At 32.4% G+C, this 72,089-nt stretch overlaps 3 protein-coding genes across 4 annotated transcripts; all 3 read left to right on the top strand.

Annotated features, from left to right (window-relative positions):
- Positions 1 to 9,716: 9,716 nt before the first annotated feature.
- On the top strand, positions 9,717 to 10,350 carry LOC120195711 (EG45-like domain containing protein). 2 transcript variants are annotated; one of them, XM_039197649.1, is made up of 3 exons: positions 9,719 to 9,828; positions 9,959 to 10,238; positions 10,309 to 10,350. In XM_039197649.1, exons 1-3 carry the CDS (start codon positions 9,738 to 9,740, stop codon positions 10,313 to 10,315), a joined length of 378 nt encoding a protein of 125 aa, XP_039053580.1. In that variant the 5' UTR covers positions 9,719 to 9,737; the 3' UTR covers positions 10,316 to 10,350. The 2 variants fall into 2 exon arrangements, with proteins under 2 accessions (XP_039053579.1, XP_039053580.1); XM_039197648.1 differs by lacking the exon at positions 10,309 to 10,350 and having other exon boundaries at positions 9,717 to 9,828; positions 9,959 to 10,242.
- Positions 10,351 to 19,029: 8,679 nt separating this feature from the next.
- LOC120195723 lies at positions 19,030 to 20,896 on the top strand. The gene is made up of 2 exons (XM_039197657.1): positions 19,030 to 19,079; positions 19,802 to 20,896. The coding sequence occupies exon 2, from the start codon at positions 19,840 to 19,842 to the stop codon at positions 20,494 to 20,496; it is 657 nt and encodes a 218-aa protein (XP_039053588.1). The 5' UTR covers positions 19,030 to 19,079; positions 19,802 to 19,839; the 3' UTR covers positions 20,497 to 20,896.
- On the top strand, positions 20,669 to 21,556 carry LOC120195662. The gene is made up of 3 exons (XM_039197615.1): positions 20,669 to 20,878; positions 20,973 to 21,218; positions 21,302 to 21,556. The coding sequence occupies exons 1-3, from the start codon at positions 20,669 to 20,671 to the stop codon at positions 21,554 to 21,556; spliced, it is 711 nt and encodes a 236-aa protein (XP_039053546.1).
- The last annotated feature ends 50,533 nt before the right edge of the window (positions 21,557 to 72,089 follow it).

Here is a 72,089-nt window from a genome sequence, read left to right as displayed (position 1 = left end):
ATCAACGTTTTTAACATATTGAGGGACTGAAATTATTGACTTTTGTATAAGTTTGCTTCAGGGTCGTGTTTAGATGAGTTTAATAAATGAAACGCATATAGTTCTCAATCCTAATGTGAGTGTCCCTTTACACTTAGCTCATTTTCGACCAATTAGTTTGTGCAGTGTTATTTATAAGATTGTGTGGAAAGTGTTGGTCAATCATATGTAAAGTTTTCTTCATGTGTGTATCAACGAGGCACAAAGTGCCTTTGTTCCTAGAGGCTTTTCTCTGATAATATTGTGACGATCTATGAATTGTTTCATTCTTTTATATATCAGTGAGTGGGTCGTCAGGGTTTTTTTGCACAAAAACTTGACATAAGCAAGGTCTGTAATAGGGTTGAATGATCTTTTGTGTGGGAGGTGATGAAACATTGTGATCTGGATTGATTACCTACGTCGTTGCATTTGCATGGCGTCATTCTTAGTGATTGTAAATGGCATTGAGGGTGAGTCGTTTGTTCCACAGCGGGTGTTACGCAAGGTGATCCACTCAGCCTATACTCTTTCTCATTTATAACGAGGGATTTTCGGCTTTATTTTGGTAAGCTCAAGAATCCATTCACCATAGTGGGGTAAGTATAAATCGGTATGTACCCTCTTTTACTCATCTTTTTGCTGATGACAATTTAATTTTTGGTTAAGAGAATGCTAGGAAGGTAAGAGATTTAATTGAGCTTTTGGATATTTATGGATGGAGTTCAGGAAAAACTATAAATTTTGATAAATCGGGTCTCTCTTTTAGCTCCAATGTGCATGAAAGCAACAGAGCTGATGTTCGCAGGGTCCATGATGTTAGGAATACTTCTAATCCGGAGAAGTATCTAGGCTTACCGACAATGATAGGGAGGAGTAAGCGAGGTGCTTTCCTAGGTTCAAAGGAAAGACTGTTATCGTGGATACATTCTTGAAGTACTCGAATGTTCTCGCAAGGTGGAAAGGAGGTTTTTGTCAAGGTCGTGCTTTAGTCTATTCCTCTTTATACGATGAATTGCTTCTTGCTTCTTGCTTCCTAAAGTAGTCTGTGTTGAGCTTGAAAGTGTTGAGCTTGAAAGTGTAATGGCGTGGTTTTCGTGGGGGGGATCATCTACACGGAGAGGTATTCATTGGTTTTCCTGGGAAGAACTTAGTTCTCTCAAAGAAGCGGGGACTTGGTTTCCGATTGTTTTCTAAGTTTAATGTTGCACTTGTGGCAAAACAAGGTTGGTGTTTGCTCACTCGTTTGGATTCTTCGTTAGAACGACTCCTTCGGGCTCAGTATTTCCCTTTATCAGGCTTTCTGGAAGCACAGTTGCGCTCTGATCCGTCATACATATGGAGGTGTGTGTGTGGAGTACTTAGAGTCTTTTGGAGAAAGGATTGGATGGTCGGTTGGACTGGTGTTGGCATCTCAATTCGGAACGACTATTGTCTACCAAAATCGTTGCCTCGGTTGGTCAATTCGCCTCGGTCTCATGAAGTAAGTTGAGTTTTGGATCTAATTGATCCTTGTGCTCAGATGTGGAGGATTGACCTTATTCGATTAATTTTTAATGAGGAAGAGGTTGTTCTTACAGGCAGTATTCCTCTCTCGCGCGTTGATACCAAGACTTCTGTGTATGGGGCAGTGAGCGATCGGTATGTATAGTATTCGTAATGGTTATAAATTATTACTTCCTACTGTAGAGGTCCCCTTTTTTTTGTTTCTAATTTGTACAAAAGGATTTGGGGTGCACAATGTCAACATAAAATTAAACTACAAGTCTGGAGGTTTTCGAGAAATTTTATTCCCACGCATTAATTTTGTCTTGTATTTTCATCGTTTACTTGTTGATCCTTTGTTCCCGGTTTGTCAACGAGAAGCGGAAACATGCGTTCATTGTGTGCGTGATTGTTTTTTTCCAAATGAGGTATGGACAACTATGAATTTTAATTGGCCGTTAGTTACGGAAGAGGTCGAAACATATGATATGTTTAAGAATGAGAACTTTAATTTACGCGCGACTTTATTTTGGACAATTAATGATTTTCTTGCTTATGCAAATTTATCTGGTTGGAGTACCAAAGGTCGTTATGCTTGTCCTTATTGTGCTGCACAAACATGTTCGAAGTGGTTGGTTAATGGAAAAAAAATTCTCTTATATGGGACATCGTCGGTGGTTACCTGATAATCATAGATTTAGATGTCAAAAGAATATGTTTGATGGTGATGAAGAGTTTCGAAATGCTCCTGACCAAACAACCGGGTCTGAAATATTCTCCATGTTGAAAAAAATCAATTTTACTTATGGAAAGATGAATCAACCAAGTAGTACACGGTCAAAGAAAAAGGCAAAACAGATCAATGAAGAGCTTGAAGTTGACCAACAGAGTGATGATGAGTCTGATGAAGAGGATGATCCAAATGAGGTAGACTTGTGGAAAAAGAGGAGTATATTCTTCGAGTTGCCTTATTGGAAGAATCAGATTTTTAGACATAATCTGGATGTAATGCATATTGAGAAGAATGTTTGTGAGAATATTATCGGGACCATTCTGAATGATGGCAGAAAATCTAAAGATAAACTCAAGAGTCGACTTGACTTAGTCGACATGGGAATTCGGCATGATCTTCATCCGCAATTACATCCTATTGGAAAATATTTCTTTCCGCCTTCTATTTTTTCTCTTTCAAAGAAAGAAAAAGAAGTGTTGCACAGTCTTGAAGGATATAAAAGTCCCAGATGGGTATGCATCAAATATATCTCAATCTGTCAGTGTTAAAGATCGAAGACTTTATTCTTTAAAGTCACATGATTATCACATATTAATGCAAGATTTACTTCCAGCAGCTGTACGCGGTTGCATGTCTAGTAAGGTGACGTCTTGTATCATTGAACTTTCCAATATAATGAAAGTCATCTGTGGGAAAGTTATGATGGTTGAAGAACTTGCTATACTACAAGATCGAGCTACCTTGACTTTATGCAACTTGGAGAAGATATTTCCTCCTTCATTCTTCACAATTATTGTGCATATGCTAATTCATCTTCCTCACGAAGCAAGAGTTGGTGAACCAGTTTTCTATCGATGGATGTACCCTATAGAGAGGTGCTAATTGAATTATACGTTTCAAATGACTACTGATTATACCTTTTAATTAAATTTATTTACATTGTACGTTGTTTTCTGTATAGGTTCTTGGGCAAGTTGAAGTCTTACTATCGTGTAATAAGCGTTATCCGGAAGGATCAATTGCTGAAGGGTATTTGGCAGAGGAATGTATGACATTTTGCTCTAGATATTTGGAAGATGTTGAAACAAGATGAAATAGACAAATAGAAGTGATGTGTTCAGTACTAATGAATTACCTCAACATTATTTGTTTGGAAGTTATGGTCAGCCACTAGGGAAAGTTGAAATTGCACACTTAGATGACACGTCTTGGGTACAAGCACACCGATATGTTCTTTTCCATCACGATTCAATTGATCCCTTTCGCACGTAAGTCTTTCGGACTCAATACTAATGAAATTTATTAATCTTTTATATTTATCATTCTTTAACGACATAATATACTTTGCAGTGAGTTTAAAGAAGTCTTGAGGTCTCGTGCACGCTCCTGAAGATTACATCAGCGAGAGATACATAAGTTATTCACAGAAACTTTTCATGAATGGTTAGGCCAGACGGTAAGCAACTAAATCATTCCACATACTTATAAATAATATATGTCTTGGTTTTTATATCGAAATCAACCCTTATATATGCACCATTCATGTGTAATAGGTTTGGAGTGGGAGAAACGTTAGTGAAGATGTTAAATGGATTTCTCAAGGTCCGAATAGAATAGTAAAAAGATATAATGTCTTCCTCATTAATGGGTTCAGGTTATTATGGAATTCTTACGGACATTATTGAGTTAGGTTATTATGTAAAACGAAAAGTTGTGATGTTTCGATGTGACTGGGTTGATGTAAACAGAGGCATAAAAAGATATAAATTCGGGTTTACAATGGTGAATTTCTCTCGATTAATTCACACTGGTCAACGATTGATGGATGAACCATATGTATTTTCTTCTCAAGTGAAACAAGTATTTTACTGTCACGATCCAATGGATAACGGTTGGTATGTCGTGCTCCGTAATACTCCCAGAGACTTGATAGACATCGGGGATGGAAGTAGAGATAACATCGAAACAAGATCAGAATGTTTACCTATAGTAGTACAAAACTTAGATGAAACTATCACTAATACAACACAATTTCAATGGGTTCGGGAGGACGTTGATGAAGATATTTATGACAACTGACATTACATAAGAATGTCGTAAGATTTTATATCTTTATTTATTTATTTATTTATAATGTTATAACTTTTAACATGTTGTCTTTCAATATATTCATTTATTAAATTGTATTCTTATTACAAATGTTTGTTTATTACAGATATCATGCCGAGGAGAAAAATAAGTGATTTGCGGGTTGTTTGAGCTTCTAAAGAGCATGAACAAACAAATAATGAGGAATCGAATGTTGTTGACTCTTCCGAAGTTCCTATAACTGTTGAAGAAGCTGTAGAAATTCAAGGTAATCTTCGAAACTTTATTTAAAAGTTTGTTCATTTTCAAAACTTACATTTAATAATTTCTTATATAGTTGAAAATGCTGGAACACGCAAGAGTAGAGGACGTACAACGTTGAAGGAATTATACCAACTTCCTCCTAGGCATCCTATCAAAGTTTCAAGAAACAATGACGGTCAACCTATTGGCCCAGAAGCACGTCTTCTATCCAATTACTTAGGCATAGTTGGACGTAATGCTAATCTTTTACCGATCAATTATGAGTCATGGCGCGAAATGCCTAATAGTAACAAAAATCAGGCGTTGGATTTTGTTAAGGTAATAATGTCATTATAATAGATACTCTATAACAATTCAATACTAATTTATACTTACGGTGAACACTTATTTGCTGTATAGGAAAACTTTTCTTTAGAGGTCTCTGACGATTATGTGAAGCAAGCGTTAGGGAAGAGATGGAGAGACCACAAGATCTCATTAAAAAAGAAATACTTCAAGAATGATCTCAGCCTTGAAGAGAAGCTACAAACTGTCCCACCTGGAATGCTCAGGTACCAATGGGAAGATGCAGTCAGATTTTGGAGTTCATAAAAAGGACAGGTATGGTGTATTTTTCAAAAATATTTTTAACGAATTATAAATCATCATTAAAAGTGGTTGCTTGAAATTGTAGGACTGAGAGCATGTTGGCGTTGCTAGCAGGCAACAACAAAAGTTTACGCACACGGCTGGATCGAAGAGATTTGCTTGTATAGCTAATGAGGAGGTATTATAGATTATTCACATAGTTATTTGTATTCCATGTACATACTAACTAAAACTAATTATATTATGCTATATTGTAGGAAAATACATCTGGTTCTAAAGCTGGCCGAATCAAACTCTTCGACATGACACATACAAAGAAGGGTAACACTCCTATGAATGCTAAAGCTACATAAATTATGGTGCGTTTATTGGATAGAGGTTTTGAATTATGTTTTATTTATATATGTATCATGACATTTTTATTTGAATTAATTATTTACTTTATTATTAGGAAAAATTGAGGGAGAAAATGGTGTAGTATCAAGCTTCGGCTTCGAGTCAAGGTATTATTAATGAGGATGACATTGAAAACCAAGCTATTAATGATGTTTTGGGTCCTGAAAGATATGGTCGGGTGCGCTTTCAAGGATCATTCGTTACTCCCACCAAATATTTTGGATCCAATTCATCTCAGTACATGTCATCACAGTCTCAGTCTTCCCAATTAAAAGTTAGCCGTTTAAAACAAAAGTTGGCTGAAATGGATCAACAAATGGCTAACATGAAAGCCGAAAATGAAGTGAGGGAAGCAGAGAGAGCAGCAACGGAAGCACAGAGAGAAACAACAGCAACACAGAGATAAGTAGCGTATCAACAGAAATGTCAAGAATTTGAAAAACGACTCGATGTTATGATGCAGATGTTACAGAAAACGCAACCTCACAATCCACCATCTTAGTCTCATTTATGTTATATGTTTTGTTAATGTTACTGAATAGTGTTTAACTGAATTGATATTACGTTAATGAAAACTTTTATTTATTATATTGGATTTGATGTTGGTTGTTATGGATATAGAGTTTGGTGTTATTTATGTCATGTTTGTTGGATAATGGAACATGTTGAAAAAAACAGATTTGGGGTAATCAAAGAAAATATTTAAATTGTTTAAATTTTGTGTTCTTTAGTGGCGTTTATAAAAAACGCCGCTAAATATCAAAAACAATACTGACGCTTGTTACAAAAAAACGACGCTATATACCAGACCTTTTGCAGATTTTGTATTCGAAAAACGCTGATATATACCAAATCTTTTGCGGCGTTTGTATGAAAAACGCCGCTATATATCACACCTTTTGCGACATTTATATCCTTAAAACGTCGCTATATAACAGACTTTTTGCGCGTTTATCCGAAAAGCGTCGCTAAATATCTTAACCATTTGCGGAGTTTATAAAACACCGCTATAGATGTAGACATTTTGCGGCGTTTGTATAAAAAAAACGCCGTTAACTATCTAAACTTTTTGCGGCGTTTGTCAACGCCTATTGCGGTGTTTATGCAAGAAACGTCGCTATATCTCTTCACCGGTGGTTTTTTTTTGTTTCCAAACGCTACTAATTTTAGCAATGCTACTTTTCCTGTACTTATTGCGGCGTTTTTTGTAGCGCCGCAAAAAAACGTCGCTATAGGTCAAAAAACGCCGTAAATGTACAGATTTTCTTAGTGAAATACAATGCGTCTAAGCATGGTGAGATTCCATGTTTTAGTTCGCAAGAAATAAATTGGTGCGTGGAGGTAAGAGCACTGTCGAAGGAAATAATAATCTTTGTTCGAGCCCACTGCTTGGAGTTCTCGACAACCAACTAATTCCATAGGTGTTAAAACTAGATCAGTAGCTCCTGTTTGATGGTCTCCTCCTGCTATATCGTTTGTAAAGGAGAACTTCAATTCCAGATTTCTCCATGCAAGAAAGGAAGTTTGGTAAATGGTTATCGTTAGAAACAATGAGCGTTTGATAATGGGGGCTTATAGAAGAAGGGTTGTGGGTGTTACCTTTGCTTTTGCGGCGGAGGCTCACGCGGTGATTCACGCTGTAGAATTCTTGACCGATCGAAGATAAGTACTCTTACCTGGGAAACAAAAAATCGTGCTCAAGCTATAGAGGCATATGAATTTCGTTTTATTAAGAGAATGGGTAATCAGTCTGCTCATCTCCTCGTTTCACAGATCTCCCTCGATGATGTTGATCGGTTCTAGATTGAAGACTTCGGGCTCTGGTTCTCCTCCAAACGGTTGAAGACAAAATGTGGTTTGATCCTCCGTAGGAATTTGGGTATTCTATGGACATGCACTGAGAGGTTCGTTGGTTTTCTGAAGGTCTTTGTGGTGTTGCTCATCATTTAAATACTGGTTAATTAGTTGAAGAGATCTGAATAGTTGGTTGGGTTTTTTCATTTTTTATTTTGATGGGTTTCATTTTATTTGTTTTGTTGTTTTCATTTCTTTTCCTATTTTGTTTGTTTCCTCGTGTACAACTGCTGAAGTCTTTCACAGCTGTGTTCTTTTAATAAAATGATGACTTTTCATTTGTTCAAAATAAATTTTAAATTTAACTGTATTTCATTACCTTACTTTACTACTGCATCCAAAAGTTCTAGTGTTGCATTCTTATATTGTGATAAAAAATTGTGAAGAGTTATTGTCATTATGAGTGTTTTCTTTCATGTAATTGGTTGCAAAAGTATTTTATCTTCCACTTCTTCCTTAATAGGATTTTCAATAACGCTAGCTATAATTTTTTTCAAAATTTGAACCTCTAAACATGTATCATTTTCACATGAGTAATCTAATAGGCGATTGACATCTATTTTGTTGTGGTACCAAGGCAATTAATCATCGTATCAAGTTCATGAAAAATAATGTAAGTTCGTTGAATTGTAAAAAATATTTTTAAATTAATAAATTATTAATTTAACAATTAGTTAATACTTCTTTAAATTAATAAAATTACATGATCTCGACATTATTAATTTACAGAAGTTTTACTGTGTTAGTTAATGAATGACCTATCAAAATTAACAAATTCTAAATCTAAGTTAAATTCCACCAAGAGGAGAGGGGAATGGGACTCTATCAGAAGGAATGATAGTGTTCTTAATAGGTCTAGAACTTATGAACTAACGAAAATATGAGAGAATAAAGATTAGCAGCTTGATCAATCGGCTTAATGTGCTTGCTCAAAATTAACTTGACAATGATTTACTCAAAATGTTAATCCAAGAAATAGAATAATAAAATAATAATAAAATTAAGCGATTATTATTGTTAAATTGAATGAATCAAAATAAACAATTAAAATAGAGAAATAAAATTGTTTACTCATATGTAGACATATAATTAGATGAGTAGAGTAAGAAAAAATATAAAAAGACTTTTGTTGAGGAATGTATGAACATTTTCCTTAAGAGATATTCTTCCTCTCCTCAGTGCTTTGAGTAACGTCGGACGTTGGTCTCCCAAAAATAACAACAGACGATCACAACAGTAAACGCAATAGTAGTGATCAATCGAACACCATTTTACTTTTCTCTATCACCAGAAAGAATAAATTTTACAGAAATTTTCAAAGTGTTTTTCTATTTCAAAATTCTAACTTGTCTCTAGGATTTGTGCCTCAACTAGCCTATATGTAGTGGAGAAGAAATGAATTAAAAGGTTAAGACCTTTTGATAAAGAGCTAAGATCATTTAATTAAGAAATTTATTGAAAAACTATTAGGCATAATTGAATAAATGCAACTTTAAATCAAAAAATAAATTTATTCATAAATAGTATGACTTATTATTAATAAATCTATTTACCAAGCGATATGACTTATTATAAATTTTATCAACATTATTCAACTAAACTATTATTTTTCCAAAATTATTTACTCTGAGAACAACCTAAACATATCCCAAACCGTACCTTACGCAAGATAATTGGTAATTTAAACTAAATCAGCTCCCACACAAAATTACTATTTTGTATTTTTATTTTAATATAGTTATAAAAATAATTTTATTATAATAATTTTTTAAATGATTGATATTTTTAAATGTCTTGAGTCCGAGTATGTTGTCCGTAGGAATATTTGAGTGTTCATTGTCAAATAATTAAAAATCTTTTGAACAAATAATACCTTAAAATTATCTCAAACTAATAAAAATATTATAATAATTTTTAAAATAATAAAATGAGACTTTTATAGCCGCAAGCATCCCTTTTAGAGGATATAGTGGATTACATGAATGTGATAAAAAGAGTTAGCCGCTGGTCAAACGTCAGTGATTGATTTAGTGACGATAATCACGGACTGTGAAACCAACTTTAACGGTTGACCTTATCATATTAAAAGTTAAAACAGTATGAACATTAACGTCTTATGAAGCGTCTCTTGAATGCTTAACCGAAGATTTCTCGATAACATCAAATAAAAAAAATATCAGTGTGAACATTAATGAACCATGTCCATAACGCTTAATCAGGACATCAGTTTTTCCTACATAAGAAACCAGCAAAACCACATCTTGTTTATGTTATCCTTTTCCTTCACACAATGTCACTCTTGGTCTTGGCAATGCTGATAGCAGCAGCACTCATAAGCAAAGAAGCTTTATTGGTCCACGCCGATATTGGCACCGCGTCGTTTTATAACCCTCCATATATTCGTAAGTATCTTCTCTTTCCGTTTCTTATATATTTTAGATATTTTCTCTATATTTTTATTAGTAATTTATTTTTGATCTCTCCTTAAATGATATAAGTTAATCCCCTTGACATAAAATCATACGTTTGCAGCTACGAAATGTGGCGGTAATAGCGAAGAACAGTTTCCTCCAGGGAACATGTTTGCTGCGGTTAGCGAGGGATTGTGGGACAATGGTGCTGCTTGTGGGAGGCGTTACAGGTTAAGATGCATCAGTGGACCCAACAGACCATGCAAACAAAGAACCATTGATGTCAAAGTGGTGGATCTCTGCCCCTTCTCACCCTGTCCCTCTACCATTGTTCTCTCCAGGGATGCTTTTGCAGCTGTTTCTCATCCACGTGGAAGGAAAATCAATATAGAATATATACAGTAAGTCTTTTTTCATCTCTTTAATTGAAATATTTCAATTTTCTCTCTCAATTTGACATGATTTTTGCAGGGTTTGAGAATGTAGCAAGCACTGGTGTAATCAGATCAGAGTACTAGCTTCTGCCTGAGTAAGATGAAAATTACATGCAGGGAATGTTGGATGATTCAAATAAAATAAAAGATATTTTTTATAATATTTTAAATAAGATTTTATTTTTATTTGGGAGGTTACTAAAAAAATTATGAAAACTGTCTCCCTTATTCTCTAATTTTCTCCTACTTTATCCTTAAAAATATCAAGTTACAACTCATTGTTTACCCACCAAAGCTATGCTTTTTCCGTACAATTTCTCTTTTCTTATTGTCTTTGAAAAAAATAGCAAGTGAATTTTCTTTTTCACTTCGTGTGCGTTACGTTGGCCTTGGAAGGTAACATCTAATTCCAGAATTCCATCAGTACCAGAGAATTTACTTCAAAAGTTGTGAATTTTATCACAACACATTAATTGATCATTGTTATGTTATTTATTCAGTTACTATTTATTATTTATGTTAGTCCATGTTAGGGTTTTCATTTTGTAAACCCTATTTTTATTAATAGGGAACACATTGCATAAAGATGTTAACATAGCTAATTGTGTCTTTGACAGACAAAAATTAGCAATTTACTAGATGAAGCTGTTCCATAAAAAGATAGAATGAAGTGCAGTTATCTTTGTTACACTTGTCGGACAAGGAAATAGATATTCAAAACAAATTTAAACCTATATCAGTACGTCTTGATGATATTGGTAGAGAATGAGATACTATTTTATGCTTTTTAAAATGGTAAATTTAGATCTATTTGGTCTCTAAAAATGTGAGTCCTTAAATATTGAGATACTTGATAACTAAAAACAAAAGAAATTAGTTAATGAAGAGGAAATGGTTAGGCAACCTACTCAAAATCAAAAGTCAAAATGCATCATACGAGTATAAAAACTAATTATTTAATATAACTAAATTTAATTATAATTTTTTTAAATTTTATATTTTTAAGAAAACAAATTATTTTTTTTTCATTTAAAATGTTAAAATTTCTTTAATATCTCAAACAAAATTCCCACCTTTAAAATCTCTAATTTCAAATCCGTCGATTATTGCCACTGTCGTAGAATGACCCCCTATATGTTGTCTTCCACCCTCTTCAGTCCCCTAAATTTTTAATTTTAACTCCCTATATTCTTAAAACTTTTAATACCCAAATCTCTGCTCCCCAATCATTCTCTCCTCTAATCGCCCCTTCCCACTTATAGCCGCCGGCGATGAATTTCCAACAGAAAAAGACATGAGTTTATCAACATTCAAACAATGATAAAATCATAACATAACACTGTTATAGCTTCCTCAGCTTATGTATTCTGGAGGAGTTACCAATGAGAATTCAGAAATGAGAGAATCATGGTCGCAAGGAGCGTCCAAAGCAAAAGAGAATGATCGACACCCACTGAAGTCGGAGATAAATTTTAATGGTTTGAAATTAGAGATTCTAGAGAATTGATATTATTTTTAGATTTTAAAACCCAAAATTTAACAGTCTCCAATTTCGGAAACTCATTTTCTCTCTTTTAGCCAATACACTTTGATCGTCGTTTGATTTCCGACCATTGCTCCATGATCGACACCGTCCATACCATGGTGTTCCTTACATTTGTCCTAAGTTCAACTGTGGTCGCCTTGTTGTCGTCATCGCCAGTTTGTGGAGGGATGAGTGAAATCAAATTCTCGACGTTATTGAATCGAGCTATACGCCGTTCATCGTTGTGAACTGAGGCTGGTAAGTACCTTAAAATGCTTGAAAAATAATTTTTAGGTTTTTCCGTAAATTTTACGACCCCTGAAGGCCCCCCACGCGCCGCCACAGCGCGTGGGGAAGTCCCACCACCTAGTGGGTTTCTAGAGAGTGGGTCAATCCGATCCGACCCCCATGTCCAATCCGACCCGACCCGATCCGATCCAACCCGATCTGAACTGGTCAACCGTTGACCGATGTTGACTTTTTTTGAAAACCTACATCTTGACATTTTTTTGACGTCTTGGGTATGATTTTGTGATCCATTTTGCCAGATCCTGTCCCGAAAGCCCTGAATTGAGCCAGTTAATCAAAAAATGCTTAGTATTTTTTAGCATTTTTGCTTATTTATTTGAGAGTTGGTTATGGAATTGATTTGAGAAAATATTTTTATGAAGTTGCTCGTGTTTATCCCGATCGAGAGTTGATTAGATCCAGTGATTCTCGTCTGTTAGATCTGCCCTATCCACGTTCTTCGAGAGTTACTCGTATGTTTTTGTAAATTGTTTAAATAAAGGTTATTATTATTCATATTAGGATTTCGATATGGATTTTCCGATTCGTAGGATCTAGGGCTACCGCTGATTGTGATCGGAAGACTCAGTAGTAGGTTTTCCTATCACACTACTCAGACCGATACAAGTGTGTTTCCTGATGGTGTTACATTACTGTTTTAAACTATTTATCTGAAATGTTTTAGATTTCTGATGATACTAAATATTTTTACAAGACGACACCTGATTTTTTGAATACTAGTTATCTGATATTTGATTTACAATATATTTCTTAAATAATATCTGGTTATTGTATTTCTATATCACATTTCTGAGTATGGAATATTTTCATGTTTTACTGGATTAAGCTACCGTTTTCACTTGAATACATACATGTTTATTACTGTCATTAGAGAGTATTATTGGAGGAAGTATATCAGGCCTAGTCTATGACTTGTAAGACCTTACAGCAAGCTCATCTGCTTAGGGTAAGTTCTTACCGTAGGTACTTATGCTATATGTATAAGGCCCTTACTGTGTGTACATATGGGTGTATGGTTCTGGGGAACCTATACATTTTGGTGATCGGATGGGGGTAATGGTCATATTTTTAAAACATGTTTGATAAGTTGATTTTTACTGAAGTATTTTATCAGTATGTTTTTATACATCGTAAAGAGAACATTGAGCTTTTTAGCTCATTCTATAAATTTTAACATTTTCAGACAGTGGCAGACTGTAGACTAGAAGACTTGACATCAATAGGACCGACTACTTCTATTTTTGTGCCATTGTATATCTTTAAATGCCCTTTTGTTATACTTTGGTGCCACGTGTTTTTGCTACCATCTCTATATATTTGTATTACAGGTATTTTGTTATGTATATGTTTTATACAGTTTTCTATATATATATATATATATATATATATATCGTATGAACCTTTTTTATGACTAAATTCATATTATATTGTTATATGAATTTTAACGTAGTTTTAAATATGAAAAAAATTTATGAATATAATATGTAACCGCCTAGATTTGGGCATAATGTTCAGGTCGGGTTTAGGGGGTTACACTTTGTGGTATCAGAACCATTGGTTTTAAACACTTAGACTATGGATGAGTCCTAAACTTTGGATTTTCAAGATATTTTAGATATTTTCAAAAATCGTATCACCATATTTTATGAGTTTTAAATATAATCAAGATGCTAGTCGAGGGTGAGTGAGTCGACCTTCTGTTATGATAGATGATCCGATGTCACATCGAGAACCTCCTATTCCGCATGTGGATCATTCTAATTCTCATGATGGTCTGGTTACTCCTGCAAGAGACCCTCCCGTCACTAAGGACGAGGACATTGATTTGGATGAGGATGCCATTAATAGAGTTTTCTTTCGCATGTTCCGAAGAACTACTAGAGTCCTTGGTAATATGTATGCGGTCGAGATTTCGAAGTCTTTTGTAGCTGCTGGAGTAGTTCCATTTGAGGGCATTACTGGTGGACCTCTGACTGACGATGAGTATTGGTTGGAGGATACAGAGAGCATTATGGATTAGATGAGGCCTGAGCAAAAGTTGAAGGGGGATTAGTTATGTTGAAGAAAGAGAGTTTTCAATTGTGGCAATCAATTTCCGATAGTATTCTAGGGAATTAGTTGACTTGGGATCTTTTTAAGGCATGTTTTCGGAGTCACTACATCAGAGAAAGATACATGTAGGAGCGACGCTAAGAGTTTCAGAATTTGGAGCAGGGTGATATGTATGTTATGGATTATGAGATTGGGTTTATCAGATTTAGTCGCTACTGGACTGGTTGACACTGAGTTGGATTGGTGCTTGAGATTCGAGAATGGACTCAGGTATGAGATCAGGGGTCGAATTGTTGTCCACCGGGAGAGGAACTTTGATGCCTTGGTTGAGATAGCCAAGACCGTAGAAGAGATAGAGCAAGTGGGTATGGAGCGTAGGAGAGATATAGACCGAGACCGAGACCGATTCAGGAGGCTTTCTGGTTCTGTTAACTCTTCTGCACACCCCAACAAGAGAGGTAGGGGTGAGTCTCCTCAGAGAGGCAGTGTGAGTGTTAGGCCTGAGGCATCATATTCGTCAGTTGTAACGCCTTCTAGTCAGGGAGGTTTTTTTGGGTTGCAACCTTTGTCGTCATGTGAACTCTGTGGGAGACATCATTTTGGTGAATGCATAAAGAAGTTGGGTACTTGTTTTAGATGTTGTTCCGGTGACCATTTCCTGAGGGGTTGTCCAGAGCCAGGTCCTATAGTTCAGACACCAACTAGTACTCTCGCTCGTACTCAGAGTACATTTTAGACTCCAGAAAGGGGTCGTAGTCAGGAGAGAGCATCAGAATCGGCTAGTAGAGGCTGAGCTTCTCAAAGTAGGGGTCCAACCAGATCTGAGGACAGACAACCTGAGTTGGTTTTTGTTGCTAGACGTTGACATGACCGCGATAAGCCTGATGTGATTGTACGTAATGTTACTATTCATTTAGTTCCATACTTTGCCTTGTTTGATAATGGATCTACCCATTCCTATATGTTACATTCCATTTCTCGGAACCTTAATATCTCGATTGAGAATACTGAGAGTTCGATGACATTTTATAATCCCGTAGCTCATTCCATAGAGTTAGGTTGATGGAGGCTCAGTTTTCGCATCTATTTCCATTAAGTAAATTTCAAGGACGAAATATCTTCTAAGGGGGAGAGTTTTCACACCCCAAATTAGGGCCTAATTTGTTTTTTAAAAATTTTCTGATGATTAAATTGAAATTTTAATTAAATTTAGTGACTAAATGAAATTTCAATTAAATTTATACCCAAATCAAAAAGTAACCAAAGCTTGAGGACCTATAATGTAATTTACCCATTTTCTTTTTTGGTTGGGTTTAAAGCCCCAAAATTTAATAGTTTCCATTTTTTAAAACTCATTTTCTCTCTCTTCAAACATTCCCTTTTTAGCCAAGAAACTTTGATCATAGTTTGACTTCCAACCGTTGCTCCGTGATCGACACCGCCTATACCATGGTGTTCTTTACATCATTCTGAGTTCAACAGTTATCGCCTTGTTGTTGTCATCGCTAGCGTGTGGAGGGGTAAGTGAAAGAAAATTTCTAACATTATCGAATTGAGCTCTCTGCCGTTCACCGTTGTGATCCGAGGATGATAAGTACCTTAAAATGCTTGAAAATAATTTTTAGGAATTATTTCGTAAATTTTCTAATCACCGAAGGCCCCGTACGTGCCCCTACGCGCCGCCACTGCACGTACGGAAGTCCCACCACCTGATGGGTCTCTAGAAAGTGGATCGACCTGATCTGACTCGTCTGTTTGACCCGACCTGCCTGTTCGATCCGATCCGACCTGACCCGCTCCAACCTGATCCTAACCGGTCAACCGTTGACCGACCATTAACCGTTAACCATTGACTTTTTTTTTGAAAACCTTCATCTTGACTTTTTTCGACGTTCTGAGTTTGATTTTATGATATATTTTACCAAATTCTGACCCGAAAGCCCTAATTGAACCCGTTAATCTGAAAATACTTAGTATTTTAACAATTTTGCTTATTTATTCAAAATTTGGTTATGGAATTGATTCGAGAAAACATTTTTATGAAGGTGTTCGTGTTTCTCCCGACTGAGGGTCGATTAGATTCAATGCTTCTCATCTATTAGATCTGCCTGATCTGCATTCTTCAAGAGTTACTCGTATGTTTATGTAAATTATTTAAATAGAGGTTATTATTATTCATATTAGGATTTCAATATAGATTTTCCGATTCGTAGGATCTAGCGCTATTGCTGATCGTGATTGGCAGACTCAGTAGTAGGCTTTCCTATCAGACTACTCAAACCAATATATGTGTGTTTCCTGATGGTGTTGCATTACTGTTTTAAACTATTTATCTGAACTGTTTTAGATTTTTGATGATACTGAATATTTTTACGATACGATACCTGATTTTTTGAATATCGGTTATGTGATATATGATTTACCGTATATTTCTGAAACGATCTCTGGTTATTGTATTTTTGTATCTGATTTATGAGTATGAAATATTTTCATGTTTTATGGATTAAACTATTGTTTTCATTGAATACATACATGTTTATTACTATCATTGGGAGTATTATTGGGGGAAGTATATCTTGCCTAGTCTATGACTTGTAAGACCTTATCGCATGCTCCTCTGCTTTGTGGTTAGGGTAAGTCCTTACCGTAGGTCCTTATATTATATGTATAAGGTTCTTACCGGGTGTACATGTGGGTGTATGGTTCTGGGGAACCTACACATTCTTGTGATTGGATGAGGGTAGTGGTCATATGTTTAAAACATGTTTGATAAGCTGATTTTTACTAAAGTAATTTATAAGTATGTTTTTATACATTGTAAGGACCACACTATGCTTTTTAGTTCATTATGTAAATTTTAACCTTTTCAGATAGTAGCAGACTGTAGACTAGCAGACTTGGCATTAGGAGGACCAACTACTTCTATTTTTGTACCACTATATATCTATATATGCCTTTTTGTTGTACTTTGGTGCCACGTGTTTTTTCTATCATCTCGATATATCTGTATTACCAATATTTTGTTATGTGAATGTTTTATACGGTTTTCTGATATGTGTGTGTGTGTGTGTTTATCGTATGAACCTTTCTTATGACTAATTTCATATTATATTGTTATATGGATTTTAACGTTGTTTTAAATATAAAAATAATTTCTAAATACGATATGTAACCGCCTAGATTTGGGTATAACATCCAGGCCGGGTCTAGGGGGTTACATTAATTGCTTTGAAGGTTATATATTTTAAGTGTCTATATAAGAAAGTTTTGTGTTAGCTTTCTAAATCACACCAAATAAAATCAAGTGTTCTCTTCCTTTTGATTCTTGTTTCTTCATTTTATTGTTTTGAGCCTTTCTTAGCTGCAGTGTGTTCAATAATTATTATCAAGAGCCTTGGTGAAGGTTATTTGTGTTGTTCTATTATTGCTAAAGTAATGTGGTAGTGTGACGATGCATCTAGTAAAGTATTGGGAAAAACTTGGTATTTAAGTAATATGTGTGATCCACCTGTTTTTCTTGAGAACTTACTTGGTGTATTATTTATAAACTAATTTCACTATTTCATTTAGTTTTGTGAGAATACTTTATCCACAATATGATTGACTTACATGTCGTCAGAGGAATGAGAAAACTTAACAATGACAACTACAATAAATGGTCAACTTGCATGATGTCATATATGCAAGGACAAGACCTATGGAAGATTGTTAATGGAAATGAAGTGGAGCAATTAAAAGCAAATGATGCAAATCGCATACTAAAAAAATGGAAGATAAAAACATGCAAAACAATGTTCGCATTAAAGCCAATAGTGGAGAAAGATATGTTAGAACACATTCATGGTGTTAAAACCCCAAATGAAGCTTGAGAATCATTCACCAAGTTGTTCTTTAAGAAGAACGATATGAAGCTTAAACTTTAGGAGAGTGATTTGTTGTCTATGAAGTAAGGCAACATTATGATCAAACAACATGTATACACCATATTTTGTTCGAGTCTCAATCTTAATTCTAATTTTATTTATTTATCTTTCGTCATTTTATTTATTTCCATTAGTTAAGGGGCATTGTTCCTATAATTTCTTTTGTTTAATATGTATAATGATTGGCTTTAGATATTATTTAACAATTTTTGGTTATTTGTCTTTATTAAATTAAATTAGGTATAAGTCTAAGAATTACTTTTAATTATTGAATATATATTGAGTTATTCATAATCATGTTAAATATGTCTTGTAGTCAACAAGATGTTTCGATCAGAGGAGGACTTGTTCACTTTGGGTTATCATCTTCAGGAAGCTCGTAAGATTTTGGATTCTAATTTAAATTACAAAATGTGTTTTGTTCCTATAGTTTGTAATACTATGTCATACTTTGAGTAAGTGGGCTCTCTGTTACGGAAATAACTTGTACTTTGACTTGATTTATTATAATATTATTGTGTCTTTTGTATCCAATGATTTTTATTATGGTAATAGAAGATATTAGGGCACTCTTTTTTCCTTTATAGGTCTTAGAAGGGATGTTTAATGAGGTTCGTTTTCTTTAAGAAAAGGTTTTAATTAAATAACAATGATAAAAGTATATACGTATTGGCCTCGGTGGGTAAATATATATAACTCTTGTATAAATATATTAATGATATAAAGTAAAACACTAGTATTTATATATTTATTTATTTAACAGGTCCAAGTGCATTACACAGCAAATCCAAAAGCAGGCCTAAAGTTCAACAAAGCTCGAATTCAAAAATCTAATCAGCAACCCGCTTGAAGTGGTCCAGACAAAGCCCATATGTGGAACAATTGATATGTCTAGGGTTTTATCACGATGCCCTTGCGCTGCCAATTGCAGTTTGTTTATTTATTTATTTATTTATTTCTTATTTGATTTAATCTTCGAAGACGGAATTTTCTTTTCTGGTAAAATTAGTTTTATCGTCAAGCTCGTTAATTTTTTTTGTTTATGATCTTAGTGGAGATTTAGCTTTGATTTTGTGTTTCTTTTTGGTATGAATTTTAGGTGAGGCAGAGTCTTCATTGATTGATAATTTATCAATTTCTAAGATTGGTAGATTAGAAAATTCTTCGACACCTTCTTTTATTGCTTTGCCTAACTTGCAATTTAAACCCCCCCAAAGAAAAAAAAAATCGTGATCCTGTTTTTTATAAATAAAAATAAAAAAATAGATTTTTATTTTGTATGGTTCATATAGTTATCAACTGTTCGATTGAACAGTAAACCTTGTGGTTCTGTGTATTCATGCTTTGGTTTTTCCAGAAACTTTCCATTTTGCTTGTATATTGAACAATAATAGAATGCATTTATCTTCTTTTATGTCGTTGTTATATGCTTTCTAGTTCATGCTGATTGTTGTAAAACAGTCTTCGAATCTGTTGCTGTTGTCTCCCATTGTTAACTTCGAGATTAAATCGATCATAGCTACTAGCTCCTAATGGTCTTTATTCTTTCTGTCTTGTTCTCCTGGCAGACTAATTTTGTTAATCACTCGAGCTAAATAATATTCGGTATAATAGCAGAACAGAGCTAGATTGATTCTTTTCTATGCTTCATTCATCTAGCAGTCCTCTTTATGCATTTATCTAGTTTACCATCAACTAATATAGTGTCGGTTGGTTTCCAGGACTATCTGGTTTCGTAAATTTCACTTCTACATATTCGATGGCTGGGGAGAATATCAGTTCACCAGTGAGACTAGATATTTCTGGGTCAGATGGGGGCAGTTCGAGAAGATCCTTGACGAGAAGCAGAGAGAAAACACTTTCTCGTTATCTGAGAGCTTCTACCGGTTCATGTCATGATTTCTGCAAATATGGAAAGAAACATGAACCTGAAGAGAATGCTAAACTTCCCTTCCGGAAGAGGAATATGAAAAAGCCATCAAGTGAGTCGAATTTAGTTCGGAGCTTAGACTTACAGCAGAGAATGAAGATAACCGTAACTGAATCCAAATATTTCCCCAATTCCCAATCTCGTACCCCCGATACGTCTGGGGCGGTTGTGTTTCAGCTATCACCCTACTCTCTTGATAGAAAGGATTCTACAACTCATGGTGTTCTGTCAGATAAAGAGAAGACATCAGCAGCAAAGCTTAAGCCCAAACATTCACTCAATTCCAGTAGTCCCCATGACACCTCCAATGTCCTCAAGTTTGAAGTGTCGACAACTACATCGGACAGGCGAACTTCTAGGAAACATGAAATACCGTCAAAGGAAAAAAAAGACATCAACGGCAAAGATTGGATCTTTACCCAATTTGAAATTCCACTTATTCGATGCCCCGAAAGTCATGCAGAAGGGTGGATGGTCATCTTCTAAGAAACTAGGAGTCCCTTCAAATGAAGTCTCATTGAAAGCTAAAGAGAAAGGCTTTTCTAAATCACTTAATACTTCTTCGAAACTGAAATCTCATGCAGAAAAGCTTCCTTCAGGTTCTGTCCCGTTAGAAGGTTTAAGTGTTAAAAGGGGCGATGGAATTAGTGATATGAAGATGGGAAAAAGGACCAGTTGTGCCAAAGTTGATGTGAAGAAAGCATTGTCATCGCCTCGGCCCTCAAGCCTAACTGCAAGAAAGAACCAGAACCTAAAAGTGGTGCGTCCACAGAAGAATCAGAACAATGTTGAAAAGGCTGAAACTGAGCAACCTCTTGATGAACATGATGTACGCAATAACGACGCACTTGAAGAGAAAACCTTGTATGTTATCAAGATGGAGACAAAATATATTGTTGGAATCTGATAAAAATGAAAATTATGCTGCCGAATTGTCCTCGCCCATTGCTTCATCTCCCAAGTCATCAACTCTCCCAATGTCTCCACCTTTATCATCACATGTAGGAGGAGATGAAAATGAGTATACAGACGATAGCTCCAACTCTGAATATTATGAAGATGATGAGAATGCTGAAGATGAAACTGTAAATGTGGAAGAAGTGGAAATTTTGGAGGGAGAAAATGGAGGAAGGCCCAGAAATTCTAGGACGGAATTCTCCGATGAAAAGGATTGCCGGCCTGTGAAACTATCTTTTAGGAGAGGGAAGGTTGTCGACATTCAATCCGAGAACAATAGTGCAAGGAAGCTCAAGTTCAGGAGAGGAAGACTACTTGGGGCCAAAATGTTAAGGGCGAGCGGAGAACCTTTAAGACGAGAGAACTTGATGGTTCAGTCGATGAAAACCAACCTGGTGGGGAAAAAGTTGTTTTGAGACACCAAGATTTGCAGCAGGGGAAGAAAGACGAAAAGGGTTTGTTTAACACCGCCATCGAGGAAACTGCTAGTAAACTGGTTGAAACCAGAAAAAGTAAGGTTAAGGCCTTGGTTGGTGCGTTTGAAACTTTCATCTCCCTCCAAGACGCCAAACCTTTGGCAAACACTTGAGCTGCGACCGTCTCTAGTAACAGTTGGTTTATAGGAAAGTGGCAGGAGAAAAAGCTAAACTTACAAGGCGTAACTATGAGCTTTACACAGATGTGGCAGTTTAAGAGTAGATTTCAGCGTTTTGAGTTGAGAAGCGTTTTGAATTCAAGATCCCTGATATTGACATGCTTCACATACAGTGGTGCGAAGGGTACGTTTTTAGTTTTTGGAAGTTAAAGTATGATTGAGTTTCTATCATGTGAATAAAGCCAATACACTCATGACTCGGTTACTTTCAGGAGATAATGAGGATGCCCGCCCGCCCGCCTGATAACAGCAAATTACGTGTTTTTTAATGGCTTATTTGGTGCTGTTTTTCTCTTTTAAATGTCATGGCTGATTCTGTTTTCACTGGTTGTGGTTGATCATATATTTTGTGTTCATTGTTGGTTATCAATATTCGGATTCAAAGATCCTTCAAATATTTACTGTCATTTGGAAGTAAAGTATTATGATGAATTGTCCTCCTCTGGGGTGTTAATTTGTGTATATTCACATGTAGTTTGGTAAATTGTTTATGAACTGTTCATATGATTTATTGTGCTATACAAATGAGTATATAACACATTTTTTATGTCCATAATGAACTTGAACGTAGGTATGTTTGGTTTGTTTATGTTCACGAAGAAGATCGTTTATAATTTTTTTTCTCGACTCATTTATAAGCTCATTTATCCGGTTTTTCTTTTCTTTTTATTTTTATATTTTAAATATTTGTTAAGGTAGGGACTAAATTGAATGCAATGTGAACTTTGGAGATTAAAATGTGAAACTTTTTGAGCTCAAGGATTAGTGGTATAATTTCATCATTTTAATGAAAGAGTACAAATTAGCTAACGAATATGTTAGCGGATATATAAACGAATATGCTCACCAACATTAAACGAATTTTACGAGTTATTTGAGTTAACTCAAATTATCAAATTGGTTTTCGAGTTTGAATCGAGTTGAAATTTGGAAATTTCGAGTTAATTGAAAAACCAAAAATTTGTCTATTTATTTTGATAATTTTATGATTTAGTCCCTAATTTCATTATTTCTTCAATTCATCATTCATTTTAAGTTTATTTTTAACCAAATTTAAATCACGTACTCCTAAACTATCACAAAATCCATATGTATTTTTAGTTTATTTTTTTTGATAACAAGTTTAATATTTTTCAATTTAGTCTCTCAATTATGAGGTGATTATTTGAATATGAATATAAATTGAAATAACGATGTAAACTTGTTTATAAACAAATTATCTTTAAAAAAAAATTAGAATATACTCATAAAATTTTAAGGAACAAAAATATATTATCAATAAAAAATATATGATAATTGAAAAATTTCCACTGTCCACTAATTCTCTTCGTTTATTATTGTCTCTTATGACTTTATAGAAAAGTTAAAGTAAATTATATGTTTAGTACCTAAACTATTACTTTTATTCTGTTTTGATATCTAAACATTTACTTTTTTCAAAATTATATCTAACATTTATTTTTTGTTTCGTTTTGGTACATCAGTGTTAAAAACTTAACGAAATTGTTGTAAGTGGCATTTGTTATAGGTAAACTATATCATTCACCACTCAACTATTTTCTCACTCCTATTTTGATCATTGAAGTTTTTTTTAAATTTAATTACAAAACTTTCAAATTAATCCTTATTTAAATACTCTAACTTTAAAAAATTAATTATTTTATTTTCATTATATATTAATAAAATAATGATAATAATAAATGTTATGTCACGAAAAATTATTAATGAAATAATTAAAGTGATTAAAACATGAGAAATTTGAAGGTTGAGTAAGTAAATTGTAAATTTTAAACTTTAGTGACCAAAATATGAGTGAGAAGATAGTTGAGTGATGAATTTCATAATATATTAATAAAATAATGATAATAATAAATGTTATGTCACGAAAGTTATTAATAAAATAATTAAAGTGATTAAAACATGAGAAATTTGAAGGTTGAGTAGTTAAATTGAAAATTTTAAACTTTAGTGACCAAAATATGAGTGAGAAGAGAGTTGAGTGATGAATGATGTAATTTATCCTTAAAAATATGCAGTTTCGTTAAATTTTTAACAGTATGGTACTAAAATAAAACCTAAATTAAATGTTAAGTATGATTTTGAAGAAACATAAAGTTTAGGTATCAAAATGAAAAAATTAATAATTTATATACTAAACATGTAATTTATCCAAAAAAGTTAATGTCCAAAAGATTACTTTGGAAGAAGCATTCATTTATTGTGATTTCAAAGTTAAAGTAAAAAACTTGACTTGTCAATCATCGAATCCCTTATTTGGAATGCAAATGTTTTATTCACAAAATTCCAATTCAGTCTATTTAATTTTGTGATGAACGAAAATCAAGTAGCGCATTCACTGACCAGTTAAAGAAATGAATGCTGCGGTTGACCAGTTCTGCTTCTGAACTTGGCCAATGCTGACAGCAGAAATTTGAATCCCGTCACGTATTGAGTATTTCTTTGGTAAATAATACTGGTGGTGGCTTATATTTCGGCCCATTTTATTTTGATAATCAATTTTGAAAAAGTTTGATTGAAGTTATTTTTATTTTTAGCCCGTCTATTGTGATCATTGATCCGTTAACTCCCGTTACTTTACAGACGTAACACTGATGGTTCCTTTAGCCTCTCCAATTTATGGAATAGAACATGCATTGGCATATACTAGGATTCTGACACTATATCCTAAAAGTCTGGATGATTCACCGCTAAGTTAAAAAACTTAGACTACTTTAATCTACTTACAAGAGCCTCTTTTAAAATCCACACAACATCAGTGCAATTGTTAGACTCCCGAAGCTTGAAATTCCACGTATGAATTAGGATAAGAGTTCAACCAACTAGAGTTAACCAAATCTTGATCTAATTTATTACTCAGAAAATTCTTCTGCCTATCAAGCCAGCTAAAGGGGATTGTCAGAAGGGCGGACTAATATACTAAGAAATGGCGTGACCGGAATTGTAATAAGATATTTAATAAAGTTGATTTAGCGTTACCGAAAATATTGAGTAATAATAATATTGTAAGTGGAAAACATGAAGAAATATTAAAAGTTTGGCAACCAACGAACTTAGTTATCGGTAGGTATCGATACCGTGCATAGAAGTATTGATATATATAGTAATATATAAGAAAGTGATGAAAACCGGATAAAAGTAGACATATATCAATACCTTTATAAGTGTATGTATAGAACAGTGGCGGATCCAGAAATTTAATAATGGGGGTCCAAAATTTTAATTTTCTTTTCCTAAAAATAATGGGTATGCCAAAGTTGTAATTCATTTTCTTTTTTCCTTAACACATTAAGCTAAATTTAACCACTTTTCCAAAATAATGGGATGCACTTGACCCCTATGGCGGCTTAGTGCATCTGCCACTGGTATAGAAGTACCGATATTTTAGTGATTCAAAAGAATTGCAATAAAAGCGTCTATAAAGTATCGATACCTTACACACATGTATCAATACATGATAATATAAAAGGTTGAAATTTGAGAAATCCGGTTTCAATTTGACAAAACAGGTAACCAATTTGACAAAACAGATTGGAAATTGACAACCGGTTGAAATTTGAGAAAATCAGTAAAGAGCTACCGAAATTGTTGAAATTTGTATCGATACATGTATAAGTATATGTACCAAAGTATTAATATTGTAAGAATTTAAAAGAAATGAAAAAAAGGAAAATGTCTCGAAAGTATCGATACATGACACACATGTATCGATACATGACAATATAACATGTTGAAGTTTGACAAAACCTGTTTCAGTTTAACAAAACCGGTAAAGAGATACCAGAATGGTTAAAATTTGTATCGATACTTTTATAAGCATATGCACCAAAGTATCGTTACTTTAGGGATTTAAAAGAATTGCAATAATAGCGCCTATAAAGTATCGATACCTTAGACACATGTATCGATACATGACAATATAACATGTTAAAATTTGATAAAACCGGTTTCAATATAACAAAACATGTAAAGCGCTACTGGATATGTTGAAGGTATCGATACTTTTATAAGCATATGTATCATAGTATCGATTCTTTAGGAATTGAAAAGAAATGAAAATGTATCGAAAGTATCGATACCTTACAAAAAAGTATCGAGACTTGGGTATTGATATCGATTAAATATAAATAACATATCCAGTTAAAATATCAAAGGCATAGCTACATTTCTCTAAAATAGATAGAAGACGATCGTAGTTTTTGAAATCAAAGCGTATTAGTTGTTGCGAAATAGAAGCAAGGCATTTTTGAAAGCTTAGTTGTGTGTTTGTTGCTACAATCGAATCAAAAAGTATGTTGTCGAAACCCTAGTTTTTTAGTATTACAATAATAGGAAATAGGGAATAGTTTTATGAGTTTAGGGTTTTCAAAGTAAAAAAGCATTTGAGACGGATTACATTTAGAAAGTGATATTCTAGGTAGAAAATAAATATCGATACTTTTATGTAATATTATAGGTAGAAAATGATATTATAGGTTGTATAAAGCTATTGATACTTGTAGTAGAGAGTATTCCTATTCCTTTGAAGGAAACCCTAGTTTTTTTAGTATTATAGTATTCAAAAATAGGGATTAGGTTTATGGGTATGGGGTTTTCGAAGTAAAGAAGAATTTGGGACCGATTACAGTTAGAAAGTGATATTCTAGGTAGAAAATAAATATTGATACTTTTATATAATATTATAGGTAGAAAATGATATTGTATGTTGTATAAAGGTACCGATACTTGTAGTAGAGAGTATTCCCATTCCTTTGAAGGAAACCCAATTACTATAGGATTTGTTATCGATACGTGTATATTGAATAAACTGTATGTAACTTGTATTTGATTTGATTTGAGATAATTTGATTCTTGAATGTTCATAAACTAATTTATGAAGGAAAAATAAAGTCAATGGATCTTTCAATTGTTGTTCACGAAGATGACATTGAAATGGAGTCTAAGAGTATCAACAATAAAGTAAATCAAAAGCAACCACTATGTGGATATATGTACTTCTACTAAGTATCAATGTATTTGTGTAATTGTTGTTGAAATGGTAATTGGATTAAAGTATTTAAGAACTTTAAATTGATTACAAATTTTAAATGTTGACAATATGACTGAATGCCAAAGGATGAAGGAAGCTGGTAATTACAACATCGATTCGGTATGTAAACTGAAATTGACATTGGGTATTATTTAGCGTTAATTTATTGATTAAGAAATGTTTATTCTTAATTTCAGGCGAAACATGAGGTGTTGGAGAAATGGAAGTTGGTGAGTGATGCTGAGAAGGAACCGTATCTGACACGGTAAAAAAAGGATAGACAACAATATAAAGCTTGGTGGAAAGCACATGAAAAGAAGGTATTCATAAAACTTGTAAATACTGTGGTAAACAATATATAAAAACACTAACATTATATATTTTTTTAAAATGTAGAAAGTGTCGACAAGGTGTAGCATCAAAAGACTGAATTCCATAATTAAACACCTGAAGGAGAAGAATAAAAGTTCATGTGCTGGAAGAAATGAGTTTGCATCTTTGATCGGATTGAGGGATCGACCAATTCGGAGGGAATTGAGTCGATCGTTGATGTACAAAAATGTAGAGTTCAATATGGTGATTATTCATTTCCTGTGGGGGTCCCATGTGTTGTATCCATATTGAGGCTAGAAGATAAAGGCAATAGTGTTGAAGAAGTCATTAAGATGAAGAACTAGAAAGCACTTGCGAAGAAATATGATTTAAAGCCCAAGGTGGCATATGTTGGACTTGAGGAGGAAATTAAAAGTGGAGCTTACGACGGGGATAACCTGAAGGCCCAGTACTATTGTACCTTGTCAAAAATATTTCTTTGTCTAACGGGTGATACATCCCCAAGAAAGGACAATATGAAGTTGTTTGCTATGAAAGCTTGAAAGGTGAATTGAATTGGGTTGAATATTTCCATGTCAGATTGATTGAATTTAAAAAATGTATTAATATTATAATTTAATTTTGAAGGTTATTGGCAAAGAGGTAGAGGAGGAAGAAGATAAGGAAGAAGAGAAGGTAGAAGAAAAGGTAGTAGGGGATTATGGTCAGGTTAATTAAAGTAAATTTGACAATTTGATGTCTAAGTTGGCGGAGCTAAAAAAATCCATTTCTGATTGTTTGCAAAGACAATCCAGAATCGAAGAGGTAATTGAGAGCCTTAAGGGGAAAGTGGGTGGAAATATTGATGGAGTGGTGAAAGAAGTGGTGGAATTGAGGGGTGAATTTAAGGGGGTGATAGGAGTGGTTGAAAAAAAATCGATGAAGGGGAAAAAATGAGGGTTGAAATAAAATATATGAAGAGTTATGTGGAGAAAAATATGATGAATTTAAAAAAGATGAAGAATAAAAATTGGATGCAGTGAGGAGGAAGGATGTTAATGTTATGCGGACACTGGAGATTGTAATTGATTCTGAACTAGATTCAGAATGTCCCGCACCTAAGAAGAAGAAGCAGAAGGTAAGATGAATAAAAGAAAATTGAATTTGATTTTTATTATTGTGTTGTGACTAATAATTGTGCCTCAAAATTATAGGTTGAAAAAGTGAAAATACCAAAAGAAATTGGTGCATTTGAAAGTGGAATGTGTGAATATATATGAAATAGTGGGTTACCATAGAGGTCAATAATATATATTGCTTTGTGAGTGATATTTAAATATTTAATGACAAAACATTAATCCAAATTTATTATTCAACGATATTGTAATTGAATTGGGAAATCAATATGCCACAGTATCCGACGTTGCATATTTAAAACCTATGGAATGGGTTAACAGTGTAGTAAGTAGAAAGTATAAATTGTTAAAACCTAATGAATATTTTGTAATTGTGTAATTAATTTTTTTAGGTTATTGATTTGGTCGGCTTAGTGTTGGTTAACAATTCGAAGAAGATACCAGGGAAGCGGAAGTTTGGCTATCTTCCATACAACTTAGTGGTGAGTTAAATTAATAAATGTTGAAAAGTAGTGTTATGGAAGGTCAATTAATAATGATTGTCGAGGAAATATAGAATATGGTGTTCGAACACAAGCCAAGTGTTGACCATGTTGTGAGCTTTTGGGAGTGTATATTGAGAGATTATTCGAAATTAACTGATTGCAACACAATAAAATACCACATGATTTGCAAATGGTGTTTTGTATTTAAATATTTATAAAGAAATGTTGTAATTTGTTCAATTGGGTGTGAAATTTATTGTAGATCCTTATTACAATAAACGACAGTTAGACCCATTGGTATTTGTTGGTGTTGGATATGGTTTCTTGTGTTGCAACGGTCTATGATAGTTTATTTACAATGCCAAGGGAAAAAAAGAGAGTGCAAGATGCAAGGAAATTGGTATGTATGAAAGGAAACAATAATTTATAATGCATAATTTTTTAATATAACTTGATATTTTTTCATGCAGATGATCATATTAGATAAATATAATAAGAAAGATATTTTTGTAAATGCATGTGGGTAGCCGAAGGTCCCATTGAAAGATTTCAAATTTTTTTTAGCATAAAATGAATGCACAATTGAATGGGTATGTAATGTTAGTATAAATTGAACGCACAATTTATCCAGGTTTCATATTTGACATTTGTGGTATTCAATTTTTTAACAAACATGATTGCGGTATTTATGTGATGATGCGGATGGAAGGGATTGTTTCTAGAGGGTCAAGGGATGATTTGGTAAGTGGAATGAAAAATTACTCTGCGATTAAAATGTTAAAAGTCGTAGATTGAATAATGTGGTTAACATACCAACAATTTGAATATAGGTTGTTGGAGATTGGAATCGTATGAGAATATTAAATGATCTCATAAGCCATGATCAAAATAAAATGAGAGATGCTTTGACAATGGCTTGCATGAGATACATGGAAAAACATATGTGATGATGTAAGCCAAATTATGTATGTGAATGAAATTTTGTATCTGAATAAAATTATGTATGTGATGAGCAAAGTTACCAATATACTGCTGTACATGTTTGTTATACATACCACGTGTTATGCTGATACTTACGATATATGTAGATTGGGACTTGCAGTATTCCAAAAGTTGTCATTTTTCTGAGACATAATAAACATATTGATATTATAAATAAGAATTGAAAATTGAAGACATCATAGTAAAATAGACATAGTAACTCACATCATTATCATCATTTGCGGGACTATTCGACCATTCCATTCCGTCTTTAAAAAAAATCAGTTGATGTAGGATGTGTGCTTGTTTCCAAACTGAGCTTGACTTGAGGACATGTTAGTTTTTTATGTCTCTGACCATTGTAGAACCCATATCGCCTAATTTTCTTCTTAACCTTGTTATTTTCTACTACTTTTTGCTTTCATTGTTTTTGTTTAGGGTCGTGAATATTGTTTACTATATTGCTTCGATTGACTGAATCTTTCAAACCAAATGAGTGTTCAAATTCGAGTGTTAGTCTTTTCATCTCATATCTTGCGGTTCTGAAAGATGCATTTGTCTTTGATGCAATGTAGCATAACCGATTTGACATTGCACATAGAGAAGTGAACCATGCCATTTGCATAACTTCTGGGGGTACATTCAAGTAAAAAAAATTTGGTGCACAAGCCTTCGCATCCTTAGTCCACCTACTTAGAATCAAATTCTTAGGCAAATATGTGTAATCCAAGTGCTTCAAAACATAAAGTTTATTGAGACATGGAATTCCTACGGTCTTGAATTTTTTACATGAGCATGTTAGGGTTTTTGTACCAACATCAAAATTGATTTCAAATCTCTTGATTTTTTTGTGAAAATAAAATTTTTACATTCATCTGATAAGGATTGAATCTATTCCTGAAGCCGATACAAGGTCTCCTATTGAAGTTCTTCTTGGAACAAACAAGATGATTCGCACCTATAAATTTCAGTAGCATGGCTTTCTAGGTCAATCAATTTTGTGATCTCGAAGGGCTTTTTCTGGGAACTTAAGTAATCCGTTTTAACTTATTGATATGGATTTTACTAATTCCTTCTTCAATTGCACGGACAACATCTAAATATGTCTTCGTGTTTTTCAGTGTAATCGCGAGTGAAGTATTCATAGACTCACACCTTTATGTAGAGAGAATATTGGTAAAGAAATAGCTGGTTAGATTTGCTTGTGCCCATAAGTGCCGAGTATTTCCCTTCTCAATCACCCATGGATGCTTTTTGACATTGAATTCTGAAATAATTGATGCCATTGAGTATCAAATTCCTCTGTTTTCAACTAGGAAGCCATGCATGTAGAAAATGCTGTTGTAAATTTGCGGTCACCAATGTTAGCTTGTGCATTGCGAGAAAGATGCCAAGAACATAATCTGTTCTTAGCAAAAGGGATTATAAATTTGATAGCCCTCTGCATTGCCCTATCCCCATCGGTGACAACTGAAAGAGGTGATTTATTCATCATGGCTTGTAAAAGATTCTTCAGCACCCACTCAAAATATTGGGACATTTCGTCAGCGATGATGAAAGTAGCAAACACTATTCTATTATGGTGATGATTGACACCGATAATAGGCATAATTTTTTGACCATACAAATTATTTTTATACATTGTGTTGAACTCAATTACATCACCAAAGCACATATAATCTGATCACGATGTATAATCAACCCATATAAGATTATGCAATACCCCTGATTCATCTACCGAGTATGTCATATGTTTCTTATAATCAAAATAAGCAATTAGTGCATTGACATCCCCATTGACGATTTCTTTTGCTTTACCTCTTTGAAGTTCATTGTATAGGTATTTATGTGTAAATCCAACATTCTGATAACCCCCTGCATGATGCGTGAAATAATTCATTACTTGTGATGTCCCAACGCCAACATTTTTCAATCATATTGTCTCATCCACATCAGCTTTACTCACATATCTACTTGAACGCATAAATGGCGTCATAACAGTTGTGCACAATGCATGATAATGTTCCTAAAAAGACTTACTTAGAACCCATTGATCATTTGTATTTGTTGTTGTAATAAAAACTCTTGCCTTGCATATGGTTCTTGTGACTAGCGTATGAGCACATTGACGATCAACAGTATTGACTTTGGATGATTGAAACCCTTCTTTCCTATCAAGGCGTGTTGTTCCTCGAAGTGCACTAAAACCATGTTTCCGTGCATATTCCTTGTAAAAGTCCCAAGCTTCCTCACGTGAAGAGAAGAACTGACCAACCAATTTTTCATATTCATCAACAATAAGTACTTCATGGCATTCCTCGCTCGACTTAACATTGTCTGATGCAAAATATTACATAACTAATGGTTCAAAAGTACAACAAAATTTTGCTTGTTTTAGGAAAGTTCAGTTGTCCCAACATGAGTAAATGTTGAATTTTGATGTTAGAAGTTGAAGTAGAGGTTGATAAAACAACATGATTTAGTGGTGCTTTCAATTATATTAGGAGTTGGTAGTTAAAGGGTGGGTATAGCATTTATTTCTTAGGACATATTAGATTTGTACAATTAATAAGTACCAAATTCAATAAAGTAAACTGGATGTATCAATACCACTAATGTAAATATCGATTCTTTGATTGTAAGTTTATACACGTTTTCTATATAAATACTTGTTGTAATTATACCGATACTTTATTATGGTATGCTTGTAAGTATCGATACACATTATTAAAGTATCGATTTTATAATTTCAAAACAATGTGTGCAAAGTATGAAAATATCCAATTTCGATACTTTTTATATAAGTATCGCTACTTTTATTCCATTGTGCATCTGAAACAATTTGCACGCAAAAACGTATCGATACATGTATATCAAGTATCGATACTTATATTTTCGAAACATATTACTTTAAAGTTATAAGTAAATTTATAATATCAACGGTAAAAGTCTACTGTTTAATGATAATAGGCGTAAACATAAAGTATCGATACTCTTTGTATAGGTATCAATACTTTTAGTCCAGTATGCTTCTCAAACAACATGCACGCAGAAAGTATCGATACTTGTTATAACTTCGAAACCAATTACTTTAAAGTAATAGGTAAATTTACAATGTAAGCGGCAAAAATCTACCAGTTTAATGATAATAGGCATAAACATAAAGTTTCGATACATTTTGTATATGTATCGATACTTTTGGTCCAGTATGCTTCTCAAACAACATGCACACATAAAGTATCAATACAAGTATAACAAGTATCGATACTTATAATTCTGAAACCTATTACTTTAAACTAATAGGTAAATTTACAATGTAAGCGGTAAAAATCTACCGGTTTACTGATAATAGGCATAAACATAAAGTTTCGATAATTTTTGTATATGTATCGATACTTTGGTCTAGTATGATTCTCAAACTAGATGTACGTAGAAAGTATCTATACTTATAATTTCGAAACGTATTACTTTAAACTAATAGGTAAATTTACAATGTAAGCGGTAAAAATCTACTTGTTTAACGATAATAGGCATAAACATAAAGAATAAATACTCTTTGTATATGTATCGATACTTTTAGTTCAGTATGCTTCTCAATCAATATGCATGCAGAAAGTATCAATACTTATAATTTCGAAACCTATTACCTTAAAGTAATAGGTAAATTTACAATTTAGGCGGTAAAAATCTATCAATTTAATGATAATAGGCGTAAACATAAAGAATCGATACTCTTTGTATAGGTATCGATACTTTTAGTCCAGTATGCTTCTCAAACAACATGCACGGAAAAAATATCAATACACGTATCAAAAGTATCGATACTCATATCACAAGTATCGATACTTATAATTTAGAAACATATTAATTTAAAGTAATAGGTAAACTTACAATGAAAATGGTAAAAATCTATCGGTTTAATGAAAATAGGTGTAAACATAAAGTTTTGATACTTCTTGTATAGGTATTGATACTTTCGATCTCAACAACACCAATACTTTCAACACAATTACCGATATTAAACCAATTAACCGGTTAGGTTAACAATATTTTTCCATTTACATTACTATTAACCTATAAACAAACCAATATCGTGTTTTTTGTCTTTATTATTTAAAAAAGAATCGATCATCCATACTTGTAATTAAAAACCCTACCTAAAAGGTAGAAGAGAACTCTTCCACTCCGATAAATATCGCCATTCAAAAACATTGCACCATTCAAGCTTCCAAAAATATCTCTTGCACTGGATCTTACAACTATTACGATAAGATTTGCAGGTAAATTTATTGAGATTTTGCCCTAAAATAGGGATTTAGTGATTTAGGGAATCAATTATTTTTCCTTAATGTGCTTGTGTTCCATGTAACAACCTCTATATTGACACCTAAAAATGGCTAAAACGTTCGAGGTCCAGTTATTCTCAACCAAAACCTTATTCTCAACCAAGGTCATCTTCTCAACCAAGGTCTTCTTCTCAAGTAAGGGATTCTGACCAAATTAGGTTGTTTGACACAAACAACTTTAAAACCGATAAAGAGAAAGAAAAATTTTATCGGCATTTCAAAGCAAGAAAGATTCATCCTGAACATGTTATTAACATTGATTTCATGTTCAATGAAAAATATAAATTTGATTTTAAATAGATATTTACAGCTTGGGTTGACTTGAATTTCTTGGTGTAGAACCAAAATATTTTCCAAACCTTGTTCGAGTGTTCTACAATAATGCTTCATTCCACCGTGAGACTAATAGGAACAACATCATCAGAATTAATACTCATGTAATGAGCAAGGATATATATATATATCTCTGAAATATGTTGTTGCGGGTATAGGTGTCGAGAATAAGGAGGATTCCGATGAAACTGATCTAGTTCATATAATTAAACTTGTGGATATAAATAACCCCATTCACCTAGATGTGGAGGCAAGGGTGTTTTACAAAATGCTCACTTGGTTTATTCGGCCTTTTGGTGGAAATTTTTTTGTAATTCGAGGTATCGATTATTGGTGGTTAGCGAAGTATAGCTCAAAATCGCTCCAAACATTGAACAACTAATATTTCAGACACTTGTTAGTTTAGTCAGAAAGGGTGAATCTATTACAACGTCACTACCATATGGATGTGTTATTACCCATCTGTTGAAGAAGAATGATGTGGATTTTTTGCTTCACTCCCCTATTCAATTATCATGGAAGATTGACATGTTATCCATGAATAAAGCGGGATAAAACTTTATTGAAAATATCAGTTGGAGTAAAAAAATGGCATTGGAGTAGAACAAGAGAAAGATCAATTTGACCCCATTGACAATGAAGACCATCAACCGATGAAATACGCTTCAATGGAAGACACTAGAACTGAAGAGGATATTACAATTAAGTTAGTGATGGAATACATGGTTGATTTTTGAGAGCATTTGATTATCGTGTGGGGTACATTAATGTCAAACCCAGGGAAATGCGGGCCGATATTTCATCATTGCATGATGAAGTCTCTAACTTGCGTAACCAATTCCGTCAACGACATCATACGAGTTAGGTAATTCATTATTTATGTTCTAAATATTAATATGTTCTAAAATGTATTTGCTTTTCTTATAACAACGGTGGGCAACCAAATACTAAATGAAGAGGACAAAATTATAGATGATGATGATGAGGATGAAGATCCAAACAAATATATGGTGTCTTTAACACCACCGACAAGAAAACTTGTCATTTTTTATTTCAATAGAGTCCTTGCCTACTTTTTAAAAAATTCCAAAGGTTTTAAATTTGTTCATTTCTATACATTATTTTAACCTATAAACGTACAATTTTAATGTCATTTTGTTCATGTTGTAGATGTTATACTGAGACCAGGTGTATATGAATTTCTTTATTTTTGTTTAGAAATTTTACTGTTGCCATTTGGTCTTCCAAGTTAAGGTAAGCATTGTTAAGCAATTGAATTACTATAGATAAATGTATAATTTACAATTGGATTTTAATCTTAGAAATTGTTAACCATCTCAGATATAACATTGATCGTGTACTTCACAAACTACCTTTATATTTTGACCACTTTATATTCATTTGGGTAAGATGAATGTCATTTTGCGTTGCTTACTTTTATTTTTTTATGATTCCTAGAAATTTATGTTTGACTGTTTGTATAAATAGGATAAAGGAAAGTTCAAAAAAAAAGATATTGTTACCTACTGTAAAGATCTGCAAGATGTTTGGAATGCGTTTCCTCAATTTAATCTAGGAAATACACTGTTGGTGGATGATTCAGCCGAAAATGATTTATAATCCAGTAAGTTACATTTTTGCCATATGTTCTTTCTGTTAAGCTATATGTTCATACATTGGTTGATTTAGAATTTATGTATTTATATAGCAATACAGTTACATATATCCATATCCATTTGACGCTATATTTTGGAACGACAATGCTTTAGGTATGACACAAATTTATGCCTACTTATACAAAATTTGTTTCTTGTTACATTATTGAACATGTTTCATTTGTTAATTTCAATTATTTATATGTCCTTGGAAAAAGGTAGAAACATACGCGAGTATTTGGAAAATTTGTTGAAGGCGCCTAATGTTTCGGACTTTGTCAGAAACAACCCTTTTTCTTTGGATTAATTTCGTTGTGGGTAGACTATTAGAACATTATTATGTATAACATTTTTTTGTATGTTTGATTTACTTATATTGTGTGTATATTTTCACCCTATACACATAATGCACTATTTTTAATTTAAATGTACTCAAACATATAAAACAAAAACTGTGTATTTTAATATTCCACAATACAACATGTGACTTACGAAGTAAAGATTCCATTATGATGGGGCATGTAAAGAATACAATCTGACTATCTCGTCTTGTCTTCCATATGACTGCTTTATTTATGTGAATCAACTTAGCTTTGAACTGAACCAATATTGTCTTTCCCTGCTTTTTAGGTGATAACACTGTTACTTGAACAGTAGGAATTAATTATACAATTTTCAATTTGAATTTGAATTTCAATTTGAGCTCCACTATAAATATGAGCTCTATCAACCTTCATTCCCTTCAAACAACAACATGCTCATTGTACCTGGAGGAAACATCAAATGTCATTTGTAAGATTCTTTCCTTATTAACTTAGACAATTTTCATGTTAACATTGATTAATCCTAATTTCCATTGTTTCTTTCCAACATGAAACATGAGGGAAATCCCGACCATAATAATTTTGAGGCACAACCTAGAAGATTGGATGTGTGAAGAATGCTTTTCTGATAGGATACATTTCATCCAACTCATGAATATAGGATAACAGTAAACTGAAACCATCGAAGAGGTACATACCTGATGTAGAAGCAGATGCACATTTAAAATCTGATGGCGATACATCTAGTTCTCAAACAATTAAAGCGTTAAAAATATTTCAGACTTATGATTTGGGTGGTATACGGGAAATGCAACAAATGGCAACAAAAAATCCCGAGAATTGAGGGCTACAAATTGTAATAATAATAAAAATAATTGAAGGATACACCTGTATAAAGTATCAATACTTAGCTAAATTAACAATGTAAATGGTAAAAACATACTGGAGTAATGAATATAGGCGTAAATGAAAAGTATCACCACTTTTCATTTATGGGTATTTTCATTATACCGGAACACTTTTATCTGTTTACATTGTTAATTTACCTATTATTTTAAAGTAATAGCTTTCGAAATTCAAAGTATCGATACTTGTTATTTACGTGTGTATCTTCCATTCTTTAACATTATTGTTCAATTCTCGAAAATTTTGGTTGAATTTCCCGTGTAGCACCAAAATTATAAGTCTGATATGCTTCTGATGCTCTAAATGTTTGAGAAACATATGAATCTCCTTCAAGATTTTAAATATGCATCTACTTCTACATCAACTATATTTCTCTTAGATGGTTTTAGTTTACGATTATCCTATCTTCATGAGCTGGATGAAATGGATTCGATCTGGAAGGGGTTCTTCACTGTTGAGTTAATCGATCGATGGAATAGGCTAAGAGGGGGTGAATTGGCACTAAAAATTTCGGTGGAAGCTTTTGCAGAAAATTGAAAATATTTGCACAGTGATTTAGAGTGGTTCGACTTTCTCAACAAAAGTCTACGTCCACTACCTTAGCTATCCATACTAAGGATTTCCACAAATTCACTAATTTGTCTTTCTTCTGAGGACAAAGAGTAACCTTACAAATTCCTCAAGAATTATACCCCAAATTCTTGAGAACACTCTCTCCCAAAGAGAACAATACAAATTTTGCAAACTTAAAAGAAAATCCTCACAAGGCAAGATGTTTGCACAATTCTAGAACAAAGAAAGAACACTCAAGAATAATACAATTGAGCACAATAAGTGTTCTTGAAAGCAAAATGAATATTGAATGAAATAGGCTTGAAAATGCTCAAACTTTAGGTTTGATGCTTTCTCTTTTATTCTCTCTTGATTCTTGTTGATTGTTGTTTCTTGTTGTTGATCAATGACTTCTAATCTTGTTTAAATATCCCTTCAATTGATTTTAAACGTTGGGGATGATTAGTTGAGTAAATGGAGCCATTTAAGTGTGAAAATAATTAATAAAACTGCTTGGAGCGTGGGGGGAATTGGTACCCCCTCATAGGGAATCGATTCTTGCAGTGTAAAACTCAAATATGTCGAACGTTGAACAGGGGGAATCGGTACCCCCTTGGGGAGGAATCAGTTCCCTCCGAGCATTCTGTTATTTCTCGGAGCCAAACCATTCAGGGGGAATCGGTACCCCCTTGGGGGGGGGGGAATCAGTTCCCTCTAGGCAATCTGCCCATTTTGGTTTGATTTTAATTTAGAAATGATTTTTGACTCGATTAAGGCTCGAAATACTTTGTAAATTTGTTTAACATATTTTTACACTTTAGTAAGGATTAAAATGAACTTTGAAAGACTTGGAGTAATATTTTGATATTTGAATAATTATATCGAATATATTTTAGAAAACCTTTTGTAAAATCTTAAAATTCATTTAACTTAATTTGTTATATCAAAACATCAAAATGTTTTCAACAATCTCCCCCTTTTTGATATAACAAAACATTTTAGTAATTTTAAGATTTTCTAATTGAAAATAAATTTTGAAATCAGTTTTGAAATTACTCCCCCTTACTATTACACTTCTCCCCCTTTTTTGTTAAATCAAAAAAACTCTAAAACGTTTTTAAACAAGGTTTTGAAAAACATTAGCCAATTGATTTAGAAACTTACAGCTCTAAGCTGCTAAGATCACAATCAAGAGAATATGTTAGCCATTAGTTTCATAATCAATATTCATAATGAATGTGAAATGGTGAAATTGGTCATATTTCTAAGATGATGTAAATGATGCACAAAATTAAGCAAATCCACATATATAGATAAGTTCAAATCATCCAAAAAAACAATATCAAACAAATTCAAACATCCAACAACCAAAGTAAAACAATCAAAAATTTGAAAACAATAAGGTCGAAGCTAAGCAAGAAAACAAAGCCTAATCGTCCATCGGTGGATCATGAGGAGATAAGTGTGTCCAAATATTGGCTACATCACGTGAAAGTGCATCGACCCTCGCGTCCAAAGTGTTAAAGAAAAGAGGTTGATTTTGTTTTTGATTGGAAAAGTGGCATCAAGGACAACCCTAAGCTCGACTTTAGAAAACAGATTACTCAGAATACAACCGTAAACTATAGATGAACAGAGTTTCGTGTTAGGAACAAGGTTTACGGATTTGATAATTTCGGCAAAGATAATCTGAGGTAGGTTTATTTTAAGATTATTTTGGACGAAATATAGCCAAAAGAGATCCCAGGCTTGAAGAGTGAAGTATCTACCTCCGGATGGTCAAAACCACCAAGAGATCATAAGATAAAGAAAACGGTCATGGAGAACTAAAACACTCGCACTATCCCTTCGTTTATACTGAGAACCTACCATTTGTTTTTCATTGTCTAAGCCTGCATTATCTAATCCTAATGTGTTGGCTATGTAATCCGGGTCAATGTAAAAGAAGTATCCTATAAGATAGGATCGTGTTCCTATGGTTGCGGTTTTAGCTCGGTTTTGAACGCAAATGGCATTAGAGTAGAAGATACGGACGAGTTGATGATAAACTATTGGTTCAAGTTCTAAGAGTTTATCAAATTTCCACTCTTGTAGGGTAGGAAGATGTCAAAAATTGATGTCTAACATGGCTTGAAGAGATGGGATTCGTTCTTCCCAGATTTTTTAAGACTCAAAGTACTGAGAATACCTAAAGAAAAGATTTTGTCTACGACCGGGTTCATTGAAGCACGAATTACGAATGGTCATATTTTGATCATCGGGATTAGGATTAGGAATTTGTTGGATAGGAGGAGGATTTGGAGGTGAGTTAGGATGTTGGTTTGATCGACTAGAGGAAGGTCTATAACGTTTGTGAGACATGACGTAAGATAATCAGAATGGAAATAGTAGCCTGCAATTTTAAAACACATGTATGCAACAAATATCAATCCCAAAACTCAAATGAGTCCTCAATATTTTAAGGTTCTCTAAAACAATCCATATGGGCAAGGTTTTTGAAAACTATTAAAAAATAAGGTTTGAAAGTCTTAATCTATATATTTTTCATGAAAGACAACATAATTGAATAAAAACATCAATAATTCTCGAAAATAATAAATAATTTTTTTAATTTTGAAATTCACAGAAAATTCTGAAAAATTGTTCGTTTTTGATAAAATTTGTTGTAAAATGTAGTTTCTAAACACTAAACAATCAATGCCCAATATAATGTTCAACTTAGAACTAATTAAAACTAGTCCTAAAATCAAAAATTGATAAAATAAAAGTTTAGAAAAATACCTTGAATATTTTCGGATTTGAGTGAGATTGGATGAAGTTTACACGATTTTAATGATTCTAGCAGGTTTAGGAGATGAAATACGAAGTGATTCAGACTAAAAATCGATGTTTTGAAGTAATGTAAAGATTTAGGGAGATGGAGAGAGTGAACAACGAAAAATAAGAAAATAGAGGGTTTGAGAGAATGTGCAGTTTGGGTATTAAAAATAACAGACCCCGTGGGGGGTATTGATTCCCTCCAGGGGGAATTGATTCCCCTTTAAGGGGGTATCGATTCCTCCAGCACCAAAATGCTAAAAATATGATTTTAAACACTTAGAATGCTAAATTAATTTTCTCTAGTGGTATTTGGCAACTCATATATTGAAAATTAATCATGTTCAATCAATCAATTTTATCTTTAAACTACATTTGAACATAAAATTAATTTTTACTAAGAATCATTAACTCCCCCTAACTAATAGCAAAGAATGCAATCAAAATTATTATTATTATAAGCATTTTTCTTAAAAGTGATAAAATTAATTTAAACATTAAGTGAAGATTGGCCAGTTAAACCTAATTCTCTCATAAGTGTCTAAAATCTTTCTTTTTCTAAGTTTTGTAAATATATCCGCTAATTGGTGCAAAATATCAACAAATTCTAGAACTATATCTTCCTTAGCGACATGGTCTCTAATAAAGTGATGTCTAATTTCAATATGCTTAGTTCTAGAGTGTTGGATGGCATTTTTAGTGAGACAAATAGCACTAGTATTGTCACACTTGATAGGAATGGTACCTACTTCAATTCCATAATCAAAAAGTTGTTGTTTCATCCATAAAACTTGTGCACAACAACTACCGACTGAAATGTGTTCCGCTTCAGTGGTAGATAGTGCAACACAATTTTGTTTCTTTGAAAACCAAGAAATCAATATATTTCCAAGGAATTGGCAAGTACCACAGGTGCTTTTCCTATCTAATTTGCATTCTCCATAATCCGCATCAGAGAAGGCATGCAAGCTAAAGCTAGAGTCTATAGGATACCAAAGTCCTAAACTAGGAGTTTCCTTAAGGTATCTAAAGATTCTCTTGACAGCTAGTAAATGTGATTCCTTAGGACATGATTGCAATTTAGCACATAAGCAAACACTAAACATAATATCCGATCTACTTGCGGTTAGATAAAGAAAAGAGCCAATCATTGACCTATACAATTTAACAACTACACATTTGCCTCCTCCATCTTTGTCAAGCTTTGTTGATGAGCTCATTGGAGTGGCATGAGGCTTCCCGTTTTCCAATCCAAACTTCTTGAGCATATCTTTGACATACTTAGCTTGACTGATGAAGATGCTATATTTTCTTTGTTTGATTTGGAGTCCCAAGAAAAATGAGAGCTCTCCCATCACGCTCATCTCGAATTCACTTTGCATTAGCTTAGAAAATTCTTGGCAAAGAACATTATTAGTAGAACCAAATATTATATCATCAACATAAATTTGAACTACTAATAAATCTTTACCTTTATGCTTTAAAAACAATGTAGTATCAACCTTCCCTTTTGAAAAACCTTTTTCAATTAAAAAGTTTGACAATCTTTCATACCAAGCTCTAGAAGCTTGTTTTAAACCATAAAGCGCTTTTGTCAATTTAAGAACATGATTTGGAAATTTTGAATCTTCAAAACCAGGAGGTTGTTCCACATACACTTATTCTTTTATAAAACCATTTAAAAATGCACTTTTAACATCCATTTGATATAATTTGAATTCATTGAAACATGCAAATGCTAATAACATTCTAATTGCTTCCATCCTAGCTACGGGAGTGTATGTTTCATCATAGTCTATGCCTTCTTCTTGATTATACCCTTGAGTAATAAGTCTAGCTTTTTTTCTCACTATATTACCATTTTCATCAAGCTTATTTCTAAATACCCATCTAGTACCTACAATAGACTTATTACTAGGTCTTTCAACTAATGTCCATACTTTACTTCTCTCAAATTGATTTAACTCTTCTTGCATAACCATAATACAATGTTCATCATTTAATGCTTCTTTAATATTCTTAGGCTCTACGCATGAGATAAATGCCACATAATTACAAATATTTCTAGGAGAAGATCGAGTTGTTACCCCTTTGGATATATCACCTATTATTTCACCATCCTTGACATAGTTGTATTCCTTTGGGTAAGAGACTTCCCTTTCTTTAATGGATGGATTCTCGAGAGGATCTTGAGTTTCCTCATCTTTCGTTTCTTCATTTGATGATGGTTCTCCAACGTCATGTCCAACGTCATTTATGTTTATAATAGCTACATCATCATTCACACAAGAATCCTTCCTCGGAAGGGGATTATCATCGAAAACAACATGTATAGACTCTTCTACAACTAAAGTTCTTTTTAAATACTCGATAAGCTTTAGAATTTAAGGAATAACCCAGAAAAATTCCTTCATCACTTTTAACATCAAATTTGCCAAGATTGTCTTTACCGTTATTTAAAACAAAACATTTACATTCAAAAGGATGAAAATAGCTAATGTTAGGCTTTTTATTTTTAAAAAGTTCATATGGAGTTTTCTTCAAAATAGGCCTAATCATTACTCGATTAATAACATAACAAGCGGTATTTGTGGCTTCCGCCCAAAAATATTTTGGCAAATTGTTTTCACAAAGCACGGTTCTATCCATTTCTTCTAAAGTTAGATTTTTCCTCTCATCAACTCCATTTTGTTGAGGGGTTCTAGGTGTTGAAAAATTATGGCTAATACCGTTAGAATTGCAAAATTCAGTAAATCCAAGATTTTCAAATTCAGTTCCATGATCACTCCTAACACTAGTTATAGAGTAACCTTTTTCGTTTTGTATTACTTTTGAAAATGTGATGAATTTTTCTAATGCTTCATCTTTAGTATTTAAGAATAGAACCCAAGTATATCTAGAATAGTCATCTACTAATACAAATTCATATTGATTTCCACTCAAGCTAGTAGTTCTAGATGGCCCAAAGAGATTTAAATGGATCAATTGTAATACTCTACTAGTGGTTACATCATTAATGGATTTAAAAGAAACTTGATTTTATTTTCCTTTAGCACAAGCATCACAGATTTTATCATTATCAAATTTTAGCTTTGGCAACCCTCTAACTAAGACTCCTTGAATTATTCATTGCAAAACACTCATACTAGCATGTCCTAGTCTCCTATGCCATAACCAACTATCATGCTCATCTTTAACAACTAGGCATAAATTAGTCATATCTATAGAATCTAAATGCACCATGTAAATGTTTCCTATTCTATGACCAACAAGCATAATCTGATTAGATGCAATGTCAATGACTTTACAACCATTAATATCAAACATGACATTGAATCCCTTATCACACAATTCACTAATAATCAATAGATTATGTTTTAATCCATTCACATATAAAACATTCTTAATTTGTATGGAAGAGGTATTACCTATAATGCCTATACCTTCAATGTGACCTTTTGAGTTATCACCAAAAGTCACATCTCCTCTATTTTTGGCGTTGAGCTCTATGAACCGGCTTTTGTCTCCGGTCATATGTCTTGAGCATTCACTACCATGAGTTTGAATTTGTTTCCCGTTCCTTGTAGCAATGCTCCTTTTCCTACAAACATAGATTAATTTTTAATTTTTGGTACCCAAATTCTTTTGGGTCCATATTCATTAGTTTCTAAAATTCTAGTTCCCTTAGGTATCCATTTGTGTAGGATATCCTTATCTTTAGTAGTAATGAGTTCTTTAGGAACTGATATACTTCTAACGATTTTTCCATTAGAGGTTCTTCGGGGACCTCTATGATTGTAGTTTTTAATACTTTTTCTAACAAAGTTGGATTTTGAATTTTCTCCATTTTAAAAACGTTTTGTTCCAACTTAATCAAAAAAAGCTTTAAGATCTTCAATTTTCTTTTGATGATCATCATTGACCTTTGAAAGGAAATTTTGCAAATCAAGATTTTTCTTTTCAAACTCTTCTAGTTTGATTTGCAAATTTTTGATCTTACTTTCAATATCATTGTTGGTTTTGGACATAAGACTATTTTTATTTTTTAATTTTGAAATATCATTTTTGTATTTTGAAAATAAAGTCTTATAATCCGAAGCCAACCCACTATAATCCTCTAATAACTCATCATAAGATAATTTATCCAAATCGAATGAGTTAGAGGTTACCTTAGAATCTTCCCCAAATGCCATCAAGCACAAGTTTGCTACTTCTTGTTCCTCTTCATCGAAACCTTCTTCATTGCTCCATGTAGCTACATGAGCCTTGTGCTTCTTCTTTGATTGACCATTTTTCTTCAATTGAGGGAAATCGTATTTGACATGCCCCAACTTTTTGCATTTGTAGCGAATGATCTGGTCCTTCTCCTTTGGTTCAGTTTTGAAGCCTACATTTCGTTTGAATTTTCTTCCTCGGTTTGGCCTCATTAATTTTCTAAACCGTTTGAAAAATAATGCCATTTCCTCGTCATCATCATCTTCTTTATCTGAATCACTCTCATCTTTTGTGAATTTGAGAGCAACTCCAACGTTCTTCTTCTTCTCCTTTGGTGTCTCATCAATCTTATCGAGGTCTACCTCATCTTGAAGCATCATTTCATGAGTGAGGAGTGAGCCGATTAGTTCTTCAAGGGTTAAGGACTTTAAGTTCTTAGCCTCGATAATTGTCGTCTTCTTTGATTGCCATGATTTTTGAAGTGAGTAAACTAACTTCCTCACAAATTTTTCATTTAGAATGATCTCTCCATATGATTTGAGACCATTGATAATCGTTGAAAATCTATCCGTCATAGCTTTGATATCTTCATTCGGTTTCATCCTAAAATTTTAACAGCTATGAGTTAGAAGACTAATTTTAGATTCTTTTACCTTGTCGGTGCCTTCATGATTGAGTTGTAGTTTGTCCCATATCTCCTTGACAGTTGTACAAGATGAAACTCTCCCATATTCATCTGGTCCAAGAGAACAAAAGATCATATGGATGGCTTTGGAGTTGAGTTGGAACGTTCTTGTATCTCCTTCACTCCATAATCTTAGATGAGTGGAAGGTTTGATGTATCCATCTTCTATAATATTACATGCTCCCATGTCACTTGCTTGAATGAAATACATCATCATATTATTCCAATAAGCATAATTAGCTCCATTGAAGAAATGAGGCTTGTTGACGGGTAATGAATCAAGACCGAAGTCGGAGTTTGAAGTGGAGGCCATTGATGACTTGATTATCGATGTAACTCTTCCCGGATCTACTCAAGATGCGATTAAACCTTCAAATGAGTCAAGCTATGATACCGATTGTTGAGTTAATCGATCGATGGAATATTCTAAGAGGGGGGTGAATTGGCACTAAAAATATCGGTGGAAGCTTTTGCAGAAAATTGAAAATATTTGCACAGTGATTTAGAGTGGTTCGACTTTCTCAACAAAAGTCTACGTCCACTACCTTAGCTATCCATACTAAGGATTTCCACAAATTCACTAATTTTTCTTTCTTCTGAGGACAAAGAGTAACCTTACAAATTCCTCAAGAACTATACCCTAAATTCTTGAGAACAATATCTCCCAAAGAGAACAATACAAATTTTGCAAACTTAAAAGAAAATCCTCACAAGGAAAGATGATTGCACAATTCTAGAGCAAAGAAAGAACACTCAAGAATAATACAATTGAGCACAATAAGTGTTCTTGAAAGCAAAAATGAATATTGAATGAAATAGGCTTGAAAATGCTCAAACTTGAGGTTTGATGCTTTCTCTTTTATTCTCTCTTGATTATTTTTTATTATTGTTTCTTGTTGTTGATCAATGGCTTCTAAGCTTGTTTAAATACTCCTTCAATTGATTTTGAATGTTGGGGATGATTAGTGGAGTCAATGGAGCTGTTTATGTGTGAAAACAATTAATAAAACTGCTTGGAGCGTGGGGGGAATCGGTACCCCCTCATAGGGAATCGATTCATGCAGTGTAAAATTCAAATATTTCGACCATTTAACAGGGGGAATCGGTACCCCCTTGGGGGGGAATCGGTTCCCTCCGAGCATTCTATTATTTCTTGGAGCCAAACCATTCAGGGGGAATCTGTACCCCATTGGGGGGGAATCGGTTCCTTATGGCCAATCTGCCCATTTTGGTTTGATTTTAATTAAGAAATGATTTTTGACTCAATTAAGGCTCAAAATACTTTGTAAATTTGTTTAACATATTTTTACACTTTAGTAAGGATTAAAATTAACTTTGAAAGACTTGGAGTAATATTTTGATATTTGAATAATTATATCGAATATACTTTAGAAAACCTTTTGTAAAATCTTAAAATTCATTTAACTTAATTTGTTATATGGAAACATCAAAATGTTTTCAACATTCACATATCCAATCTTCTAGCTTGTGCCTCAAAATTATGATGATCGGGATTTCCTTTGCGTTTTATGTTGGTTGATTGCTCCGAATATATCACAACATTTGATCTCCAAAGAGTTGTTGGTTGATTGGTTGGGATTTTTTGAATAGTTGTTGGTTGATTGCTCCATATCATTTGATAAAAGATGAATGAGTTATTACAATATTGTACACCTACTCCAAGTATCGACAATATTAATTTTGAATCATTAATTGCATAGTTTCTGTATCCATACTTATGTTTCTGTATCGATACCCATGCTACAAGTATATATATTTTATATTTGAGGATTGTTTAAATATCAATACTAGTTATTAATGTATTGTACACCTACTCCAAATTTCAGTACGCTTGCAAAACAATCTGCGTGTAAATGTATCAATACACATTATTAAAGTATCGATTTTTATAATTTTGATAACAAAGTTTCGATACTTAGAATTTTGAAATATATTACTTTAAAGTAATAGATAAATTTACAATGTAAACGGTAACAAATCTACTGATTTAATGATAATAGGCGTAACCATAATGTATCGATACTTATTACTCCAATATGCATCTCAAACAGTTTGCACGCACAAAGTATCGATACATTCATAACATGTATCGATACTTAGAGTTTTGAAACCTATTTCTTTAAAGTAATAGGTAAATTTACAATGTAAACGGTAAAAATCTACCGGTTTAATGATAATAGGTGTAAATATAAACTATCGATACTTATTATTCCAGTATCGATATTTTTATTCCAGTATGCATCTTAAACAATTTACATGCAAAAAAGTATCGATACACATGTATAAAGTATTGATACACGAAATTTCAAAATCGATTACTTTAAAGTTATAGGTAAATTTATAATGTAAACGGTAAAAGTCTACCGGTTTAATGATAATAGGCGTAAACATCAAGTATCAATACATTTTGTATAGGTATCAAAATTTTTAGTCCAATATGATTATCAACAATTTGCACGGAAAAAGTATCGATACACATGTATAAAGTATCAATACGCGAAATTTTGAAACCTATTACTTTAAAGTTAGAGGTCAATTTACAATAATAGGCGTAAATACAAGTATCGATACTGCCTATATATGTATCGATACTTTATAGGTAACAAATTTGACAAAATTGGTTGAAATTTCATAAAATCGGAAAAAAGATACCGGAATTGTTCAAATTTGTATCAACACGTTTATATGTACGAAAGTATCGGTCTGTAGGAATTTAAAGGAAATAAAAAAAGGAAATGTCTCGAAAGTATCGATACCTTACATACATGTATCGATATATGACAATATAACATATTGAAGTTTTACAAAACCAATTTCAATTTAATAAAATTGGTAAAGAGATACCGAAATGATTGACATTTGTATCGATACTTTAATAAGTTTATGCAACAAAATATTGGTACTTTAAGAATTTAAAAGAATTACAATAATAGCACCTATAAAGTATCGATACCCTAGACACATATATCGATACATGATAATGTAATATGTTGAAATTTGACAGAATCAATTTCAATATGACAAAACTAGTAAAGCACTACTGGATATGTTAACGGTACCGATACTGCTATAAGTATATGTATCATAATACTGATACTTTATGAATTGCAAAGAATTGAAAAAATGAAAACGTCTCGAAAGTATCGGTACCTTGCACAAAAGTATCGAGACTTCGATAAGGGTAATGGTATCAATTAAATATAAACAACATAACTGGTTAAAATATCAAAGGAAACCCTAAACTAGAGAAATAAATAAAAGACGATCGTATTTTTAGAAATTGAAGAGTATTAGTAGCTGTGAAGTAGTACCAAGGCATTTTTGAAAGCGTAATTGTTTGTTTATTGATGCAATCAAAACCCTAGTTTTTTAGTATTGTAGTATTTGAAAATAGGGGTTAGGTTTATGGGTTTGAGTTTTTTTAATTAAAAGAATTTGGGATCGATTATAGGTAGAAATTGTAATCGTTGTTCGTGAAGATAACATTAAAATGGAGCCCGAGAGTATCAACATTGAAAAAAATTGAAAGCAACCACTGGGTTGAATATATGTACTTCTAGTAAGTATCAATGTATTTGTGTAATTGTTGTTGGAATGGTAATTGGATTAAAGTATTTAAGAACTTTTAATTGATTAAAAATTTCAAATCTTAACAGTACGACTGAATGCCAAAGGGTGAAAGAAGCTGATAATTATGTTAACTGCACAACCAATAAATCCTGGAGGGCAGTTTCCAAATGATAAGCTAGGAATTGGTAAGAGCAGCTTGCTTTGAGGGTCATTGAAATCAATCTCTCCCAGGTAAGGAATGCATGATTAAACATTACATAAAATAGTTGTATTCAATTCTTAAAGATTTGTTCTTCAATATATATAAGAATAGTTGTAATGATATCCGTTAACATTTCTAAACCAATAAGTATCATGAATGCATTACCTTATATCCTTAAGGCAGACAACAAGAAATCTGCCACCTAAAGATTTACCAAGAGAGGTAGCTTCTACTCTGCATGAATACAAAACCTAGAATCAACTTCTCCATTATGCCCATACTTCTTAAGAGAACCTACTAAATTAAGGGATTTGCACACAATCGCGAGCATTTGATCTTCATCCAAGTATGGGCTTCCCTAGACATCTCTGTTGTAGGATTTTAGTGGAGTACTTGGGTGAAGATCAAATTCTCACGGTTGTGTACAAATTCTATCATTCATCAGGTTCTCTTGAGCAGTATGAGCATAATGGCGAAGTTGCTTCTAGGTTCGATCTTTAGGCACTAGGTACTACTCTTGGTAAATGTTTAAATGGTAGATTTCTTTTTGTCTGCTTCGAAGATATAGGGTACTGGATGCATGATACTTATTGGTAGAAATGTTAATGGAGATCATTACAACTATTCTTATATACATTGAAGAAAAAATCTTCAAAAACTGAATACAACTATTATATGTAATGTTCAATCATGCAGTCCTTACCAGGGAGGGGTTGAATTCAATAACCCTCAAAAGAAGCTTATCTTACCAATACCTAGATTACCATTTGGACCCTGCAAGGGGGTTTATTGGCTATGCAGTCAACATGATTAACCTGGATAATCCTAACTACAAAGCTGATTCTGACCACGACTTGTGAGAGACTCTATTCTACAGACTGTTTGGCAAGGTTCAAGTACACGATACAAGGGAACATATGGAAAGGGCTCATAGTTGCATAAAACATGGAGGGTTTATGAGAAAGAATGGACTTATCTATTTGCATTTTTAATTCACATATTACTTTAAAGTAATAGGTTTTAAAAATTCCAAGTATCATACTCGAAGTACCGGTTTGAAGTAAACAATTAATACATTGACATCCCTATTGATGGTTTCCTTTGTTTTACCTTCTTGAAGTGCATTGTAGATGTCTTTATGTGTAAATCCAACACTCAGATAACCCATATATAAAGATCATTGTAGAAGTAATTGGTAAATTTACAATGTAAACGGTAAAAGTATATCGATATAATGATAATAACGTAAACACATCGTACCAATACTTTGTTATATCGATCTCGATACTTTAAATGTTATATCGGTCTCGATACTTTTAACTCCAGTATGCTTCTCAAATAATTTGCACGCAAAATGTATTGATACACATATATATATTTTCCCTACTTATAATTTTGAAACCTATTACTTTAAAGTAATAGGTTAATTTCCAATAAAACGGTCAAAGTCAATCGGTATAATGATAATATGCGTAAACATCAAGTATCGATACACATGTATAAAGTATCGATACATGGAATTTCTAAACCTATTACTTTAAAGTAATAGGTAAATTAACAATGTACGCGGTAAAATTTCCTACCGGTACGATGAAAATATATGTAAATGTACAAATATTGATACTGTCATATAAGTATCGATTCTTATAATTTCCAATATTACTTTAATGTAATAGGTAAATTAACAATGTACACGGTAATATGTTGAACCTTGGTACCTAATAATAGGTGTAAACATAAAGTATTGATACTGTTTGTATAGGTATCGATACTTTTAGTCCAATATGTTTTTTAACAATTTGAACGCACAAAGTATCGATACATATATAACAAGTATCAATACTTATACATTCGAAACTGATTACTTTACATTTATTGGTAAATTTACAATGTAAACGGTATAAATCTATTGGTTTAATGATAATAGGCTTAAACATAAAGTATCGATAATCTTTGTATAGGTATCGATACTTTTTAGTCCAATATGCTTCTCAAACAACTTGCACACAGAAAGTATCGATACATGTATCAGAAGTATCGATACTCGTAATTTTGAAACCTATTACTTTAAAGTAATAGGTAAATTTACAATGTAAACAGTAAAAATATACCGGTTTAATGATAATAGGCATAAACATAAAGTATCAATACTTTTTGTATAGGTATTGATACTTTCCATCTCAATAACACTGATACTTTCAACACAATTACTGATATTAAACCAATTAACCTATTAGGTTAACAATATTTTACCGTTTACAGTACTACTAACCTATAGACAAACCGGTACCGAGGTTCAAGTAGTAAGTAAATTAACAATATACACGGTAAAATATTGATAATACTGATAACAAATCAAGTAATTAACATATTTTGTTATAGTCGGATTTCTAAGGCTCCATCATCATTAAACTTTAGTAACATTTTAGGCGCTACCTAATATGTTGATAATACTAATAACAAATTAAGTAATTAACCTATTTTGTTATCGTCGGATTTCTAAGGGTCTATCAACTTTTAATAGGTGTTACCTATTACATTAAAAACTGCTACTTGTTATGTTATTATGATTAATAATGCTTCAAATAATTAACCTATTTTGTTATCGTTGGATATCTAGGGCTCCATCAGCTTAAACTTTAGTAACATTTTAGGCGCTACCTCATATGTTGATAATATTGATAAAAAAATTAAGTAATTAACCTAATTTGTTTTCGTTGGATTTTTAAGGCCCCATCAGCTTTAAATAAGTGCTACCTATTATATTAAATAAACGCTACTTGTTATGTTATTATGGTTAATAATATTTCCAGTAATTAATCTATTTTGTTATCGTCGGATTTCTAAGGCTCCATCAGCTTAAACTTTGGTAACATTTTAGGTGCTACCTAATATGTTGATAATACTGATAACAAATTAAATAATTAACCTATTTTGTTATCGTCGGATTTCCAAGGCCCCATCAACTTAAAACAGGCGCTACCTATTACATTAAATAAACACTACTTTTTATGTTATTATGATCGATAATATCTGTCCCACAATATCAACAACTTTCTTTTCTTTCACATGTATCTCTAGGAAACATATAACATCTATTCTAAGCTTCTCCATCCTCCCCAACACTCTCTCTTACTTGAAGGGGTAATTTAGTCCTCTTAACATCTAAAAAATACAAATTCATGAAACTTAGACAGAAGAGGAATCTCCACGTTCATCAACACTACCATCGTACAATTTTTTATGTTTTCTAACTGATCTTTCTTCTTAATTTTGATTTCCTAACAAGAAAACAACACCTAGTGAGACCGTTCTATGCTTTTTCAAAATCCCCTCATAAGCCATAAAATTTTCATGTTTAATGCAGACAAACACTTCAAATATGTTCTTAGAATTGATAATACCATATTTATCCCACCTTTATTTGGAGGCCTTCCTCTATCACTCTCCAATTAAGAGAATTCCAGTGCAAGAAAGGCACTCTTACCCCTAACAATGTTATCCAATCCATCCCTAACAACACTAGAATACAACCCATCAACAATACCAAAGCCAAAGTCTACCTTTAGATTATCAAACAGAGTAGCAATTTCCCACTCTAGCAACAGTATCATAAACCCCTGAGCTCGCAGTCTTATTAGTGCCCTCCAGAACCCCAACATCAACATAAGTGACAATATTATCTAACCCATCCTTCTGAGCTTGCCCATCACCCTTTGAATACTTTTGTTTTCATATATTCTTGGCTTACCTTGTTTTAGGACATTATTTTATCGATGTACCCAAAAATGAAACACTCTGGACAACTCATAAGCATCTAAAGGATATCAATCATGATAACAACTAAACTATCATCATGAAACATCACATAAATGAACCTAGCAATCATAGCACCAATAATAATTTTCACACACACTAAAAAATTTAAGATATTGCTTAGATGTAGTGATCAAGTTCATATGAAGTGGATTTCCCAATGCACTCGCGATAATTGAGCCACCGTTTAGCAAAAGCTCTAAAGACACATTATACAACTGAATTCAAATTTGGATCCTAAGTATTGAACCATGCTTTGATATTTTGATATGCCACAAATTAGTATTTTTTTTAAATAAGATTATTTTGGATTCGATTTTCAATTTTATATTTGATTTAATCGTTCAAATATATAAATTATTTTTAAGGTCAAAACTCTAATTTTACTCTTCACTCTTTTGAAAATTCAAGTAATATACTCGAAATAATTTTCAAACATTTTTACAAAGGGTTTTGGATTTTAATTGAGTAAGAAATCATATTTTAACCATGTAGTACCGATACTGCAAGAACAATATTGATAATGTTCATGTGGTAACGATACTAATATCAATACAAATACTTGGAGAGGCTGATTTACAAACACTTGGACTTTTGGCAAAGAAATTATCCAAATATTTGGAGTCATAATTTTTGTCATTGAATTTGTCCCACAATTTGGTCTTAAAGAATCAAACCAAATATGGATCCATAGATAGTCATCAGGTTCATATTCATAGCTCTAGGAAACAATCAATGAGATGCATAATTTTGAGAAAAAATGGATACTTGAGTAGAGGTATTTTTGGTCTAATTTGGTTGGGTATTTGTCAAAGAACTTGTATAAAAGGTTTTAGATTGTTGGGGGTAATATTTTAGAAGATGGTACATACCAATTCCACCACTTTTGAAATCGATTGGGAAATTTATAATTGAACCATATTTGAAATATATGAGCCAGAAATGTCGCATATATTGATTGTTCATCATAAATGTTGCATACCAGGATACACTGTAGTTCTAGTAAGAGAAATGAGTTCAATGAGATTTTTTTTCAGAAAATGATGTTGGAAAATTTATCAAGGTTGATGGGCTTTCACCTTAGTCTTTTGGTCTAAGGAATATCGCATATGTTGATTGTTCATCATAAATGTTGCATACCAGGCTGCATAGTAGTCGTAATAAAATTTGAATTTTTTTTAGATTAGTGTAATGTCTATACGCCACAAATCCTACTTGGATTAATATATTTGTATAGTTTTCATGGGTTATTTTTCAATATTTATTGGCATAAAATTCCATCCATTAACAATTTGTTTAATCAAAATGTGTGGAGGTTTACTAGAAAAATAAAAATCATCCTCCAACGGAAGAATTTGTTAAACATCTTTTTTTTTGTAAAATATTGTGAGTATTTTTAGTAGAGTTTTATGAAACTACTACTTGTTTTAGAAAAATTTCTTAAAGAGATGTTTGTTTTGAAACATTTTTGAGAGACTTTGGTTTATATAAGATAATCTATCTATTTTTCTGAAATCTTTACTACTTCAACAACAATTTTTTGAAGCGGACTTTCGTCCTTCATTTGTGCAAAAGCTATTGCAACTTCTGGAGATTGAGAAAGAGATTCAATCCATTTTTTTACTTGAGATGACATCTCATTTGGATCTTGAGCATCTTGGAGTGATGCATCTATTGAAGATTTTGATGAAGATGTTTCTTTATTTGCTTCTTCTTGGAAATTTCGAACCAAGATTTAATTGGTTTTGCTGAAATTGGATTTTTTATGGTACTTCTTCCATTTTTCCTTTCCCTCTATCTCTCGATTTAGGGGGCATTTTGTAGGAATTCACTGGTGAGAAAATTAGGTAAAGAATTAGATTCTCCCTTAATATATTCAATTTCAAAAACAAATATACTTAAAATAGCTTGCCATCTTGCAAAATTTTTATTTAGAAGTAATATTTTGAACATCTTTTTGTAAAACTTCTTTTGTTGATTTGTAATCAAATCAGAAAAGAAATTTTTGATTTAATAAATCACTTTAAAAGTTTGTAATGCATAAAACTATTGAAAAAATTTAATTTGAATAGTATTATAATATTACTGAGTCAGATTCAAGTGCTAGATGTGAACTGCACTATCTGTTATTTTCCATTTTTTATTTGTTTTAAAATTTCTCCATATCCTATTTTTGAAGCATCTATTTCAACTATGTTTGGGCTTGTAGGATATGCTAAATGTAAGCAAGGTAGTTCTTTTATATGCTTTTTAATTTGCGATATAATATTAGTATGAACTTTGTCCAAGGCTGTGGATTCTTTTTGAGCCTATCATATAAGGGCATATATAATTTGCTAAGTCTAGGGTAAAAATTAATGACATAATTTAAACTTCCTAAGAATCTTTTTAATTGAATTTTTTCAAATATTTGGTTTGGAAATTTGCTGGCAAATTCTATGGATTTTTCTATTGGGGTGATAGTTCCTTGTGTAATATAATGACCTAGGAATCTAATTTTTGTTTGAAAGAAACTTTAGATTTGGAGACTACTAAACCATTATTCTCAACTATTTTAATGAAGATATGCAAATGTTCAAGGTGTTTATCTAAATTTCCTGAAAGATACGAGTGCATCATCAATATAGACAATTGTGAATTGGGAGTATGGACTAAAAACTTCATTCATAATTCTTTGAAATTCAGAATGAGCATTTTTAAACCAAACGACATTACATTCCATTAGTATTGTCCAAATGAAACTATAAAAGTTGTCTTATATCTTTCTTCTTCTTTGATTTGGATATGCCAAAATCATGATTTCATGTTGAATTTTGAAAATATTAACGTTACAAAGTTTTTTAATAAGTCTATTTTTGAATTGGATTAGACATTTTAATGCTTGATTTAAAGGTTTATAATTAATAGCTAATCTTGATATTCCTCTTTCTAGTTATGTGCTTTTTATAACATAAAAAGTTGAACAACTTCAAGGGGAACTACTTTTTCTGATCAATTTTTTATTGAGAAGATCTTGTATTTCATTTTTACAAAATTCTTCCATTTCTTTATTCATCTGATTGGTCTTGTTTTCATAGGAAATTTTCTTTCACCAAAGTCATTTTCATAAGGTAATGTTACTACATGTTTTTTTCTATTCCAAAGTGTATTAGGAATATTTGAACATATAGTTTATTATATTTCGTCTTTTATTTGATTTATTTTTTATTATAATTTCTCTTTTTTGTAATTCCTTATTTAATTTTTGAAAAATTATTTCTTCTTTTAGAAAATAGATTTGCTTGTGTTTATGGTAATGAAGTTATTATTTTGTTTATTATCAATATATAAAGATTTTAGTTTACTAAGATTTCTTATTTTTGGTTTTTCTATGAAAGAAAATTCGACTTTAGTGTTTAGAACCTTAGAAGTAATTAAGTGTTTTATAATTTTATAAGGCTTGAGTAATGAAATGAATATTGTTACTAAGATAACATCTTGAGTAATATCCTTTACCATTAAAAAACATGTTTAATATTTAATATGTTTTTTAAAAATTTTTGCATTAGGAATTTTATAAGTAATTTTTAACTTTTTACCATTTGCTACTTTAAGGCTTTCAAAAGTTTTTCCATAGTATTTTGTTGGAATTATTCCTTCTCTTATACAATTTCGATCAACTCCTATGTAAAAAAGGCTATTATTTGTAAATAAAATTCATCATTTATTACTAAATTTATTTTTATTAAATATCTTTGGATTGATACTTCAGTAAGAACCGTCATATATTCTTGTGTATTTTCTTTAGGTTCATGTTCTTTTGTAGAAGAAGTTTCATGCCAATCTTCATATTTTAAATCTTGAATATATATTTTTTCATCTTTTGTTGCTCATTGTAATTGTAAAATTTGTTTTATTTTTATCTATAATTTTGAATTTGTAATTTTCTTGGGTTTTGTAGTCTCATATTTATTAAAAATTATATCTTGTAAATTATACATTTGTGAAGGATAAGAAAAATAGTATTTCTCTTTATCCTTTAAAGAGTACTTTAATTTTAATAAATATTCTCTTTTAAGGTATGGATCTTGAATTTTGTCAATAACTTCTATTATAAATTCTTGATCTTTAGTTAACATATTTATTGCAGACTTGTCTTTTTTAGAAGATTCTGATGTTGTATGTAATTTATCGATTTGTAAATCTTTTGTTTAGAAGATGTAGATTCTAACAAAAATTCATTAATCTTTTGTTTGACATCTTCATCAAGATTTAAGTTATTAATTTTTCTCTTGATCCTACAATATTTTGAAATATGTCCCGGTTTTCTACATCGATAACATTTTATTGTTTTATCATTTTTATCTTCTGATCTTTGTTGTTTCTTTTATTTCCTATATTTTTTTATATTTTGTTTTCTTATAATATTCATGATTATTATTATTATCTCTTTCTTTTGTCTTATTGGTGTAAGAATTTTATGAAAATGAATTTTCATCCTTGATGTCAAATTGATGATATATAATGATCCTAATTCTTTTTTTACAAATATATCTTTTTCTTTTAAGTTGTTTTTAATGTTTTAAGTCTTGACACACTTTTAGTCCCTCTTTTTAGGTGAAGCTAATCAATTCATCATATGTGAGATTTTTATATGGAATCACTCCTTTATAATTTTCTCTAATTTGATTTCTACCTTCTCTTAAGAGATTAGAATGTCATGCTAAAAAAATTTCTTTCCAAAAGGGTTGTTGATTATAAAATCTTTGCATTACTCTAGTCATAAAGATGTCTTTATACCATTTAAAATATGTTAATGTTTTACACTTTAAGTTTGATAATAATTCTAAATTTCTATCTTTAAGGTGAGATGGATCACCTATAAAATGTTTGAAAATAGAAGAAAAAAATCAAAGTTGCGGCTCCATCTTTAATTTTTCTTCCCTGATCATCTAAAATATTTATTCCTTGATCATCTTTTTTAATGGCTTTTAATATTTCCTCATGTTATTTTTGTAACACCCACAGACCGATGCAGGTGCCCGATCCGATTCGAGGTGTCACAGTAGGGCCACCGGAGCGACCCACAATAAAAATATGGGAAAATTAAAATCTCTATTAAAACATGTAAAATCGTAAAATAATTTATAAATAAATACAAGTTCCAGACTCGGTATAATAATCAAACATGACCTACATGCCCCCTAATTACACTTGTAACGTATTCTGCAAGCAAAGCCGAATGGAATTCCCCCTACTGAAGTTGATAGTTGAACTAGATCAATTCTTTTAACCTGAAACGGAGAGTAAAATAGTGAGCTTTGGGAAGCTCTGAACTACCAAGAGACGCTGAAGGACATGCAAAAAATAAGCAAACATAAAAATTTCCTTATCTATTCAGGCGTCTACAGGTTTATGGGATGAGCTGTGGCTCCACTGATATTTCTTCGAGTAAAAGAAATGTCAATTTCAGTTCGGAGGAAACATCCAGAGGACCAACTTTTCAGGATATCGAAATAGGATGTCTAGTGTGTTCCAACAAAATATAATAACATATATAAATCCTTTAAAAATGTTTGTAGTTTAAAACATATTTTAAAAACCATAGTAATACCCTCGAACCAAACACCATTATACAGTTCCCTAGAATTACATGCATAAGAACTTACCCTAAGCACACAGCAGATAAGCCACCATAAGTGAGTACCTTAAGGCCTATGGGCCTACCCAAAGGTCTCCTTAGGTCAATAAGGATTTACCAGCTTGATCAGAGTTAAACCTCTATACTCTAGAATCCTACCCATATAATATCCAGTATAAATCATATTTAACAATAAACTGTAATATCATGATCGTGATCTAGTAAAATCCCATAAGAGTGACAATAAAATAAATTACATAACTGCCCTCTACCCATACACTATATGTAGTCTCATGATTAACCCAAGGGAGTGCCTTGGGGCCTGAGAGCCTACCCAATAAAGTTTCCCGGGGCCTTGGAGCCTACCCAAAGGTCATCTTAGGTCTGTAAGGATTTATCAGCTTGATCAAATCCGAACCTCTATACTAAAACCTACCCAGATAATGTCCTAATAAAATAGTTCAAGTAGTAACCAGTAGATTCCATGATCTATAAATCAAGAATAATCATATTTTTCAATGAAAATAAGAAACCAAATAACACATTTCGAGTAACCATAGTTCATAAACCAGTAGATTCCATGATCCATAAATCATGAACTATTATATTTTCCAGTGAAAACATGTAACCAGAGAACATATATCATGTAGACATAGTTCACAAGCCAGTAAATCATTAAGTCAATGATTTCATAAAATCACATTTTAAACAGGTAAAACATTTACATGTCACATAAGGAACACACTAGAGGATCCATATATTTTTCAGAGCTACTTTGTAATCAGGAAGGTATTTCTGATCTTTTGCATCAGAGTTTCTTAAGATTTCAAGTATGAAATGAATGATTCCATTATTCGAACAAACAGTGGTATTTCAAAAATTTTGGTTTTTAGAGAATTCTCAGTAATTTAACTCAATAAGAATAGAGCAATGATTTGTGGTATTCAAGATTATACATTGAATTATCAGGATTTTGAGTCCGATTGAACTACAAATTCCAATATTGTGATACTTGTCAATCATTCTGATTGTGATACTTCATTATTATTCACTTTTTATTACTAACTGCACCAGCTGATTTGATCAATATCAAATCATGTCCGACGACTTGGGTCGTGCTCCATAACCTTTAGATGCAGTACATCATTTAGTTTCATTGGTGTTCCTATAGTCAATCCAAATACATTCACTTGATCCAAGTCATAAAGGTATTTATATCATCTTGGTATTTGAATTTAATTTAGTCATTTGGGGTCCAGACTCATTAGTTATTTCAAAACTTTAGGATAATCTATCATTTAAATACTTTAGTGATGTGTCGCACTTATAGTAATCTAGCCTTCAAATGATCATTCAAAAACAAGGAGATCGACGTATTAAGAATTTCCAAATGTAAGAGTTTATTTTTGGGGTTTTCAAATCGATCAATCGGTGAATCCAAGGTACAAGTGAATCAAAATATAAGTTCTCAGGTCGTCTCCATTATCATATTCATCCATAGTCCTTTTTACTCTTTAAGGGTATTATCGTTATTTCATTCAATTATATCAGTGGCATTACTTCTATTAAATCAGACTTTAAAGTAATTTAGTTCCTTTAGAGTTCTGGGTATTTTGGTCATTTGAACGTTGAGGGTTATTTTAGTTATTTCATAGCACGAGGACAATTCAGTAATTCAGATCAATCTAAAGATATGTACTTTTTCTGGTAATTTGGTCGGATATATCTATTCAACGTTATTTTTCGTTCTTAGTGTAATCATGGTCTTTTTATACAGTGCATGGACATTTTGTTCAAATTATAATTCAAGATTATTTTAGTCATTTCCATTCGTCCAGTCTTTCCATTTAATTCAAATCTTCTGAATTATTGAAATGAGATCAATGTCATCCCAACATATATTATTGTATGTTTTGATACAGTTAAACATGCTCCGTAACTGGTTGCACTAAAAAGACTGTTATAGAATATATCTTGATATATGTAGTGGGGTGTATATGGTAAAGATAGGATTTGTCCTACCTACATAATAGAAAATATATCAAAGGCCACTTGATTGAGTGATACTAGAAATGCATGGCCATGCTCGTTAAGTTGATATATGATATCAAAAATTATTCGTTAATTATAGTCTACTCTAGTTATCAAGAAACAATAGATGGGCTATACAAATGTGACTATTCTAAGACTTGTGCCTATTCTAGATATAAAGGACAAAAGGATGTAATACATAAAAGAGTTAATCACGAAGATGATATGTCGAATAATAATTTCTTGTAACTTAGGTGACAATGATATATTGCTAGATGTCACTCACTGTATGTAATATTAGAATTGTTCTAATAATTACTACTAACGTTACAAGAACCTACAGGGTCACATCCTAGGATTGAAATGAGCAAAGATGTACAATTTGTTGTATGTTACTAAAATATATTTAGCGTTAAGATATGTATATTTGATATACATGTGATTTTAATTATTTTGAATATAGTAAGTATTAAAAGAATGTAATTTACATTACAACTCTTTTAATTGATATATAATTCGAAATAATTAAATAAGTTTTTAAATAAATATTAAATATTGTATTTCAAATTATAAGTTTTTAATGTATATTTAATTTGAATTAATTAAATAATATTTTATTTATTTATTAATTCAAAATAACTTTAAAAATCCTAAGATGTTAGGGTAATTGATATATTGAAAGGAGGTAAGGTCTAGTAGTTGTATTTTTTACTTCAGTCGTTTTTCTCAAAACTATTTTTGGGAAAAGAAAATTTTGCTCTCAATCGGGTGAACTAAGTAGAGGCCGAGACGTGTTTTCGTGGAGGCTTACGATTCGAACCGTTCATGATCACTACTTCCCGTTGATATCTTTGCTGATTTTCAAGGAACCCATTGTAAGTATTCGCATAATTTCCTCCCGATTTCAGTTTTACGTACTTGGATCGTTTGTGAGACCATCGAGTTTTGTTTCCGCAACACCGTAGGGTGCACCGACGGTCCCAACAGTGGTGTCAGAGCCACTTGTACGATCCAAATTTGGGTTAAATTCATGGTTGATGCGATATGTATGAGATGCAAATTGTAGTTTTATTGTTTTCGATAAATATGCATGATATCATTGTTCGAATCGATAACCGCAACGATTAATATGTTAATTTGATAATCTGTTTTTTCAATTGATTTATTGCTGCAAGGATTTTACAAAATCCATATGTCAATCGTTGACATGATGATTCGTGGGAGTGCGATAGCAGATCGCGTTTGGAAGTGGAACAATGGTTGTTCCGAAGCAGAAAACCTTCAGGATTGAAAATCCCAAAAGCAAGGTTCTGTTGATAAGTGTTATCAAATCGTGAGGTTTTTCTATAGAAATGGAAGTTCTTTTTCGAAAATATCCCACCACAAGGTGTATATTATATTTTAACAAAGGCGTAACAACTTGAAGGCCCATATTAATATTTTTAACAAAAGAGTAACAACGTGTATATATATATGATATGTTTGTTTTGTACGGTGTTTGACATGCATGGTTATACCCTTGTTTAATTTCAATGGTTTAATTTAAATACGGTATGCGAGCCATGTCTTTCTATATCTCTGTTATATTTCTTTTCTCATCTTACTCCCTTGTATGTAAAATGAGTTTCTTTTAAAATTGTAATCCTATGAAGATTCAAAAGGAGCAGAAGAATGGCGAGAAGATACCTAGAGAGCAGTCTTAGGCTTTAAGGTTTTTTGGTTCTCCCATTGGCTTGGGATGAACCACCTTAGTCATTATTTTGGGCTATAACCATTGCATCTAATTTATTGATATCTGTTATGTATGTAATGCATCAAATGATAAAATAAGAATGAATATTGATGAGATTAATAAGGGCCTTATATTAAAATGAACAATGATGAGATAATTACGCAAATCCCTCTTTATAATCTAAGTTAACTTAACCATCCAATATTTACCCTCGTTAAGGCTTCGATCTATATTGTGTGGACTTTGCCAAAGCATTAGCTCATAAATCTATCTTGGTTAAATGTGAAGAATAAGCAAGTGATATTCACGGGTTGAGATATTGGTAATAACTTAGCTAGGTTATTCTAATAGGATTAGAAACATAGAGGTTAAATATTTGGATAAGTCATGAGATGACTTGAACAAGAGTTGTTCACCAAAAGGAGGAGTTACATGAGATGTAACTATTTACCTAAATAATCATTATCCTAAAAGAAAAGCCAAAGCTGATTTAGGAAATTGATGTATTATGGATCCTCACCCATTAGAAATATTTTTGTTGAATTTTTCTGAAATTAAAACAGAGGGTTTTTAATTTTGAATAAAATAGTGGGAGTAATTTGTAAATAAAGACCTATTTATAAATTTTAATTCATTAAATTTACTTACTTTAATATTTCCATTGTTGTAGATTTAATGGAAAACAACACTTTATCACTGGGATCACTCCTTGAGAAGGATAAACTTAATGGTATAAGCTTCCTTGACTGGTTTCATAATTTGAGAATTGTTCTCAAACAGGAAATGAAGAAATATGTCATTGAAGAACCTATCCCTGATGAACCAGAAACTAATGCTACAAGAGCAGACAAAGACAAATTCAAGAAACATATAAATGATATGTTAGATGTTGGATGTCTAATGCTTGCCACCATGACTCCTGAGCTTCAGAAGTAACATGAGGACATGGTTGCGTATGAGATGATTCAAAATCTCAAAGAAATATATGAAGGGAAAGCACGTCAAGAGAGATATGAGTCCTCTAAAGCTCTATTTCAATGTAAACTGGGAGAGGGAACTCCTGTAGGAGCTCATGTCATCAAGATGATGGGCTACATCCAAACGTTGGAAAAGTTGGGATTTCCTCTCAAAGATGAATTGGCTATCGATGTTATCCTGTAATCATTGCCAGATAGCTTTAGCCAATTTGTCCTTAATTTCAACATGAATGAAATTAATAAGACTTTTCCATAGTTACTTGACATGTACGAACTGCTGAAAGTAACATGAAAAAGGTTGGACCTAAGCCCATTCTGATGGTCCACAAGGATAAAGGAAAGGGAAAGAAAAATGTAGTGGCAAAGTCTAAGGGAAATGGTAAGGCTAAACCGAAAGGGAAAAATGCATTGAAACCCAAAGGGGGAGTTAGCAAGGAAGGAAAATGTTTCCATTGTGATAAGACTGAACACTGGAAGAGAAACTATCTTGTTTACTTTGAAGAGGTCAAGAAGGCAAAAGCAAACGAAACGTTTGTTTCAGGTATTTATGTTATTGATGTTAATTTGTCAACATCTACTTCTTGGGTATTAGATACCGATTTTGGTTCTAATATTTGTACATCCGTACAGGGACTACAAAAGAAAAGGAATCTGGCTAAAGGAGACGTAGACCTACGAGTGGGAAATGGAGCAAGAGTTTTTGCATTAGCTATAGGGACATATGTTTTATCTTTGCCTAGTGGACTTGATTTAAATTTAGAGGATTGTTATTTTGTGCCTAGTTTGACTAAGAACATTATTTCTATTTCTTGTTTAGACAAGATTGGTTTTGAGATTATTATTAAGAATAATTGTTTTTCTTTTTATCTCGATAATGGTTTTTATGGTTTGATGGTCTCTATATTTTGGATCAAGAAAACACCATTTATAACATAAATACTGAGAGATCAAAAACAAATTACTCGAATCAAACTTATCTTTGGTATTGTCCTTTAGGCCATACAAGTGAGAAACGCATATCAAAACTCCATAAAGATGGATTCTTAAATTCTTTTGTTTTCGAACAATATGATGTATGCGAATCTTTCTTGTTGGGAAAAATGACTAAGGCTCCTTTTAATAGTAAATGTGAGCGAGCAAGTGAAATATTAGGGCTAATAAATAGTGATGTATGTGGACCGATGACTATTTATCTTATGCGTCATAAATCTGAAGCACTTGAAAATTTTAAGGAATTTAAAAATGAAGTACAAAATCAAATAGGCAAGAGTATTAAGGCACTTCGATCAGAACGAGGTGGAGAATACTTAAGCATAGAGTTTGATGAACTCCTAAAAGAATGTGGGATTGTCTCACAGCTTATACCACCTAGTACACCACAGTGGATGGAGTTTTTGAAAGAAGGAATCAAACACTGTTAGACATGGTTCGATCGATGATGAGTCATAGTGATCTTTCGACTTCTTTTTGGGGACATGTACTTGAAAAATCCAATTTCACACTGAATCTTGTTCCATCTAAATTGGTTCAAAAGACTCCATACGAGATATGGAATGGGAAGCGTCCTAATATGTCTTTTATGAAGATTTGGGGTTGTGAAGCTTATATAAAACATCAGATGTCTACAAAGCTCGAACCTAAATCTCATAAGTGCATATTAAAAATTAATTTGGCAGTTCAATCTTGATGTTGAGAAATTTTACTTTATGAATTATTCCTAATAGAAATTGGTTCTATAAGGTCTGTAGCACCTTCTAATTTCCATTCTTTAGGAAGATTAATTTCATGCCAATAAATTGTTTTGGGTATTACTGTATGAGCTCTTGTAGTGTCAGTTTCAATTAAAATGGTAGTTTCTCCTTTTGGACTTTGAAGTAAAGCCTTAGTATTGACTACAGAATACATAGATTTGAAATGCAACTTATAAAGTTAAAACTTCGTATCCATGAAGCATTTTATAATTATGGGTATGGATTTGTAGAGTTAATGATTGTAAACTATTTTTATCAATTAAAGAAACCATAAAATTTGGATAACAATTGAAATGTATTGGAACTGTACAAAGACTTGTTTCTATAGTTCCTAATAAAGAATCATTAAACATAATATGTTTTTAATTTCTTAATACAATTAAAATTGATGTATTTTGATGGCTTCCATACTAAGGGGTATGACACCTACTTGGACTAACCCAAAATGGATGTACTTAAACTTTTGATCGTTGCATTTATTAATTATTGTTTTATCTAATAATTAAATTGTTTGGTATTATTATTTTTGAATAGGAAGATTGTTGAGTTAATCGATTGATGAAATCGGCCAAGAGGGGGTGAATTGGCAATTAAAATTTTGGTGGAAGCATTTGCAGAAAATTGAAAGAAGTTGCACAGCGATTTAGAGTGGTTCGACTTTCTCAACCAAATTTTACGTCCACTACCTTAGCTATCCAAACTAAGGATTTTCCAACAAATTCACTAATTTGTTCTTTCTTTTGAGGATAAAGAGTAACCGTACAACTCCCACAAGAATTATACCCCAATTCTTGAGCACACTCTTTTCCAAAGAGAAATACTCAAAATTTGCAAACCTACAAGGAAAACCTCACAAGGCAATATGTTTGCACATTTCTAGAATAAGATAAGAACACTCAAGAGATGATTACAAATGAGCACAAATTGTGTTCTTGAAAGCAAAATGAATATTGAAAGGAAAATTGGCTTGAATTGCATAAACTTGATGTTTGATGTTTTCTCTCTTGTTTCTCTATTGATTCTTCTTTATTGTTGTTGATCAATGGCTTCTAAACTTGTTTAAATACTCCTTCAAATGATTCTAAACATTAGGGATGATTAATGGTGTCAATATAGCCGTTTAAGTGTGAAAACAATTAATTAAATTAGTTGGGAGCGTCAGTGCATCGATGAATAACAAGGTGCATCGGTGCATCATGTGTAAAATTCAAATATTTTGACTGTTGGAACACTTAATGCATCAGTGCACTAAGCATGCATCGATGCATAAAATGCATTCAATGTTTTGAAAAATCCCAAGTGCATCGATGCATGGTATGCGCATCGATGCATAAAATGCATTCGATGTTTTCATTAAAACCCGAGTGCATCGATGCATGGAGAGTGCATCGGTGCATTAATTGCATTCGATGTTCAATTTATTCATTGGTGCATCGATGCATGGATTGGTGCATCGGTGCATCCCTTTGAAAAATTGATTTTAGGCTTGATTTTGGTTGAAAATACTTTGTGAAAATTGTTTCAAAAATATATTAGTATAAAACACAATTTTACACATTTTGTAAGGTTTGGAATTGATCTTGAAAGACTTGGAGTAATAATTTGATATTCGAGTAATTAAATCGAATATACTTAGAAAATCATTTGTAAAATCTTAAAATTCATTTAACTTAATTTGTTATATCGAAACATCAAAATGTTTTCAATAATCTCCCCCTTTTTGATATAACAAAACATTTGTGTAATTTTAATATTTTCTTTGAAAATTAATTTTGAAATTACTCCCCCTTACTCTAACCACTTCTCCCCATAACATTTAACATTTCTCCCCTTTTTGTTAAATCAAAAAGACTCTAAAACATTTTTAAACAAGGTTTTGAAAAACTTAGCCAAATGATTAATTTAAAGATTAAGCTGCTAAGATCACAATCAAAAGAGAGATTAGCCATTAGTTTCATAATCAATATTCATAATCAAATGTGAAATGACATAATTGGTCATAATGTAACTAATATGTATATGATGCAAAAATTAATAAACATTAAGCTCAAAATTCAAACCAAGCCAAATGCATACGTGCAAGCATCTGCCGTTGAAACTCCAATTGTTGAGCTTCCAATGCGTCCAAACGATGATGCACAACTTCATTGTTAGCGGTTAAATGAGATTCGATGGAAGTAAACCGTAAATCAAATCACTCCAAAAATGAACGAAAATATGGAGGAACTTGTTCCTCTTGTGGTGCTGGTGCATTGTCGAGATCATCAATGTCTTGAAATAATCCTTGAAGTTCGGGATCATCATCTACAGCCGGTGTCGAAGGAGGATGAAGAACATGAGAAGAGCTAGGAGCAGCTCGTGAAGAACTAGCTCCCAGAGTTTGCTTAGAGGGTCGAAAGACCCATTGACCGGTTTCCAGTCAGCTTTCTTCAACGAGGTGAGATTGATTTGGTTTTGGAGAGGAATGAGATTGTCAAGAGAGACGTTTAGACCGAGTTTGATAAAAAGGTTACTAAGAAGACAACCATAAACTAATGTTTTGACATGTTTTGAAGGAACAATGTTTATGATATCTGACTAAATATAATGTGGGGCAGATTTATTTTGTTCTTATTCTTGAGACAGTGCATCCACCACAAATCCCTCATACGAAGAGTGGAGTACCTACCTCCGGATGGTCTAAACCACCAAGAGATCATCAAATGAAGAAAACGATCGTGATGAGATCGTAGAGTACTAACACTAGCGTTTGGAATATAGGGATAATCCACAGTTTCATTCTCATTATAAAGACCATCGTCATCTAACCCAAAATGCAAAACTATAGTCTCGAGGTCAATATTAATATATTGTCCTAAAAGGTAGGATCTGATTGCTATAGTTCCACACTGAGTCTGGTTTTGAATACACGCCGCATTAGAGTAGAAAATACGGACTAACTGATGATAGACGATAGGTTTGAGATGAAACATTTTATCAAACTTCCATGTTTTTAGAATCGGAAGGTATTCGAAGTCAATATCAATCATGGCTTGAAGAGAAGGAATACACTCTTCCTGGATCCTATAAGATTGGAAAGAATTTATATACCTATGGTACAAGTCGTCTCTACGACGTTCAGGCATATTAAAACAAAGTCCTATAAGACTATTAGGTGGAGGAGGAACGAGATTACGAGTTTGGGTAGAATGACTAGAAGAAGTCCTAGGATGTTTAGGGTTTGACATGGTTAACTAACGGAATAAGGAATATAACCTGCAAATTTTAAAACACATGTATGCAAAATAATCAATCCCAAAACTCTATTGAGTCTGCAATAATTCAAGGTTCTCTAAACCGAATCTTAATGGGCATAGTTTTGAAAAACTATTTAGAAAACAGTGTTTCAAAATTATAATATGTATAGTTTTTCATGAAAACAACGTAATTAAATCAAAAACATCAAATTTAAAAATTAAATTTAGAATTTCGATTAATTATTTATTTATTTCGAAAATTCAAAAAATTCTTTGAAAATTTGTGAGTTTTTGATAAAATTAGTTGTAAAATCTAGTTTGTAACATCAAACAATTAATGCCCAATATAATGTTCATCCTAGAACTAATTAAAACTAGTCCTAAGATCAAAAATCAATATAATAGAAGTTTTTGAAATATTACCTTGAAAATTTCAGATTTGAGAGGATTGTGATGTTGTTTTGCATGATTTGATGATAAAAGTAGGACTTTGAGATGAAATGAGGATGAATTCCTATTAAAAACGATGATTTTGGAGTAAGAAGAGAATTTAGAGAGTGAGAGAGGCGTACGGCTGATGAGGGTGTAGTTTTAGGGTTTGAAACAAATTAAAAAATAAGCCTTTTAAACCCAAAACCCAACGGATGCATTGATGAATGGCAGTGTGCATCGATGCACATTCAAGGCGTGCATCGGTGCACCTTCATGGTGTATCGATGCATATTCAAAGGGATGCATCGATGCACTGTTAAGTGTATCGATGCATGAAGCATAAAAATGTCAAAAATACATTTTAAAACACTCAGAATGCTAAATTAATTAGCTCTAGTGGTATTGACAACTCATATATTGAAAATTAATCATGTTCAATCAATCAATTAATTCTTAAACTACATTTGAACATAAAATTAATTTTCACCAAAGAACATAAACTCCCCCTAACTAATAGCAATGAATGCAATCAAAATTTACTATTATGAGCATTTTTCATTTATTCTTAAAAGTGCTAAAATTATTTAAAACACTAAGTGGAGATAGGTCAGTTAAACCTAATTCTCTCCTAAGTGTCCAAAATCTTTCTTTATCTAAAGGTTTTGTAAAGATATCCGCTAATTGGTGCAAAGTATCAACAAATTCTAGAACTACATATTCCTTAGTGACATGGTCTCTAATGAAGTGATGTCTAATTTCAATGTGCTTAGTTCTAGAGTGTTGGATGGGATTTTTAGTGAGACAAATAGCACTAGTATTGTCACACTTGATAGGAATAGTACCTACTTCAATTCCATAATAAAAATGTTGTTGTTTCATCCATAAAACTTGTGCACAACAACTACCAGCGAAAATGTATTCTGCTTCAGTGGTAGATAATGCAACACAATTTTGTTTCTTTGAAAACCAAGAAATCAGCATATTTCCAAGGAATTAGCAAGTACCAGAGGTTCTTTTCCTATCTAATTTGCATCCTCCATAATCCGCATTAGAAAAGGTATGCAAGCTAAAGCTAGAGTCTCTAGGATACCAAAGTCCTAATCTAGGAGTGTCCTTAAGGTATCTAAAGATTCTCTTAACAGCTAGTAAATGTGATTTCTTAAGGCATGATTGAAATCTAGCATATAAGTAAACACTAAACATAATGTCCGGTCTACTTGCAGTTATATAAAGCAAAGAGACAATCATTGACCTATATAATTTAACATCCACACATTTACCTCCTTCATCTATGTCAAGCTTTGTTGATGAGTTCATTGGTGTGTCATGAGGTTTTCCATTTTCCAGTCCAAACTTCTTGAGCATATCTTTGACGTACTTAGCTTGATTGATGAAGATGCCATCTTTTCTTTGCTTGATTTGGAGTCCCAAGAAAAATGAGATCTCCCCCATCATGCTCATCTCGAATTCACTTTGCATTAGCTTAGAAAATTCTTAGCAAAGAACATCATTAGTAGAACCAAATATTATATCATCAACATAAATTTGAACTTCTAATAAATCTTTACCTTTATGCTTTAAAAACAATGTAGTGTCAACCTTCCCTTTGGAAAAACCTTTTTCAATTAAAAAATTTGACAATCTTTCATACCAAGCTCTAGGGGCTTGTTTTAAACCATAAAGTGCTTTTGTCAATTTAAGAACATGATTTGGAAATTTTAAATCTTCAAAACCAGGAGGTTGTTCCACATACACTTCTTCTTTTATAAAACCATTTAAAAATGCACTTTTAACATCCATTTGATATAATTTAAATTCATGAAAACATGAAAATGCTAATAACATTCTAATTGCTTCCATCCTAGCTACGAGAGCATATGTTTCATCATAGTCTATGTCCTCTTGTTGAGTATACCCTTGAGCAACAATTCTAGCCTTTTTTCTCACTATATTACCACTTTCATCAAGCTTATTCCTAAATACCCATCTAGTACCTACAGTAGATTTATTACTAGGCCTTTCAACTAATGTTCATACTTTACTTTTTTCAAATTGATTTAACTCATCTTGCATAGCCATAATCCAATGTTCATCATTTAATGCTTCTTTAATATTCTTAGGCTCTATGCATGAGATAAATGCAACGTAATTACAAATATTTCTAAGAGAAGATCGAGTTGTTACCCCTTTGGATGGATCACCTATAATCTCACCATCCTTGACATAGTTGTATTCCCTTGGGTAAGATACTTCCCTTTCTTCAATGGTTGGATTCTCGAGAGGATCTTGAGTTTCCTCATCTTTCGTTTCTTCCTTTGATGATGGTTCTCCAACGTCATGTCCAACGTCATTTATATTTATAATGCTTACATCATCATTCACACAAGAATCCTTCCTCGGAAGGGGATTATCATCGAAAACAACATGTATAGACTCTTCTACAACTAAAGTTCTTTTATTAAATACTCGATAAGATTTAAAATTTAAGGAATAACCCAGAAAAATTCTTTCATCACTTTTAGCATCAAATTTGCCAAGGTTTTCTTTACCGTTGTTTAAAACAAAACATTTACATCCAAAAGGATAAAATAGCTAATATTAGGCTTTTTATTTTTGAAAATTTCATATGGAGTTTTCTTTCAAATCGGCCTAATCATTACTCGATTTACAATATAACAAGCGGTATTTGTGGCATCCGCCTAAAAATATTTTGGCAAATTGTTTTCACAAAGCATTGTTCTATCCATTTCTTCTAAAGTTCAATTTTTCCTCTCAACAACTTCATTTTGTTGAGGGGTTCTAGGAGATGAAAAAGTATGGCTAATACCATTAGAATTATAAAACTCAGTAAATCCAAGATTTTCAAATTCAGTGCCATGATCACTCCTAACACTATTTATAGAGTAACCTTTTTCATTTTGGATTATTTTTGAAAATGTGATGAAATGTTCTAATGCTTCATCTTTAGTACTTAAAAATAGAAGCCAAGTATACCTAGAATAGTCATCTACCAAGACAAATGCATATTGTTTTCCACCCAAGCTAGTAGTTCTAGTTGTCCCAAAAAGATCTATATGGATCAATTGTCATACTCTACTAGTTGATACATCATTAATGAATTTAAAAGAAACTCGCTTTTGTTTTTCTTTAGCACAAGCATCACAAATTTTATCATTATCAAATTTTAGTTTAGGCAACTCTCGAACTAAATCTCCTTGAATTAGTCGTTGCAAAACATTCATACTAGCTTGTCCTAGTCTCCTATGCCATAACCAACTATCATGCT

Source organism: Hibiscus syriacus, unplaced genomic scaffold (assembly GCF_006381635.1).
Source record: "Hibiscus syriacus cultivar Baekdansim isolate YM2019G1 unplaced genomic scaffold, ASM638163v2 tig00117017_pilon, whole genome shotgun sequence".
Taxonomy (NCBI): domain Eukaryota; kingdom Viridiplantae; phylum Streptophyta; class Magnoliopsida; order Malvales; family Malvaceae; genus Hibiscus; species Hibiscus syriacus.
This window is presented reverse-complemented; position numbering and strand designations above follow the sequence as displayed.

What these genes read in the sequence shown, in the direction of transcription:
- LOC120195662 (XM_039197615.1), top strand. Translation starts at nt 20,669, where the DNA reads ATGGGAAAAAGGACCAGTTGTGCCAAAGTTGATGTGAAGAAAGCATTG. An exon ending in TTGAAGAGAAAACCTTGTAT is followed by an intron (nt 20,879 to 20,972) that starts GTTATCAAGATG and finishes TCATCTCCCAAG; the next exon opens with TCATCAACTCTCCCAATGTC. An exon ending in TATCTTTTAGGAGAGGGAAG is followed by an intron (nt 21,219 to 21,301) that starts GTTGTCGACATT and finishes CAAAATGTTAAG; the next exon opens with GGCGAGCGGAGAACCTTTAA.
- LOC120195711 (XM_039197648.1), top strand. Translation starts at nt 9,717, where the DNA reads ATGTCACTCTTGGTCTTGGCAATGCTGATAGCAGCAGCACTCATAAGC. An exon ending in TTATAACCCTCCATATATTC is followed by an intron (nt 9,829 to 9,958) that starts GTAAGTATCTTC and finishes ATACGTTTGCAG; the next exon opens with CTACGAAATGTGGCGGTAAT.
- LOC120195723 (XM_039197657.1), top strand. Translation starts at nt 19,840, where the DNA reads ATGGCTGGGGAGAATATCAGTTCACCAGTGAGACTAGATATTTCTGGG.